General features: G+C 45.7%; 1 protein-coding gene across 1 annotated transcript; it reads left to right on the plus strand.

Annotated features, from left to right (window-relative positions):
* Positions 1–4365: 4365 nt before the first annotated feature.
* On the plus strand, positions 4366–59786 carry PRPF6 (pre-mRNA processing factor 6). Its single transcript, XM_026697352.2, has 21 exons — positions 4366–4629; positions 7397–7565; positions 8770–8888; positions 9088–9166; positions 11089–11265; positions 15024–15179; positions 18318–18412; positions 19708–19864; positions 21353–21515; positions 28769–28887; positions 30579–30797; positions 35833–35955; positions 37649–37770; positions 39399–39537; positions 41482–41601; positions 42672–42848; positions 46352–46485; positions 49238–49329; positions 50743–50857; positions 57423–57549; positions 58039–59786. Exons 1-21 carry the CDS (start codon positions 4400–4402, stop codon positions 58189–58191), a joined length of 2985 nt encoding a protein of 994 aa, XP_026553137.1. The 5' UTR covers positions 4366–4399; the 3' UTR covers positions 58192–59786.
* Positions 59787–71507: the final 11721 nt, after the last annotated feature.

The following is a 71507-nucleotide window of genomic DNA, read 5'->3' on the forward strand; positions in this document are numbered from 1 at the left end:
TTAAATAGGCTCACCAATATGGGTGGGTACTTTCGCCTTGCAGCGGGGAAGAGCCAGATCGCCCATTTTGTTCTATGCACCACACTCGTCACTCGCTGAACAGCTGCACTGGGTGTGCAGCGAAGTCACTGACCCCACAAAAAGAACTGCTAAGGGAGTGCCAATACTGCTGCAAGTGTCGCGAATCCAAACACCCGCCCAAGTACTGCACAGCCAAGGTGCAATGAGACTTATGCCCTAGTGACCAACACCCAACCACACCGCATCCAGACTCCGAGCCACCACTGCAGATATCTCGTAGCCCTCCTTCGGACGAGGAGCCTCAACGTAACACAGAAGCAGGCAGGCTCCTCAGCAGATTGCCAAACCGCAACCAAAACCGAGGAGGAGTGTCAACTGCACAGTACTGTGCGCTGAATCACGATGCCCTCGTTCGTGTCTTCCCATCTGTTTAGCCAAAGTGTACCCCGAAGGACACCCTGAAGAGGCCGTGAAAATGTACGTGCGGATAGACACTCAAAGCACCTGCACCCTGGGATCCTACCAGATGTATACAGTAAAGATTTGAAATATTTGATTGTAAATGTATTAACTGCGGCTAGGATTGTATTTGCAAAAAATTGGAAAAATGAGAAAATTCCATTGCAGGAAGAAATTATTAAGAAAATATCGGAATGTGCTAAGATGAGTAGATTGACATTTGAAATTAGAGAGCAAGAAGATAAACAATTTTATAAAATTTGGGACCTTTTCTATCAATGGTTGGACGATGAAATACAAAAATAGAATATTTAGAATGTTAGATAATAAGGAATATTATTGTTTTTTTTTCTTTTTTTTGCTATTTGACACTACATTTATAAAGTGTGTTTTTTTTAGGATAGAATTGGTATGATTATATGATTTGTTATAGAATAAATTACTTAAATTATAGTTATCTCATAAGGTATGAATGAATAAAAGTATAGTCAAATGATTTTCTTTTAATAATGATATGAGGATATAGAAGTTTGGATTGATAATAAGAGTTATTATGTAACATAATTGTAATTGAGACTACAAAATTGAATGCACAAAACTGATGAACCAACCGACACACTGTTTGTATATAAGGATGGAAGAGATGCTGAGGCTTTTATGTTTTGTCTGTTTTGTTCGTTTGTTAAAAAACCAATAAAATTGTTTTCAAAAAGAAAAAAAAAGCACCTGCACCCTAGCCAGACCCGTATTTTTCGACCTCTTTTGAGGTGCAACAGGACGAATTTCCCTTTACTGTATCAACGTGCCATGGACCAAGAAGCACGGCGGGGCGGAGAGCTACTGGACTCTGCATAGAGTCATTGGATGGAAGTTCCCGGTTCCCACTCCCGCCCGTATTTGAATGCGATGGGGTACTGAACAACTGCAGTCAGATCGCAACACCTGAGGACATACGTAGCATGCCTCACCTATAGCACCTGGCTCATCACTTTCCCGCTCTAGATCCGGAGGCTGAGATCCTACTCTTGCTGGGAAATAATGCCCCACGCGCCTTTCTCTTCTCCGAGTCAGTCGGCGGCCCTGTAGACGGCCCAGTGGCCATCAAATCTCCACTAGGATGGGGGATCGTAAGAATTGTCAGTGTCGATCGGATTCAGCCTCCAACCCAGGCAAATGTCTTAGCGCCATCCATTCCAACAACCTTCAGGCACCCTTTAGCACCATGGAAAACAAGAATGATGTTCCAGCCTAATAGGCCGCCGGCGATCAGTACACTTTTGCTAGGACACCCTAAACGGCCGCCAACAACCACCAGATGTCCACTAAGACGCTCTACATGGGCATATGCCTCCGCAACACCCTTTCCAACAGCTTCCTGATGCCCTTTGACACCGTGGAAGCAAGAATACTATTCCAACCCTAAAAGGCCACCAGAAGCGACCACCAGATTTTCACCTTTGCCACCAAGAGTACCTGTACACCCTAAAAGGCCACCAGAGGTGACCAGCAGACTTTCCCTAAGAGTCCGAACTTGAAGACTGAACCTCAAGCTTTGCATGCTTTGTTTTGTTTGATGCTTTATTAATGTTTACTGTTTTTCTTAGTTAATAGCTAACTATTTATCTTAATTATACAGTTATCTGCTATTCATAGTATTACTATTTACCGCTTATCTTAGTTTATAGTTAATTTTTTTTCTCTTCTCTTAATAGTGGAATTTACAATTCCAGGCGGGGAGTGTGCTGTCCCAGCCAGTCTATGGGAATTGGATAGTTACTTAGGAATTATGAGCTGTCCCCTTAAGGGAATGCATCATGGTAAATGTAGCTAGAGGTAACCTGGGAAATGTAGTTCATGTCACATGGCCACATCTGTAATCCCGATTGGTCACTAATTAGACCCTTGATGGGTTGGGGGAGTTTTCCTCACTTTTTGCCTGAACTCCCTAACTCATGGCAGCTGCTTTCTATCCTACGAGATGGGTTAGGAGATAACCATCTTTTACCTACAAGGCAGATATGCAAAGGATTGGTCATTAAAGAAGAACTTCATCACAAATGTGAGTTATGAGGATACCCGATGAACCAATAAATGTACTTTGTTATGGGCGTCTTGTTGAGTTTATCTATCTGCATCTGCATAGCTTACAAATCCACCACTGTGCAGAATACAGAAAAGGCATCATAATACTGTAATTTTAGAACTTTAATTGATTTGAAGCTAATTGTCTTTAATGATTAATATAACTTATATAACCTGATGATTACTTTGTCCATTGATTGTAATGATTCTATACAAAATTTGAATAACCCTGTGTTAAAACCTTTATTTTTTTTACTGCATCTGAAAGATTATGCACATTTGCAAGAAACAAAGTACAGTTGGAAAATAATGGACAATTCAACTCAAATTAATTTTTTTTAAAAGCCAATGCAATCCTAAGGCTGCATTAACAGAGGGATACAATCAAGATCACATGAAGTGTTAGTATCACTTTATAATGCCTTGGTAAGGGCACACTTGGAATACTGCATCCAATTTTGGTTGCCAGATGTAAAACAAGGTACTGAGATTCTAGAAAGAGTGCAGAGAAGAGCAACAAAGATGATCAGGAGACTGGTGGTTAAAACATACAAAGAATGGTTGCAGGAATTGAGTATGTCTAGTTTAATGAAAAGACGGACTAGGGGTGACATGGTAGCAGTCTTCCAATATCTCAGGGGATGCCCCAAAGAAGAGGGAGTCAAGCTATTCTCTAAAACACCCGAAGGCAGGAGAACCAACTTAAAAGTAAGCAGAAATTTCCTGACAGAATAATTAATCAGAGGAACAACTTGCCCTCAGAAATTGTGGGTGCTGCATTACTGGACATTTTTAAGAAGAGATTGGACAAGCACTTGTTTGAAATGTTAATAGGGTTTTCTGCTTGAGGGGGGGTTGGACTAGAAGACCTCCAAGGTCTCTTCCAACTCTGATTTTCTGTTATGTCTTTATTACTGTCATAGATCAGCATAATCTACTAAATTAATCACTGGGTTCACTCACATTGCAGGGAAAACCAAAAAGTACAAGCTGTTATTATTCCGTTAACAGGCCATTCAGAACCATAATTAATAATTTAATGATGCTAAATTAGGCAGCAGAGGACAGCAATTTGCTTTTCCATTTCATGCCTATGTGGGTCGAATCAATTCTCTTGCTATGTTCAAACTTGGCAGTTTCTCCCATGATGGAGAATGACAACACTCAAGCTATTTTCTGTGGGCACACACCAGAATGTATCACAATCTCTTGAAAAGCCTCTACAGACTGTCCCGAGACACAATGACTTCCATTAAACTTAGTGGAACAGACACGAATAGATTCAGGGCTATTTTTGAGAATCCAGTACATTTTGAGAATACTCCACCAACTCCAAAAAGTTTGAAAAACACATTGAGTGACCTTGAGTTTACAAAGCGCAAATCCATCTGCCTACCTCGCAGGGTTGTGACTGGATTTCAAGTTCCCCCTCAGTTCTCCCCCCTCCTGCTTAAGACCAACCCCCTTCCTTGCCTCCCTCTGCAGCAGCCCAGACTACCTTGCAGGGTTGTGGCTGGATTTAAAGCCCCCACTCAGTCCCCCCGCCCCCCCATCCGCTTAAGAACAGCCCCCCTCCTTCCTCGCCCCACTGCAGCAGCCCAGACTACCTTGCAGGGTTGTGGCTGGATTTCGAACCCCCTCCCACTACCGTCCAGTCCCAACCCCGCCCCCAGGGAGACTTAAGACCCGCCCCTCCTTCTCGCCCCGCCTTCTCCCCCCCGCAGCAGCCCAGCCTACCTCGCGGGGGCGTGTCTTCTGAGTGCGCCCCGCCTTCGCCCCGCCTCCAGAGCCTCGCCCCGCCCCCGCGGCCTGTTTGCCATCATCCTCCGCCGCCATCATGGCCGCCATGGCCGCTTCCTCGGCGGTATCTCCCGCCTCGGGTTCCTCTTCTTCCTCCGGCGGCGGCGGCGGCGGCCCGGCCGGTTCGAGCTCCTCGGGGGCTTCGGGCGGGGGCGGCGGCGGGGCCTCGGGGCTGACGGCGGCGCTGACCGGCACCATGAACCGCAAGAAGAAGCCCTTCCTGGGCATGCCGGCCCCACTGGGCTACGTGCCGGGGCTGGGCCGAGGGTGAGCAGCCGGATCGTGGGTGGAGGGCGTCCCTGAGCATGTATAGAGGGCTCTCTTCCCTTCAGTTTGCACCCCGGAGGACGTTTGCGTTCGCACGACCGGCCTGGTTTTCTTCGTTTTAGGGGCGTTTCTGCACCCCCTGAGCCGCTTTAAGATGGAGGGGGACTTCAACTCCCAGAATTCCCCAGCCTGATTCCCCAATGTGGGGCATTCTGGGAGTTGAAGTCGTTCCCCCCCCCATCTTAAAGTTGCCCAGCTGGGGAAGCACCTATTATAAAATGGTGAGATTTGTCCACAAAGACACGTGTGTGGACTGAAGTGAGCTTTGTTGGGTGTTACCCGTATTTCAGCCCCTGCTGGATTGGGCTGTGTAATAAGATCCAGGGGAGATCTCATGGCTTGCATTTTTTGCACACCTTGTTTGATCTCTGGTTTGTTTTTTGTTGTAGTGTTTTGCATGTGCGCCTGTTTTTAACGTGGTTAAGGCTTTGGGCTATAAAACAGGAGATCTTTAGAATAGAATAGAATAGAATAGAATAGAATAGAATAGAATAGGAAGAGGAGTTGGAAGGGACCTGGGAGGTCTTCTAGTCTGACCCCCCTGATCAGGCAGGAAACCTTATAGTTGCTGTCCAATCTCTTAAAAACTTCCAGTGTTGGAGAATTCAGATGGAGTTCAGGTTACATCTGGGCCATCTAGGTAACCTTGAATCAGTCCACCTCTCTCAGGCCAGGCCACCTCACAGGGTTGTTGTGACGGGGAAAATGCAGATAGTCCTCAACTCATAACAGTGATTGTTCAAAGTTACAAGGCACTGAAAAAAGTGACATAAGACAGTTTTTCACATGACTGTTACAGTATCCCTATAATGTGATCAAAAGTTGGACGCTTGGCAACTGACTCATATTTATGACGGTTGCAGTGTCCTGGGGTCACGTGATCACCTTTTTTGATTTTCTGACAAGCAAAGTCAACGGGGAAGCCGGATTCATTTAATGAAGACGTTACTAAACTGCAGTGATTCACTTAATAATTGTGGCACCAAAGATTGTAAAATGGTGCAAAACTCCCTTAACAAATGTTTCACTTAGCGACAGAAATTTTGGGCTCAATTATGGTCGTAAGTTGATGACTAACTGTACTTTTTAAAAACAATAAAGGTGAAGTACAAATAAACAAACAAATGTTTAGCTCATTCATTGTGTTCTAAACACAACGCTTCTAGGCCATAATTGAAGATGCACCACTGTCTTTAATCCAAGAGTTTTCTGTATTTAGTGGTAGGGCCACTAGTGGCCCCTGGGGTGAAGGACAGAAGGAGCTGACACCTGTTTTGAAAAAATAACCACCCAACAATTTGTGTTGTTATCTTTTGCAGGAAGTTAGCTTTGGATTGCCATAAAAAGGCTTCCCTGTTCGCATGAAATGAAGCAGACAGAATGAATGTGTTTTCTTAACAGCTTAGAAAGCGAGTACAGGTAGAGCTCAACTTACAACCACAACTGAGCCCCAAATTTATGTTGCTAAGTGAGAAATTTGTTAAGTGAGCTTTGCCCCATTTGTTAAGTGAATCACTGCGGTTGTTAAATTAGTAATGTGGTTAAGTGAATTTGGCTTTCCCGTTGACTTTGCTTGACCAGGAGCGGTGTGGTGGCTTAGAGGTGGAGCTCTCCCCTCACAGTCAGGAGGCTGTGAGTTCAATCCTAGGTAGAGGTAGATAGTTCTCTCTCTGGGCACACTGTGAATATATCTGCTGAATATAACTCCGCATTGGTGACAGGGAGGGCATCTGGCCATTAAAACACTCTGCTTGGAAACGGATTATTATTTGACGTGGAATGTACTCTATGATTGGCTAAATAATAGATATAGAGTTGAATAGAGAAGACAAGATAATAAGGGAAAAGTTATAGAGGACAAAGATAGATGAAGCAATATAGACAAGTGTATAGATAGTTAAGATTTATGTAAAAGTATGTATACCATATAGATGGTTAAGTACCCAGGATGAGATGGATCTTTGAGAATGTTTTGAACTTTCTTAAGGCAGCGGGAGCTCTAAAGCTCTTCCAAAGAGGGGAGAGGGCAATGCATGATCCTCTGGGCAATGACGTTCACCCTCTGGAGTGCCGTCCTATCTGCCCCTGTGCAATTGGCAAACCATACAGAGGCGCAGTATGTTAAAATGCTTTCTGTGCTGCAGCGGTAGAAAGTCACCAGCAGTTTTTCATTCAGTTGTTGTTTTCTGAGAAGTCTCAGGTCGTATAATCTCTGCTGGGCCCTTTTGACCAGGGCTGCAATGTGAGCACCCCAGGTCAGGTCCTCTTTTAGGGTAACACCCAGAAACTTAAAACTGGCTACTTGCTCCAGTCCCCATTGATAAGCAAGGGCTGGATGTCTGTTCTTTCTATAGTCCACTATAACCTCCTTGGTCTTATTGGTGTTGAGGACCGATTTCAGATGGGTGACTGTCTAGAGTCTCTTCTTAAAAACATCCAGTGGTGGAGTTCCTTTTTTTCCTGATTTCCCCCCCATAATTTTCCACTTCAACTTCATAGAAAGAAAGTGTGCTCACACACTGTTGTTGTTTTTGCTGATCAATTCTTAATTTTATAAATAGCCCAGAGGAGATGATCATTGTAAATGTGTGTTTAAGAAGAATTTTAGATTAAAAACCACACACACACACACACACACACACACCATCTAACCGTGTCTGAATTTTCTCTGAATCTGTTGTGATTTTTTTTTCTTCCCCCTGTGTAGAGCTACTGGCTTTACCACCCGTTCAGATATTGGTCCTGCCCGGGATGCTAATGACCCCGTGGATGATCGTCACGCTCCGCCAGGGAAGAGGACCGTTGGGGATCAGATGAAGAAAAACCAGACAGCTGATGACGATGATGAAGACCTGAACGACACAAATTACGACGAGGTGATGTCGTTTTTGTCACACTGGTCCATGCTGCCGATCAAGCTGTGTTATAGTTGCGATATTGTTCAGTCGCTAAATCGTGTCTTGGCTCTTCGCGACCCCCCCCAGGGACCACAGCAGGCCAGGCGCCCTTGTCCTCCACTGTCTCCCAGAGTTTTGCCCAAACTCCTCTTCATTGCGCGGATGACGCTATCTAACCATCTCATCCTCTGCCGTCCCCCCTTCTTTGGCCTTCCATCATCCCCAGTCAGGATCTTCTCCAAGGAGTGATGGGCTTCAGCCTCGGTGGCTGCCCGTCCAGAGAACAATCAGGCTTCCTTTCCTTTAGGATTGACCGGTTTATATTTGCAATATCGTCGTGTTTTATTCAGCTTCTACAATTCGCTTCAGGATTGATAGGTGTTTTTTTTTTTCCTTCTTCTTCAAGATTGTAACATTCCTTTTAGGTGGAGTGCTATGGATTTGAACCTGTTCTTTTTCCTCCCTGTACGACTGCTTACGTGACTTTCCTTGCCCCTCTTCCTTAAGTCAGTCTGTCTGCCTATCATCTGTTTGTGTCTGTTTATATCTCTCTAGTCTGTCTATCCATCTATCATCTACCTACCTACCTACTTATATATCTTATGGCTAAACAGGCTATAAAACTGGATTTAATTGGACATTTTGATTTTGGTGGGTTACAATAACGGGATAAAATTAGTCGACACAACCTTTTTGTCCTGTGCAGTTTAAGGGTATGCTCGAAGCTTGTTCTTAAGGTTTATCTATCCTATCCTATCCTATCCTATCCTATCCTATCCTATCCTATCCTACCTATTTCTATCTATCAACTCTCTCTCTCTCTCTCTCTATCTTATCATGTGCCTCTGTCTGTCTGTCTGTCTGTCTGTCTATCTGTCTGTCTGTCTGTCTGTCTTATCATGTGCCTCTGTCTGTCTGTCTGTCTGTCTGCCTATCTATCTATCTATCTATCTATCTATCTATCTATCTATCTATCTCATGTGCCTCTATCTATCTATCTATCTATCTATCTATCTATCTATCTATCTATCTATCTATCTCTTTTATATCTATCTCTACTTCTATCTATCAATCATCTTAAGACTAAACAGGTTATAAAACTGGATTGATTTTGGCGTTTTGATTTTGGAGGGTTATATTAAGAGGATAACATGAACTGACATGACCTTCTTGTCCTGTGCAGTTCAATGGATACGCTGGAAGCTTGTTCTCCAGTGGACCTTATGAAAAAGATGATGAAGAAGCAGATGCAATTTATGCTGCTTTGGATAAAAGGATGGATGAAAGAAGAAAAGAGAGAAGGTAGGCGGGTTTTTTTTTTAAGCATGAGAAACCCTGCCGTTGTGCTTTGATTTGAAACCTGCATGTTCAAACGTCAGCTGCGAATTTTTAACTTTTGGTGCACGATTTAGTTTTGGGTGTCTCAAATACTTAAATACTTAAAATATAGCCTAAAGATAAAATAAAAGATAACGTATTGGCTGTACCTTTTATTTTCTAGAGAACAGCGTGAGAAAGAGGAGATTGAAAAGTACCGAATGGAACGACCAAAAATTCAGCAGCAGTTCTCGGATCTGAAAGTAAGGAGACAGCAATATGCATTTGATTTGAGAAAAAAATTATACATATACATATATAAAAATGGCAATGTTAATGCAGAAAATATGTTACGATATTACTATCTCTTCTCAATGTGTTCTTAAGCTCATAAAATCTGCTTAGAGGGACATAATTAATACTCGTCCTCACGGATTCAGTTGTCATCTATAATATCTATATTTTACCTTATATCTCTATATCCTATCTATCTTATCTTTCTCTCTCTGTATACACACACACACACACACACACACAATCTCATTTATTTAATCATCTCTCATACTTCTCTCTCTCATCTATCTATCTTTTCATCTATTTATCATTTCTAGATAATTTACTATAAATTCTATCTATCTATCTATCTATCTATCTATCTATCTATCTATCTATCTATCTATCTATCTATCTATCTATGGTATGTACAACTGAATCAGTGAGGTGATTCTGAGAGCTGAAGTCCCACAGGATTGATTAAAAGATGGGTGAATATAGAAATGTGTTAAATAAATAAATAAGCTGTTGGGTTAAAGTAAAACTAAAACCACGTCTATGCAGATAGTCTTGGACTTACAATCATGATTCAGCCCGAAATTTCTGAGTGCTAAGTCAGACAGTTAGGTGAGCTTTGCCCTATTTTATGATTTTCCTTGCCACTGTCGTTAAGTGAATCACTGCAGTTAAGTTAGAAACATAGGCGTTAAGTGGATCTGGCTTCCCCATGGACTTTGCTTGTCAGAAGGCTGGAAAAGGTGACCCCCATGACACTGCAACCGTCATAAATGTGAGTCAGCTTCCAAGCATCTGGAATTGGACTGCATGAGAATGCTGCAACGGTCGTGTGAAAAACGGTCATAAGCCGCATTTTCAGTGCCATTGTAACTTTGAACGGTCACTAAACAATTGTTTGCTGGTCATTTGGAAGATTGGGAAAAATTATGGGAAATAAACTACGTATAAACTAACTCTATCAGCAGCATACAAAGAAAATTTATACAAAATGTTTTACAGTTGCCATTTACCCCCAGCAAGATTGGCTAAGATGTTCCCTAATAGATCAACAAATTGTTGGATATGTAATTATAAACAGGGAACCTATTTCTATAAATGGTGGACATGCCCTCAAGCTAAAAAGTATTGGTTTAAAATTGGGAAATGGCTGGAGGAAATTACAAAACAGAAAATTGAATTGAGACCAGAGACATTCCTATTGGGTATATTAAGAGGTAAAATAAGTAAGAAACTCCAATATATTATATTACGTATAACTGCAGCAAGAATAGCCTTTGCCCAGAATTGGAAAAGTGACATCATTCCCTTCGATATTATGATAATAAAAAAGGTTTTAGAGTGTGCAGAAATGGATAGGCTTTCAATGGAAATGAAAGAGAGAGAAGAGATAAGAGTTCTATGAAAATTGGAATTTGTGGTATAATTGGCTGTAAGGTAGACACAAAATAGAAAGATGAAATGTAAGGTTATGGTGTGATGAAATAATTTGGTATGAATAGACATCTGTCTATAAATAAATAGCTACATAAATACATAAAAATAACATAAATGTAAAATAATTGTAATATTTAGTAATATTCTATATACTTAAGAATATGTCAAAATGAGTGAACACTACTACAAATATGCTGCAGTGAATGGAAATATGTTTTTCAATTGTAGAATTTGTTTAATAAAGGTTTTTTTATATTAAAAAAAAAAGAGAGAGAACAAATGGCTGCCAGTCAAGAAATACCTGTATAAAGATCCAGAGAGTCCAAATTTGTTTGTCGGGGGAAGGGGGGGAGAGGCCAGAATTTGCAAGCTAAAAGTAAAGATGGGGAAAAGGAAGAAGGGGACAGTTCAAATGCCACGTAGCGATTTCATTTACAGATTGTGATTGTTGTTTGGATAGAGAAAACTGGCTGAAGTTACCGAAGAAGAATGGCTAAGTATCCCTGAAGTTGGCGATGCCAGGAACAAGCGCCAGAGGAATCCACGTTACGAAAAACTGACGCCTGTTCCGGACAGTTTCTTTGCGAAGCACTTGCAATCGGGAGAGAATCACACATCGGTGGATCCTCGGCAGACGGTGAGAATCTCCGCTGAGATTTCCCAGTTTCAGTGGGTTTTCTGAAAGAATGCTGTTCTGACCTAGGCTTCCCCCAACAGCACGAAGCGGAGTCCTCATCCCGATAAAACCTTTGATTTACAATGAATTTCCTCTCCAACCAAGTCCCGGCTAACAGCCTTTCATGATAGTTCCCAATTAGAGACCTTTATCAGGCTTGGAGAGTTGCCAGACCAATACCTTTCAGACGTCGCAATACTTGGCAAACACGCCAGAGTGAACTAATTGTCTCCTACAAAGCCGCACTGCCTTTTCACTCCTCTTTTATACTCTAGGGGAGGGGCCGTATACCACTCACCTGTGACTTTAATCCCAAATCGGCCCTTGTTCCTCAGCTGTTCCCTTCATCGGTCAACTCTGCACATGCGCTCGCTGGGAACAGGCTCCAGCTGTTCTTCTGCCTCACTGATCTCCGACTCCAAAGGCAGCTGATACATGCCAGACAGCCCTTGGCCCCATCTCTGCCTCCAACGCAGAGCCCTTGTCAGAGCCTTTCCTTGACTCCAGGACTGGCCCATGTTCCCCCCCGCCAAACTCCTCACTGTCCGAATCTGCTGCCAGCTCCTTCGGCCTTTGTTGGGCCACAACAGAATGGCTTGGGAAGGGATTTCCAATCAGTACCTGTTCTGTGGACAAAACAAGAGGGAAGCTGGTCTTGGGTCAGAAGTTCAGGAAATTTTCAGGCAGAAAATTATTCATTTAAATTTTAAAAGATTTGTTAAAATGTTAAGACCCTGTAATCCCCTTTATCATTGTAGAGTCGGGGCGACTGAATGGAGCTGAGCATTTACTGGCCGGCTTCCTTTCCTGATGCCTATGCGGGGTTCGCAGCAGATATTTTCTCTTTGCACCCCTGATGGAGAAACGTCTGTCGCTGCCTGGGATTGAACTCTCAGCCTCCCGAGTGTGAGGCGAGCATCTTCACCTCTAGGCCACTGTGCCCCTGTAATTTTAAAAAGATTAAAACTTTAATCAAAACGTAGATTTATATACACTGCTCAAAAAAAAAATAAAGGAAACACAAAAATAAGACATCCTAGATCTGAATGAATGAAATATTCTTATTAAATACTTTACATGGTTCAATACATAGTTGAATGTGCTGACAACAAGCTCACACAAAAATTATCAATGGAAATCAAATTTAGCAACCCATGGAGGTCTGGATTTGGAGTTACACTCAAAATTAAAGTGGAAAAAACCACTACAGGCTGATCCAACTTTGATGTAATGTCCTTAAAACAAGTCAAAATGAGGCTCAGTAGTGTGTGTGGCCTCCACGTGCCTGTATGACCTCCCTACAACACCTGGGCATGCTCCTGATGAGGTGGTGGATGGTCTCCTGAGGGATCTCCTCCCAAACCTGGACTAAAGCATCCCCCAACTCCTGGACAGTCTGTGGTGCAATGTGGCATTGGTGGATGGAGCGAGACATGATGTCCCAGATGTGCTCAATTGGATTCAGGTCTGGGGAACAGGCGGGCCAGTCCATAGCATCCATGCCTTCGTCTTGCAGGAACTGCTGACACACTCCAGCCACATGAGGTCTAGCATTGTCGTGCATTAGGAGGAACCCAGGGCCAACTGCACCAGCATATGGTCTCACAAGGGGGCTGAGGATCTCATCTCGGTACCTAATGGCAGTCAGGCTACCTCTGGTGAGCACATGGAGGGCTGTGCGGCCCCCTAAAGAAATGCTACCCCACACCATTACTGACCCACTGCCAAACTGGTCATCCTGGAGGATGTTGCAGGCAGCAGAACGTTCTCCACGGCGTCTCCAGACCCTGTCATGTCTGTCACATGTGCTCAGTGTGAACCTGCTTTCATCTGTGAAGAGCACAGGGCGCCAGAGGCGAATTTGCAAATCTTGGTGTTCTCTGGCAAATGCCAAACGTCCTGCACGGTGTTGGGCTGTAAGCACAACCCCCACCTGTGGGACGTCGGGCCCTCATACCACCCTCATGGAGTCTGTTTCTGACCGTTTGAGAAGCCACATGCACATTTGTGGCCCACTAGAGGTCATTTTGCAGGGCTCTGGCAGTGCTCCTCCTGTCCCTCCTTGCACAAAGGCGGAGGTAGCGGTCCTGATGCTGGGTTGTTGCCCTCCTACAGCCTCCTCCACGTCTCCTGATGTACTGGCCTGTCTCCTGGTAGCGCCTCCATGCTCTGGACACTACACAGACAGACACAGCAAACCTTGCCACAGCTCACATTGATGTGCCATCCTGGATGAGCTGCACTACCTGAGCCACTTGTGTGGGTTGTAGACTCCGTCTCATGCTACCACTAGAGTGAAAGCACCACCAGCATTCAAAAGTGACCAAACCATCAGCCAGAAAGCATAGGAACTGAGAAGTGGTCTGTGGTCACCACCTGCAGAACCATTCCTTTATTGGGGATGGCTTGCTAACTGCCTCTGCTTTCCACCTGTTGTCTATTCCACTTGCACAACAGCATGTGAAATGGATTGTCAATCAGTGTTGCTACCTAAGTGGACAGTTTGATTTCACGCAAGTGTGATTGACTTGGAGTTAACATTGTGTTGTTTAAGTGTTCCCTTTATTTTTTTGAGCAGTGTAGTTCTAGCCCAATGCGGGGCCCACATCGATGGCAGGGATAATTCTGACCAGCAAGTCATTATGTCTGCATGTCGGTCCCAGGGGGGCATTGTAGGATGGATAGTTGTTTAAATAGTGCTACATTTGCAGTAAATATTCTTGTGGGGAGAGATTCCCATTTTAACATGCGGCCTTTAATTCTAGCCAGACCATTTAAACATCTCCAAACGGTCCACTCCTACATTGAATCTCTAGACCTGGAGGGAACCAAAAATAATAGAGAGATTGGCTGAATTTTCAACACAGGGTTAAGAGAGGTCAACCCCATTCCTGCAGATCTTCACTGCAGCGAGAAAAACTGGGGCCGCTTCGGTTATACTTTTCCTCTGACACAAATAAATAACTGTTTGTAACCTCCCTGCGCTCCTGCACGGGGATCTTTGCCATATTTAAACCTTTTTCTTGGTTGCATAAACAGAGTCAAAAGAATCAAAACCGTGTGAAGTATTAATACCGCTTTATAAAGCCTTAGGCAGACCACGCTGGGAATCCTGCATCCAGTTCTGGTCACCGCAATACAAGAAAAGACTCTGGCGAAAGTGCAGAGAAGAGCAATTAAAATGATTAAGGGCCTGGAGGCTAAAACACATGAATAACAGTTTTTGGAATTGGGTATTGGGCAGGAATTGAGTATGTCTAGTTTAATGAAAAGGACTGGTGGGGCACGATAGCCATATTCCAGTATTGAAGGGGCTGCTATAGAGAGGAGAGGGGGTCAAGCTATTCTCGAAAGCACCTGAAGGCGGGACAAGAAACAATGGATGGAAACTAATCAAGGAGAGAAGCCACCTGGGATTAAGGAGAAACTTGCAAACAGCGAGGACAATTAACCGGTGGCAATGACTTGACTTCAGGGGTTGTGGGTGCTCCCATCAGTGGAGATATTTAAGATGAGTCTGGACAGTCGCTTGTCTGAGATGTATAGGTTCTTCTGCTTTGGTAGTGGGTTGGTCTAGAAGACCTCTAAGGTCCCTTCCAGCTCTGTGCTGATTGATGGATTGATTCCACGCAGCAACCGCCTTCTTTTTATTGATAAGAATTTGACGTTCCGCAACACTCTCTCTTCCTCTCTCCCACGCCCGCCTCTTCCTCTTGCAGCAATTCGGGGGTCTGAACACCCCTTACCCAGGGGGCTTAAACACGCCTTATCCAGGGGGAATGACCCCGGGACTGATGACCCCTGGCACAGGGGAGCTGGACATGAGGAAGATCGGACAAGCTAGAAACACCTTGATGGATATGCGTCTCAGCCAGGTAAGCGCTGACACCTGGGGGAGGGGGATGGTGTGAGAAGTACGAGTAGTCCTTGACGTACGACCATTCGCTAAGTGATCTTTCAGAGTTGGGATGAGCCCTCAAAAGGGTTGCTTGCAACCTGAATTTGAAATTCCCTCAGCCGCCACCCCGCTTCTCCCCAAGGTCACGTGACATGATTTGGGGCGCTTGTCAACCAGCCCACATTTAGGATAGGATAAGATAGGATAGGATAGGATTAGAATAGGATAGGATAGGATAGGATAGGATAGAATAGAATAGAATAGAATAGCATAGAATAGCATAGAATAGAATAGAGGTATAGGAATAGGAATGGGGTGGAATGGAATGGAATGGAATGGAATAGAATAGAATAGAATAGAATAGAATAGAATAGAATAGAATAGAATAGAATAGAATTCTTCATTAGCCAAGTGTGATTGGACACACAAGGAATTTGTCTTGGTGCAAATGCTCTCAATGTACATAAAAAGAAAAGATACATTTTTCAAGAATCATCAGGTATAACAATAATAGCCATAGGGTACAATAAGAATAGAATAGAAATAGAAATAGAATAGAATAGAATAGGAATAGGAATAGAATTCTTTATTGGCCAAGTGTGACTGGACACACAAGGAATTTGTCTTAGTACAAATGCTCCCAGTGTGCATAAAAGAAAAGATACCAGAGAGCCGCAGCAACTAAGTGCACCACCATCTTGGCTGAATAACTAAAAATCTCCACAGACCGTTCTCATCCTGGACATTCATATTTCGAACTGTTACCATCAGGGAGGCGTTATAGGTGTCTTAAAATGCAGACTAATAGATTGAGAAACAGTTTCTTTTCCAAGGCAGTAATTGCCTTGAATCAAACAGTGCATTTGTGATTTAGTCCTATTATTATAATTATTTTAATTTTTAAATACTCCGTAGTGTGTTGTATGGTGTTTGGGGCACTGTGCTGGAGTAGCTTTCAAATTTCATTGTATTTGTGGAATGCAATGACAATAAAGGTATTCTATTCTGTTCTATTCTATTCTATTCTATTCTATTCTATTCTATTCTATTCTGTTGTATTCTATTCTAAAAGTAAAGGTACATTCGTGAAGAGTCAAGAATCATCAGGTACAACACTTAAATGATAGTCATAGGGTACAGTAAGGAATCAAATCATACTAGGAAACAGTCCATATAAACTGTAAGGATGCAAGAGACAAAGTTACAGCCATACAGTCACAAGTGGGAGGGGATGGGTAAGAAGGAGTGATGAGAAGGTTAATAGTAATAGTAGTGCAGACTTTGTAAATAGTTGGACAGTGTTGAGGGAATTATTTGTTTAGCAGAGTGATGGCGTTTGGGAAAAAAACTGTCCTTGTGTCTAGTTGTTCTGTGCAGTGCTCTATAGTGTCGTTTTTGAGGGAAGGAGCTGAAACAGTTTAGGTCTGGGATGTGAGGGGTCTGGAGATATTTTTACAACCCTCTTTTTGACTCATACAGGTCTTTGATGGAAGGCAGGATGGTAGCAATTTTTTTTTCTGCAGTCCTAATTCCTCTCTGGAGTCTGTCTGTCTTGACGTTCGCGACGTCCTATGGGCACATAACTATAACCAGCATTTTCTTCAGAAACATGATTTTTACGCTTTGTTTTTTTACAAAAAAGTGTCCGTAGAAAACTGGGTCCTTTTTTACGACCAACCTGTTTACTTTATGACCAGCGTGAAAACCAGGTGTGTTCCCAGTAATCATCACCTCAATGACTGTCAGGACTGACAGCCATTATTTGAGAGCTCAGTTACAGTCGTAAGTGAAGGACTTTCTGGAGCAATGTCAGACTTATCAGACCGAGTTCACCAGAGGTGCCAAACTCAATTTCATTGAGGGCCGCATCAAGGTTGTGTTTGGCCTCGGGTTGGGAGTTGTGGGGGGGGCATGGCCAACTTGACATCACTCATGTCAGGGCGCCTGTGCTGGCCTGAGTACTCTGCCAGAGAAAACGGTCTCCCAACCTCTGTTTTCGGCTGGGATGGCCTTCTGCAGCCCTCTGCCAGTGAAAATGGAGCCAGGGAGGGCTGAAGACGGAGATTGTGATCCCGTTTCCACTGGCAGAGACTCCACAGGCCAGTCTGTTTCCAGGGCAGCCTCTCGAGCCAGATCTAAGCACCCTGCAGGCCGGATTTGGCCCACAGGCCTTGAGTTTGACACCCCTGGAATAGACCATCAGGATGCTACATTATAGCTTCTAAATGTGGCAGTAGCCAAAAATTATTTTTTTTTCTACTGGGGTATTTGGGATAAATTTCCCTAATTTTAAGGGTCTTCTGTTTTCCTTATATCAGGAGTTTCAATGAAGCAAGTTTTTCCCCAAATGCCATCGCTCTGCCAAACAACTAATTCCCACAACACTGTCAAATTAACTATTAAGACTATATTACTGTTCTTCTTCTCATCCTTAACTAGTACCTATCTCTTCCCACTTATGGATATATCCATTTTGCTTATATCTTTACAACTTATATTGTTTTCATTGTCTCCTAGTATGATTTGATTGCTTATTAGTATTCTGTGACTATCACTAAGTGTTGTATCTTACAATTCTTGAAGGATATGTTTCATTTTTTTTCTTTATGTACACTGAGAGCATACGCGCCAAAGACAAATTCCTTGTGTGTCCACCACATTGGCCAATACAGTCAGTCACATTGCCCAATTCTATTCTATTCTGTATAAGACTTGTGGACTTCAACTCTCAGAAAGGAATTCCGGGGGTTGAAGTCCACAAGCCTTAAAGTTGCCCAAGTTGGACACGCCTGCTTTATATGAGTGCTTGTGAGTCTCCCTGTCATGCCCCTGTCAGAATCTGACTCCTCGTGGACATTCCAGTATGATGCTGAGTTTGTATTTGAAAGATTCCTGTATTGCAAATTATTTCTTGTCTGTTATCTTTTGGCAAGTCTCGCACAAGTTTGGCAAGGCGTGTGCTTATCGCAGCTCATTATTTTGCCGAAGCATTACAAAGTTTCTGTTCCCTTTGGATTGTGTTTGATTTGTAGGAAACGTGTGCGGGTCAGAACATTAGCCTTTTACGTTGCTTTGCTCGTTTGCTCGTTTTAACAAGGCTTTGCTTAATCCTCAGGTATCCGACTCGGTGAGCGGCCAGACAGTGGTGGATCCCAAAGGATACCTCACGGATTTAAACTCCATGATTCCAACACACGGGGGAGACATCAAGTGAGACCATGGGTGTTGTACTTGTATAATAATTGTGGAAAGGAAAGAAAACTTCTGGGTTGAAAACGGCTGCATGAATGTGTAGAAGTCTCCTCCCTCCTTCCAGAGAAGCTGCAACCTATCCTAAGGCTACCTTTGCCAGTGTTTCTCTGTCCCTGCACGTAGTGGGTCTGATTGTAGTGGAAGTTCGGTGTGATAAGATTGTCCAAAATGGGGGTGGAGTGAGGTTGTACAACACTTTGGGTCTGAAGTCAGAGAGGTGACTTGGAGTGAAAGTGGAGTCTGTGAAAGTGTCCGAGCTGGGTTGTTTTCTTGCCGGTGTTTTATTACCCAACTAGGTAATATCGTTAGCATTGATGATGTTACCTAGTTGGGTAATGAAAGCTCCGCAGGAAAAGCTCAAAGAGCACCAAGGACCCCACTCCACTCCATTCCACTCCACAAACCCCACTCCCTTCTAGCACTGATGTTGTTACCTAGTTGGGCAGTGAAATGTCTACAAGAAAACGACCAAGCTCAGAGAGCATCACTCTTCTAGGACTGTTGCACATTCAAACACAAGCTCCTCCTCCACCTCCTCCTCCTCCTCCTCCTCCTCCTCCTCCTCCTCCTCCTCCTCCTCCTCCTCCTCCTCCTCCTCCTCCTCCTCCCCCCTCCTCCTCTTCATTCTGTAAACCCCACTCCCTTCTAGCACTGATGTTGTTACCTAGTTGGGCAGTGAAATGTCTACAAGAAAACAACCAAGCCCAGAGGGCACCAAGGACCCCACAGTTCTCCTCCTCCTCCTCCTCCTCCTCCTCCTCCTCCTCCTCCTCCTCCTCCTCCTCCTCCTCCTCCTCCTCCTCCCCTCCTCCCCTCCCCTCCTCCTCCCCCTTCTCCCCTTCATTCTGTAAACCCCATTCCCTTCTAGCACTGATGTTACCTAGTTGGGCAGTGAAAGGTCTATAAGAAAACGACCAAGCTCAGAGAGTACCAGGGAACCCACAGTTTTCCTCCTCCCCTCCTCTTCCTCCTCCTCCCCTTCTCCCCTTCATTCTGTAAACCCCACTCCCTTCTAGCACTGATGTTGTTACCTAGTTGGGCAGTGAAACGTCTACAAGAAAACGACCAAGCTCAGAGAGCACCAGGGAGCACCTCACATTTCCAACCTGACCCGTCTCCTTTCGACCTTGTGTGTGAAAATAAGTTCTCTGGGAAGTCTCCTTCTCTGCGTTCCTGCAACCCGTTTGGATTACAAGCAGGGTTGGCCCTGCAGGGAAGGAAGCTTGTGCCTCTTACCGTTCCTCTCTCCCCAGCGACATCAAGAAAGCGCGCTTACTTCTGAAGTCCGTGCGAGAGACGAACCCTCACCACCCACCGGCCTGGATCGCTTCGGCCCGCTTGGAAGAGGTGACCGGGAAGCTGCAGGTCGCTCGAAACCTCATCATGAAAGGAACAGAAATGTGTCCTAAGGTCAGAGCTGCTTTGCAGAAGTTCTAATTTTTTCTGGATCCTTAAGACACAGATAGCTCCCCACTGAAGGACCATTCGTTTAGTGACCGTTTTTCGAACATTGCGGTGTCCCCATAGTCACGTGATCAAAATTCAGGTGCTTGGCAACCGGCTCATATTTATGACGGTTGCAGTGTCCCTGAGAGGGTGTGTGTGACGTGATCCCCTCCTGCGACCTGGCAAGCTAAGTCCACGGGGAAGCCAGATTCACTTAACAACCCGGTTACAAACTTTAACAACTGAATAACTGAAATAATAGAATAAGAGAGTTGGAAGGGACCTTGGAGGTCTTCCAGTCCAACCCCCTGCTCTGCAGCGATTCAGTTCAGAACTGTGGCAAGAAAGGTCGTAAAATGGGCCAGGACTCGCTTAACTCCCTTGCTTTAAGAATGGACACTTTGGGTTTAATTGTGGTCGTAAGTCGAGGACTCCCTGATAATTGGCATTTCTCATGTTCCTCCCATGCCCTCCCTTTAAAACAGGGGTCGCCAACCCTTTTGGACGTCTGGGACCACCAAACCCATCATTTTAAATCCCGCGGACCAGAGACCCTGGGAAAATCCCCCAAAAAGTCTGCAGGAAAATTCCCCACCCCGTTTTCCTACCGATCGATCATTCTGTATTTGGGATCGCAGGATACCGTCTCCAGCTCCGTTCTCAGGGAGAGAGAGAGAGACTTTTGGCTTTATGCAAGGAAAGCAGCAGAAGCAGCAGAAGTCTTTCTTTCTCTCCCCCAAACTCCGCCAGAAACGAGTCTTTGTGAGACTTGTCGCGCCGGCGAAGCCTCTTGGAACAGGAGGCCTTGCGGGGTCCCAAAGTCTCATTTCGGGCAGAGTTTGGGGAGAGAGAAAGAAAGACTACTTCTGCTTTCCTTGCGTGCAGCCAAAATCAGTAGAAGACAGAGGTAGAAAGAAGCAGCCCGGTGGCCGCGCGAGGCGCATGGGAGCGAGTGAGGCTAGTTCCCGCCCCCCTCCACCCTTTCCCCCCTCCCCTCACTACCTCGTGTTGTTCTCAATGCAAGCAGCGCAAGCCTTGTGTTCCCGCGCAGCCTGGATTAATTGCTTTAGGAGGAGTGCTTTGAGGGAGGACATTTCTCCGTGGACCACCAACATTTTCTTGTGGACCACCAGCGGTCCCCAGCCCACCGGTTGGCGACCATTGTTTTAAAGGACTTGGATCAGTGGTGGGCTGGAACTGGTAGTTCCTGTCCTATATTTCCCTGGTTTTTTTTTTCACTCAGCTGATTCGCGTGGCTAGTTCATGCCTCAGCTGTTTCACTCACCAGCGCTGACATCGAAGGTTAAGTTTTTAAGCTTAAAATAGGTGGTTTTTGAACGCGGTGCGCCTGCGTGCTCAACGAGCCGGTTGCTAAACTGGTTGCAGCTCCACTGCTGGCTTGGATCCCTTAACCAATAAGCCATTGTCTTTTTATCGGCTGCCTTTCTCCAGAGCGAAGACGTATGGCTGGAGGCTGCGCGTTTGCAGCCCGGCGATACCGCCAAGGCTGTGGTGGCTCAGGCCGTCCGTCACCTCCCCCAGTCAGTCCGGATTTACATCAGAGCCGCCGAGTTGGAGACTGACGTTCGAGCCAAGAAGAGAGTCCTCCGGAAAGGTGAGATGGAGCCCATAGAGGAAGACCTCAGAAGGTTTGGAAGGTGGTTGCTACCTGGGGGAGGGATTGGGGGAATTCTGGGAGTTGAAGTCTGCTGATCTTCAAGTGGCATAGGTTGAGAAACACTGCTTTACGGATTTTGAGATCTTTAAAGCCAGGGGAAGTTGAAAATCCAGTTCCAAGGAAGCTCTGATGAGCACAGCTGGTAGGAAGGGATGATGGGAGATGTAGTTCAGCAGTGTTCTGACCAAGGCTTCCGAGACTGTAATTAAGCACAATTTAACACTCAGTTTAAGCAATTCCTGTTTTATTTCAATGCTGGGAATTAAGTTCATTCCCAGCCGGTAATGAGTTTCAAACAGTCCCTCAAGATAAGCACCCGTCTTTCTTTCCTGTGAAGTGCTGCCAATAACAGAAGTGCCGAATGAACTATAAAAAAACCAAACGAAGTACAAAGTCCATATAGACTTCAAGGTTTAATCTGGACAGAGCAAATGACTTTGCTTCCTGCAAAGGCTTCTCTACCTTTGCCTGTCCTTTATACCTTCGGGGAGGGGCAGTCACCTCCCAGCCTTACTCCTGAGTCGCCCCTTTTGTCTTAGCTGCTCTTGCCTTTTGGCAGCTCTGTGCATACGCGCACTGGGAACAGGCTCCCCTTGCTCCTCTGCCTCGCTGCTGCCAGACTCTGGAGGCTCCGGAGTCAGCACACAACTCCTAGATGGTCCTGGCCCCATCTCTGCATCGGATGCAGGACCTTCGTCCGAGTCCTCTTCAAACTCCCGGACTGGTCCCCATTCTTCCCCACTGTCCAATTCCACTGCCGGCCGCACAGGCTGCCAGCGAACCACAACAAGTAACCACCTAGAGCAGGAGTCCCCAACCAGCGGGCCCCGGACCGGTCCCGGTCCGTGGAACATTTTCTACCAGGCTGCCGGTTTGCTGGGCGCCGCCATCTTGTTTTGATGAGAAAGTTCTTCCGGGTGAGCTTTTCCGGTTGGAAAGCGGCGTTTGGGTCCTGAAGGAATCCTCGCGCCTTCGTTTCATCGAAAGGGGGAGGGCTTGGAACGAAACTAAGGCGCGAGGATTCTTTCAGCACCCAAGGCAAGGCGAGCCGAGCGGCTGTCCCGAAGCCCATCGACAAAGGTACAAAGGTGGCGGGGAGAAGCGGGGGATGGCTGGCTGGTCACTCGGATCGCCTTGCCATGCGTGCTGATGCCGGTACCGGGCCGCGGATCATTTTGTGATGCCGGTACCGGGCCGTGGCACAAAAAAGGTTGGGAGCCACTGACCTAGACGACCAGGTGTGTACAGGTAGACTTGGATGACCGAGACTCTCCATAGACCTCTCTTGGTGTTGTTTAATAGTTTTTGGCTTCCAGCTCCTGGGGTGGGGCTTCTGCGGGCCTCCCTTCCAATTGTTTTGAGTCCAGATTTTAAGTGAAAGGAGTCGCAGTCTTAAGGGGTGACACAAGATGCCATGAGTTCCTGCGAGGCGTCGGAGATCAGTGGTGCTCCTATAGACCCAGTTTTTGTAGACCTAGTAATTCAGGCGCCAGGCTTTACGCAGAGACTTTGCGTCGGGCTTCGTGAAACAAGTCGCTCGACAGCATTGGAAGATTAAGGCCTTGAAGGAGTTGAGACAAAAAAAACAAACATTCCTACCAGGCGACGTCTGCACGCTGACTCGTTTAGATTGATGACGGGGCAATAAAATCCCTTCATGACATACCCACAACCAGCAATGCAGCCTTAACCAAGAGGAACCTCATACAAATAAATTCATAAAGACAGCTTTTGGCAGGGCGGGTAAATACGTCAAGAGAGAGCAACTGCAGGAACGGCAGGAGTAAGGGGTAGTTGGGAATCGTGGCTTAGTTAGTACGCGATGTAGACCGTAACATTATAGCGTTAATAGGGTAATTGGGACACGAGTGCAGGGCGGAGATAGACAGTGGGTGGAGTGAAGGGATAAATTACACTGAAAGATGACTGATTTCAGTGCTAACCTTGTTCAGTTTAACCGTGCTTGCCGGTTACTGTACTAGGAACAATAAAAAGAAAAAGAAGAAAAGAATACAAGCCTATCTGTTTGCAATTTCTTACCTAGGATTCACAGAACCATGGCTAAGACTTTGCTAACTGGGGGAAGTTGGCTAGGTGAGCTTGGGACAGTTACCAGGATTCACAGAACCATGGCTAAGACTTTGCTAACTGGGGGAAGCTGGCTAGGTGACCTTGGGACAGTTACCAGGATTCACAGAACCATGGCTAAGACTTTGCTAACGGGGAAGTTGGCTAGGTGACCTTGGGACAGTTACCAGGATTCACAGAACCATGGCTAAGACTTTGCTAACTGGGGAAGTTGGCTAGGTGACCTTGGGACAGTTACCAGGATTCACAGAACCATGGCTAAGACTTTGCTAACTGGGGGAAGTTGGCTAGGTGACCTTGGGACAGTTACCAGGATTCATAGAACCATGGCTAAGACTTTGCTAACTGGGGAAGTTGGCTAGGTGACCTTGGGACAGTTACCAGGATTCACAGAACCATGGCTAAGACTTTGCTAACTGGGGAAGCTGGCTAGGTGACCTTGGGACAGTTACCAGGATTCACAGAACCATGGCTAAGACTTTGCTAACTGGGGGAAGCTGGCTAGGTGACCTTGGGACAGTTACCAGGATTCACAGAACCATGGCTAAGACTTTGCTAACTGGGGGAAGCTGGCTAGGTGACCTTGGGACAGTTACCAGGATTCACAGAACCATGGCTAAGACTTTGCTTACTGGGGGAAGTTGGCTAGGTGACCTTGGGACAGTTACCAGGATTCACAGAACCATGGCTAAGACTTTGCTAACTGGGGAAGTTGGCTAGGTGAGCTTGGGACAGTTACCAGGATTCATAGAACCATGGCTAAGACTTTGCTAACTGGGGAAGTTGGCTAGGTGACCTTGGGACAGTTACCAGGATTCACAGAACCATGGCTAAGACTTTGCTAACTGGGGAAGTTGGCTAGGTGAGCTTGGGACAGTTACCAGGATTCACAGAACCATGGCTAAGACTTTGCTAACTGGGGAAGTTGGCTAGGTGACCTTGGGACAGTTACCAGGATTCACAGAACCATGGCTAAGACTTTGCTAACTGGGGGAAGTTGGCTAGGTGAGCTTGGGACAGTTACCAGGATTCATAGAACCATGGCTAAGACTTTGCTAACTGGGGAAGTTGGCTAGGTGACCTTGGGACAGTTACCAGGATTCACAGAACCATGGCTAAGACTTTGCTAACTGGGGAAGTTGGCTAGGTGACCTTGGGACAGTTACCAGGATTCACAGAACCATGGCTAAGACTGCTAACTGGGGGAAGTTGGCTAGGTGACCTTGGGACAGTTACCAGGATTCACAGAACCATGGCTAAGACTTTGCTAACTGGGGGAAGTTGGCTAGGTGACCTTGGGACAGTTACCAGGATTCACAGAACCATGGCTAAGACTTTGCTAACTGGGGGAAGTTGGCTAGGTGACCTTGGGACAGTTACCAGGAGTCTGTGAGTTCTCGTCCCTCCTTAGGCAAGGAAGTTGGCTAGGTTACTGTGGGCCAATGGCCAAAAGACTGTGAGTTCTAGTCCCACCTTAGGTGTGAATGCTGGTTTGGGGGGGGTGGGGGTGCCGGAGAGAGTGAATTCCTGTCTGAGGCATGAATTCCTGTCTGAGGCACCCGGGTGAATTCCTGTCTGAGGCACCCAGGTGGGTGACTTTGGCCCAATCCCCGGTATACTGTGAATTCTAGTCCTGCCTTAGACGTGAAAACTGGATGGGTGACTTTGGGCCAATCACCAGGAGAGAACGAGTTCTAGTCCTGCCTTAGGCATGAAAGCTGGCTGGATGACTTTCAATCCAAACCACCTCATAGTCTCGTTGTCAGAGAAATAGGTGTGAGGAGGGATGTTGCATATCTCCCCTGCCTTGAGTTATTTGTAAACATTATAAAAGATGGGATACAGATTATAAAACAATAAGAACTACCAGCCCCCCAGACGCAAAAAGGAGAGACCAAAGTTCCCCCTTACATTCCCACTTACTCTTGAGTAGCTCTGCAGGCTGACGGACTGCCCGTGGCCCATAATCTCCACCTTATGAGTTACGGTCTCTCTCTTAAAATCCAACCCAATCATAGGCACAGAGCCATAATTGCTGGCCAGACAAGAACATGAATAGATTGAACAATGCATCGAGCTGGCATTTCCTTTGCCTGCTTATTGGTTGGGGAGGAAGACCGAGAAGGGAAGGGAAAAACAAAACGCCCGGCCTATCAGCCTGATTCTTAAATGTGTGAAAACAGAGCACTCTGCTTGCCAGAACACCCTGTCCCAGACTGTTGTTCCGCATTTTATAGGCTCTTGAACGGCCTCCTACTGAAGCTATAAACGTGATGGAAAGTGGTTTCCCTCCTCCAACTAATCAGAACATTATCACAATAAATTTTCCATGGATAACACAGTCATCATTGTTTGTTGGCCATTAGGGGCATAATTGAAGTCACCGCACCAGCTTGGTATTTTAAGAGCGAAGTGGAAAGCTATTACAGTTTTGCATTAAGAGGTCAATGCCTTAGCATCTTCTCCGGGGTTTTAATTTCCAGTTTCCAACAATCAATTAAATAAATTAAAAAGAGAGGATAGGTATATTTTTCAGAGTTAGCAACTGTGACTTGGTTCCACGTTGTGACTCTTAGCGTTGCCCTTTGCTTACTTATTAAAATTATTTGCCATCTATCTTGCTGTGATGACCCAGGGTGGGATACAGAAATAAACACAGTCATGAAAACGGGTGAAGCCTCTTTTATTCCTTCACTTTGCTTCAAAGCTCCAAATATCCTTGACTGGAGACAAAAAAACTCCCCCACAAGCAGTTACGAAAAAGGGGAAATGCTGTTTAAACTGAAAATGCCTATAAATTATAAGAGTAAAACAACACAAACCACACTGAAGCAATTAAGGGAACCAGGCAAGATAAGGGCTGGAAGATCTCCACAGATATCGGAACACACACTGGGAAGGACGCCAAACTCAGAGAGGAATGACAGACTAGAGATATTTCCACGCTTTGTTTCCAGCACTGGCCCATATGCATGCCCGTCCTTTTAACCAGTTCTCACAGCTGCAGCCCATGAAGGGGATCAAGGCCCTTTCCTCCCCCATAGACCATGCCATTCATGTCTCTCCCTTATCCTCTGCTCCCTGCGTGCCCTAGGATGGGGAGGGGATGGGCCTGGGTCTTCCTCTGACTGCCCAGCCTCCTCCCCAACCTCCGGAGCCACACTTCCACTCCCTGTCAGCTGTTCCTCCTCCAATAGGGGTATGACACTTGCTGTCAAACAGTAGTATAATAAATACATGAACATTAAAAAGAAATACAGGTAATCCTCGACTTAACAACCATTCGTTTAATGACCATTCAAAGTTACAAAGAAACAGAGAAACAGTGACTTATGACCATGTTTTACACTTAACGGTCATTGTGGCATCCTCACGGTCACGTGATCGAAATCCGGACGCTTGGCAACGGATTCATATTCATGATGATTGCAGTGTCCTGTGTTTGTATGTGATCAAAATTCAAACAACTGGCTCATATTTATGACGGTCGCAGTGTCCCAGAGGTCATATGATCACTTTTGGGTGACCTTCTGACAGGCAAAGTCAATGGGGAAGCCAAATTCACCTCATAACTGGGTTACTAACTTAACAACTGCAATGATTCACTTAACAACTGTGGCAAGGAAGGTCGTAAAATGGGGCAAAACTCACTTAACAAACGACTCACTTAGCAATGGAAAATTTGGGCTCAATTGTCATGGTAAGTCAAGGACTACCCTGTAACTAAGATAGCGGGGAGTCTGCATTCAAATGGAGATCTTCTATTTAATCCGTTCACCACCTCCGATATAGGAGGCGTATATAACTCTGCCCGTTGTAGTTCGATCCTGACCGGCTCAAGATTGACTCAGCCTTCCTTCCTTCTGAGGTCGGTAAAATGAGGAGCCAGATTGTTGGGGGGCCCCATGCTGACACTGTAAACCACTTAGATCAGGTGTGTCAAACTCGCATCATCACGTGACAGCACGGGACTTATCTGGTTTTTGCAGGCCTGGCTTAAGAGAGAGCTGTAAAGCATTGTGAAGCGATATATAAGCCTTAAGTGCTATTGCTGTAAAGCAGGGGTGTCCAACCGTGGCAACTTTAAGACTTGTGGACTTCAACTCCCAGAATTCCTCAGCCAGCAAAGCTGGCTGAGGAATTCTGGGAGTTGAAGTCCACAAGTCTTAAAGTTGCCAAGGTTGACACCCCTGCTGTAAAGGATTTTAAGGGCCAAGATGGTGGGGGGGGGAGCAGACTTCCCCTCAAGTGGTCCGATGTTTCAAAGGGTGGGAACCACCCCAGAAAAGGTCCTGCCAACCGAATTTCCTTGGCCCACAGGCTCGGCAACAGGCTTCTATCCCTGGTGCCATGTGGGGCCGGCTGGTCCCATTTGGGGCAAGGCGGTTTCTCAGGTAACTTAGACCCGCTCTTTGTTTGCCCATCCATTTCCATTTTGAGCTATCAGAGCAGAAAATTGGGGATGGTCGCTGAAAGAGGGCAAGCGTGAATGCCTTTTCAAGTCTGCTGGGCAGCTCAGGATAATGGCAGCAGTGGGAACTTGGGGGATTCTGAGGTGACGCTGCAGGCTCGCCGAAATGAGTTTGCAGGCTTCGTTCTGGAATTCGTTCCAGCTTCGTGCTGGGTTTCCCTCGAGCTGCTTCTTGACAGCCTGCCTGTCAATTAAACCCGGGATGTGTAGTCCACTAGGAGCAGCGGTTGGAGCCTGCAGCTATTCTTAAATCTTGACATTTTGGTATATTTCTGTCAGAGCTTCTGACTAAAACCGGCTTGCTAGTCCGAGCAATTGGGAAATGCCTGTTTTTAATGACCTTTTTTTTGGATAAGCAAAGGATTTGCATTCGTTAAGTGAATCGCACAGTTCCCTTGTGGCTACGTAGGGATTCTAGGCTGGTTCCTCTCTTGACTCCACCCCTTCCACCTCCCAGGTTCTGCCACTCCTCTTTCTACAGCGAGTCCCTTACATGCAGGCTTCCGAGGTTTCTCTTTGTGTTAAATTTGCAAATTGCGTTACACTCGGTGGCTTTGGATATTGTTTGGTCCCGGATAAAGAAAGGATTTCTATTCTCTTTCCCCCCTCTCTCCCCATTTCTTTTTCTTAGCACTGGAGCACGTGCCAAATTCAGTCCGCTTATGGAAAGCAGCTGTTGAATTAGAAGAACCCGAGGATGCCAGGATAATGCTGAGCCGGGCCGTGGAATGCTGCCCCACCAGTGTGGAAGTAAGTGGGCAGATTGGTTTTGTACACAGAGGGGGACAACCTATTTTTCAAAGCACCCGAAGGCAGAACAAGAAACAATGGTGGGAAATTAATCAAGGAGAGAAGCAACCTGGAATTCAGGAGAAACTTCATAATAGTGAGGACGATTAACCAGTGGAACTGCTTGCCTCTAGAAGTTGTGGGTGGAGGTTTCACTGGAGGTTTTCAAGAAGAGACAGGACATCCATTTGTCTGGGTTGGTATAGGGGTTTGGATTAGAAAACCTCCACGGTCCCTGCCAATTCTGTTAATCTGTTGTCCTGTTTAATGACTTAAAAGTTACAGTGGCACTGCAAAAAGATGACTTACGAGCCGTGGTGGCACGGTGGTGAGAGTGCAGTGCTGCAGGCTATACCTCTGACTGCTGGCTGCCTGCAGTTTGGCAGTTTGAGTCTTACCTGGCTCAAGGTTGACTCAGCCTCCCGTCCTTCCGAGGTGGGTAAAAGGAGGACCCCAAATCACTGGGGGCAAGAAGCTGACTCTGTAAAGCGCTTAGAGAGGGCTGTAAAAGCACTGTGAAGTGGCATGTAAGGGCTATTGCTATTTCACACTTACAAACAGTGTAGCATCCCCCCATAGTCACTTGATCAAACTCAGGATGCTTGGCAAGCAACTTCCCCCATTAACTTCGCTTGTCAGAAGGTTACAAATAATTTTTTGGGGGGTGGGTGGGTGGGAATTGTTTTATTTTATTTTATACAAACAATTCATCTTCCATTTAAACAGTGTGTTGTCCGGATACAAATGTCTTATGCAATAGCAATGACAGTTTATACATATTCATTATATTGATACTGATATACATAATACTGTATATCGAATTCTTATTAACAGTCCCCATCTTAATATTTTTAATTCTTTTCACATGTTTACTATTTTTCGCTAATCGTCTTTTATTTCTGACTTTCAAATTTATTCTCCAGTTGTTGATAAAATAACTCCCACATCCTATAGCAATAGCACTTAGTCTTATAGACCACTTTATAGTGCTTTACGGCCCTCTCTAAGCGGTTGACAGAGTCAGCCTCTTGCCCCCAACAATCTGGCTCCTCATTTTACCCACCTCGGAAGGAAGGCTGAGTCAACCTTGAGCCTGGTGGGATTCGATCTGCCAAATTGCAGGTAGCTGGCTTTCAGCAGAAGTAGTTTGCAGTACTGCACTCTAACCACTGCACCACCGAGGCTCTTCATATGGGAATATGAAGGTTACAAATCATGATCCCATAAACCTGGGACACTGCAACCGTCATAAATACAAGACAGTTGCCAAGCATCCAAAGTTTGATCCCAATTTGTTTGGCACAGATGCATCACAATTACAGTAAGATATACTATACAACATACACTTTAAAATACAAGATTAAAATGCGTACAAGTGAAAGAAATTGTGTCCAGAAACTAGCAGCACGAATTGCCTTCTGTCATGCTGCTGTGAGGTCTTCAAGACACAAAGAGTCTTGATGCAAGTTTGTTGAAACAGTCATGTAAGTGTGAGAAACGGTCCTAAGTCATATTTTTTTTATTCCTCTGTCCTTGTAACTTGGAAAGGCCACTCAGTGAACGGTTGTAAGTCTCGATCAATTGGCAAAAGTCATATTGAGAGGCAGCTGGGTAGCCTTTCTGGTCAACTCTTCTTGTTTCCTTTGTTCCAGCTGTGGCTCGCTTTGGCTAGGCTCGAAACCTACGAAAATGCTCGCAAAGTCTTAAACAAAGCCCGTGAAAACATCCCAACCGACCGGCACATCTGGATTACGGCTGCCAAGCTTGAGGAGGCCAACGGGAACACTCAGATGGTGGAGAAGATCATTGACCGAGCCATCACCTCCTTGAGGGCGAACGGGGTGGAAATCAACCGGGAACAGTGGATTCAGGTAGCTGCCTTGGAGGGATCCCTCTCTTCCAAAGCCTGACTTTTCTAACCTGGTGTCTTCCGGGCCTTTTGAAATGTGGGCTTGGAAATTACTCAGGAAAAGCTGTTTTAGATCGTTATTTTTAATTATTGTTTTCTTTTTACCTCACTTTCATTATTGTTGCACATAATTCAAGGTAGTGAATATGCCTAATAGTCCTTCCGCCTCTGGCCCCCTCCCCCTCTCCCCCCTTCCAACAACCCTGTCAGGTGGGTTGGGCTGAGAGAGAGAGAGTGACTGGTTCAAAGTCACCTAGCCGGCTTTCATGCTTCAGCGGGGACTATAACTCACTATCTCCTAGTGATTGGCCCAAAGTCACTCAGTCGGCTTTCATGCTTAAGGCAGGACTAGAACTCACCGTCTCCTGGTGATTGGCTCAAAGTCACTCAGCTGATTTCATGCTTAAGGCGGGACTAGAACTCACCGTCTCCTGGTGATTGGCCCAAAGTCACTCAGTCAGCTTTCATGCTTAAGGCAGGACTAGAACTCACCATCTCCTGGTGATTGGCTCAAAGTCACTCAGCTGATTTCATGGCTAAGGCGGGACTAGAACTCACCATCTCCTGGTGATTGGCCCAAAGTCACTCAGTCAGCTTTCATGCTTAAGGCAGGACTAGAACTCACCATCTCCTGGTGATTGGCTCAAAGTCACTCGGCTGATTTCATGCCTAAGGCAGGACTAGAACTCACCGTCTCCTGGTGACTGCCCCAAAATCACCCAACCAGCTTTCATGCCTAAGGTGGCACTAGAAGTCACCATCTCCTGGTGATTGGCCCAAAGTCACTCAGCCGATTTTCATGCCTAAAGTGAGATATTATTTGAAGGACTCTTCAAATAGATGAATATTTTAAATGTTACGGATTGAAACAACTGGTGCTCTGGAATCTACGAGAAATAGATGAGAAGAGATGCTTTGGATGTTCAAGAAGGGTGGATGAAAAACACGCAGTAGAGAATTTCCCCCCCTCTGTTTCTTTCAGTTATAGTTAAATATTTAATCACTGCTACCCCGTGAACTAATGAAGCTCATGTATCTGTCAGTCTTAATCATTACTCTAATGTGAATTTTTAGAGAGGAAAGAATTATTACTATTGGTTTTTCCCTCAATTGGAAATGAAAGATGCTTAGCAAGAATTATTACATTCCAACGACTCTCTGAATCAAAGCCAAAGCAAAATTTTCATTTTGACTGAATAAGTTACTTGGATGAGCAGTGAAATGTGTCAGTTTAATAAACTTTGGTCCAGTTGTCATAATTTAACCTTTTTAGGTACTTAGCCAAGCATGTAGTCTTCTAAGACGGGGTCTCCAACCTTGGAGACTTTAAGATTTATGGACTTCAACTCCCAGAATTCCTCAGGCAGCCATGTTTGTGAACTTCAGCTCCCAGAATTCCTCAGGCAGCCATGCTTGTGAACCATGCTTGTGAACTTCAGCTCCCAGAATTCCTCAGGCAGCCATGCTTGTGAACTTCAGCTCCCAGAATTCCTCAGGCAGCCATGCTTGTGAACTTCAACTCCCAGAATTCCTCAGGCAGCCATGCTTGTGAACTTCAGCTCCCAGAATTCCTCAGGCAGCCATGCTTGTGAACTTCAGCTCCCAGAATTCCTCAGGCAGCCATGCTTGTGAACTTCAGCTCCCAGAATTCCTCAGGCAGCCATGCCTGTGAACTTCAGCTCCCAGAATTCCTTAGGCAGCCATGCTTGTGAACTTCAGCTCCCAGAATTCTCAGGCAGCCATGCTTGTGAACTTCAGCTCCCAGAATTCCTCAGGCAGCCATGCTTGTGAACTTCAGCTCCCAGAATTCCTCAGGCAGCCATGCTTGTGAACTTCAGCTCCCAGAATTCCTCAGGCAGCCATGCTTGTGAACTTCAGCTCCCAGAATTCCTCAGGCAGCCATGCTTGTGAACTTCAGCTCCCAGAATTCCTCAGGCAGCCATGCTTGTGAACTTCAGCTCCCAGAATTCCTCAGGCAGCCATGCTTGTGAACTTCAGCTCCCAGAATTCCCAGGCAGCCATGCTTGTGAACTTCACTCCCAGAATTCCTCAGGCAGCCATGCTTGTGAACTTCAGCTCCCAGAATTCCTCAGGCAGCCATGCTTGTGAACTTCAGCTCCCAGAATTCCTCAGGCAGCCATGCTTGTGAACTTCAGCTCCCAGAATTCCTCAGGCAGCCATGCTTGTGAACTTCAGCTCCCAGAATTCCTCAGGCAGCCATGCTTGTGAACTTCAGCTCCCAGAATTCCTCAGGCAGCCATGCTTGTGAACTTCAGCTCCCAGAATTCCTCAGGCAGCCATGCTTGTGAACTTCAGCTCCCAGAATTCCTCAGGCAGCCATGCTTGTGAACTTCAGCTCCCAGAATTCCTCAGGCAGCCATGCTTGTGAACTTCAGCTCCCAGAATTCCTCAGGCAGCCATGCTTGTGAGCTCGAACTTCAGCTCCCAGAATTCCTCAGGCAGCCATGCTTGTGAACTTCAGCTCCCAGAATTCCTCAGGCAGCCATGCTTGTGAACTTCAGCTCCCAGAATTCCTCAGGCAGCCATGCTTGTGAACTTCAGCTCCCAGAATTCCTCAGGCAGCCATGCTTGTGAACTTCAGCTCCCAGAATTCCTCAGGCAGCCATGCTTGTGAACTTCAGCTCCCAGAATTCCTCAGGCAGCCATGCTTGTGAACTTCAGCTCCCAGAATTCCTCAGGCAGCCATGCTTGTGGAACTTCAGCTCCCAGAATTCCTCAGGCAGCCATGCTTGTGAACTTCAGCTCCCAGAATTCCTCAGGCAGCCATGCTTGTGAACTTCAGCTCCCAGAATTCCTCAGGCAGCCATGCTTGTGAACTTCAGCTCCCAGAATTCCTCAGGCAGCCATGCTTGTGAACTTCAGCTCCCAGAATTCCTCAGGCAGCCATGCTTGTGAACTTCAGCTCCCAGAATTCCTCAGGCAGCCATGCTTGTGAACTTCAGCTCCCAGAATTCCTCAGGCAGCCATGCTTGTGAACTTCAGCTCCCAGAATTCCTCAGGCAGCCATGCTTGTGAACTTCAGCTCCCAGAATTCCTCAGGCAGCCATGCTTGTGAACTTCAGCTCCCAGAATTCCTCAGGCAGCCATGCTTGTGAACTTCAGCTCCCAGAATTCCTCAGGCAGCCATGCTTGTGAACTTCAGCTCCCAGAATTCCTCAGGCAGCCATGCTTGTGAACTTCAGCTCCCAGAATTCCTCAGGCAGCCATGTTTGTGAACTTCAGCTCCCAGAATTCCTCAGGCAGCCATGCTTGTGAACTTCAGCTCCCAGAATTCCTCAGGCAGCCATGCTTGTGAACTTCAGCTCCCAGAATTCCTCAGGCAGCCATGCTTGTGAACTTCAGCTCCCAGAATTCCTCAGGCAGCCATGCTTGTGAACTTCAGCTCCCAGAATTCCTCAGGCAGCCATGCTTGTGAACTTCAGCTCCCAGAATTCCTCAGGCAGCCATGCTTGTGAACTTCAGCTCCCAGAATTCCTCAGGCAGCCATGCTTGTGAACTTCAGCTCCCAGAATTCCTCAGGCAGCCATGCTTGTGAACTTCAGCTCCCAGAATTCCTCAGGCAGCCATGCTTGTGGAACTTCAGCTCCCAGAATTCCTCAGGCAGCCATGCTTGTGAACTTCAGCTCCCAGAATTCCTCAGGCAGCCATGCTTGTGAACTTCAGCTCCCAGAATTCCTCAGGCAGCCATGCTTCAGTGGACTTCAGCTCCCAGAATTCCTCAGGCAGCCATGCTTGTGAACTTCAGCTCCCAGAATTCCTCAGGCAGCCATGCTTGTGGACTTCAGCTCCCAGAATTCCTCAGGCAGCCATGCTTGTGAACTTCAGCTCCCAGAATTCCTCAGGCAGCCATGCTTGTGAACTTCAGCTCCCAGAATTCCTCAGGCAGCCATGCTTGTGAACTTCAGCTCCCAGAATTCCTCAGGCAGCCATGCTTGTGAACTTCAGCTCCCAGAATTCCTCAGGCAGCCATGCTTGTGAACTTCAGCTCCCAGAATTCCTCAGGCAGCCATGCTTGTGAACTTCAGCTCCCAGAATTCCTCAGGCAGCCATGCTTGTGAACTTCAGCTCCCAGAATTCCTCAGGCAGCCATGCTTGTGAACTTCAGCTCCCAGAATTCCTCAGGCAGCCATGCTTGTGAACTTCAGCTCCCAGAATTCCTCAGGCAGCCATGCTTGTGACTCACTTGACTTCACTCCCAGAATTCCTCAGGCAGCCATGCTTGTGAACTTCACTCCCAGAATTCCTCAGGCAGCCATGCTTGTGAACTTCAGCTCCCAGAATTCCTCAGGCAGCCATGCTTGTGAACTTCAGCTCCCAGAATTCCTCAGGCAGCCATGCTTGTGAACTTCAGCTCCCAGAATTCCTCAGGCAGCCATGCTTGTGACTCACTCCCAGAATTCCTCACTGAACTTCAGCTCCCAGAATTCTCAGGCAGGCATGCTGTGGACTTCAGCCCATTCCTCAGGCAGCCATGCTTGTGAACTTCAACTCCCAGAATTCCCCAGGCAGCCATGCTTGTGGACTTCAACTCCCAGAATTCCCCAGGCAGCCATGCTTGTGAACTTCAGCTCCCAGAATTCCTCAGACAGCCATGCTTGTGAACTTCAACTCCCAGAATTCCCCAGGCAGCCATGCTTGTGAACTTCAGCTCCCAGAATTCCTCAGACAGCCATGCTTGTGAACTTCAGCTCCCAGAATTCCTCAGACAGCCATGCTTATGGACTTCAACTCCCAGAATTCTTGTCAGTTGAAGTCCACAAATCTTAAAGTTGCCAAGGATGGGGACCCCTGTTCTAAGATTTTTGGCTTCTCACCTCTTCTTGGGTGAAAGCGCAGTGGCAAGGGGGCAGAACAACCAGTTACGGGCCTTGTCAGGTTAGGGAACAGAGTTGAGCTCTCCAGCAAGGGTATGTTTGGGTGGAATTGCCCCTTTGTTGCCCTGAACTGAGGCCATGTCAAAATGATTTTTTTTCCAGGATGCCGAAGAATGCGATAAAGCCGGAAGCGTGGCCACATGCCAAGCTATCATGAGAGCAGTGATCGGGATTGGGATTGAAGAGGAAGATCGCAAGCACACCTGGATGGAAGATGCTGATAGCGTAAGTGCAAGGCCTCAGGTGTGAAACTGAGGACAGGACCAAGAGGTAGAATAAGAGGTGGGACGCTGTAGCCTGCTTTGCGTTACCTATTCCTTCCAGGAGCCATGGTGGCACAGTGGTTAGAACAGCACTATAGCAATAGTAATTAGACTTATATACCGCTTTACTGTGCTTTACAGGCCACCCTAAGCAGTTTACAGACTCAGCCTCTTGCCCTCAACAATTTGAATCTTCAATTTACCCATCTCGGAAGGATGGAAGGCTGAGTCAACCTCGAGCCTGGTGAGATTCGAATCACCAAATTGCAGGCAGCCGGCAGTCAGCAGAAGTGTAGCCTGCAGTATTGCATTCTCACCGCTGCGCCACTGTGGCTCTTGAATGCAGCATTGCAGGCTGCTCTGCTCACTGCCAGGAGTTCGATCCTGACAGGCTCAAGGTTGACACAGCCTTCTGTCCTTCTGAGGTTGGTAAAAATGAGGACCCAGATGGTTGGGGGCAATGGGCTGACTCTGTAAACCGCTTAGAGAGGGCTGTAAAGCACTGTAAAGCGGTATATGTCTTTAGTGCTGTTCCTACTTTTTGTTATCACTTTTATCAGTTGACACCTCTTAGTCTGCCTTTTTAGGACCGGGGCTACCTCTGAATTTTTTTTTCATCATTTTGTTCCAATGAGAGCAAAGACATTCTGAATTGCAATTTAGATCCGGTGTCTCTGGTGGATGTGTATAGGTAGTCCTCTACTTACAACCCAAATGGAGGCCAAAATTTTGGACTCGGGATGAATTGTCTGCAAGTGGACTGATGATGTTACCTAGTTGGGTAACAAAATGTCTGCAAGAAAATAAGCTGTCAGCCCTGGAGCCATTTCCGCCCCCGGCACCTTCCCGTTCCTCCAGCCCAACTAATCTCCGCTGTGGCAGCCCTGAAGGTGCCAGGGGGAAAATGCTATCTGAAATAGTATAGGTCAGTGGTGGCTAACCTTTTGAGGCTTCTGTGCCAAAAATTGCGTGCCCATTAGTGTGTGCGCACTCACGTGCCAGCACTCAGAATGCAATGCACCCCCCCACGCCCCCGATGCATGCGCGCACAATCCCCCCTCTGCCACCTGCACTGTGCCTCACAGCTGATTTTTCTGCTGGTTTCAGGCCTTTTTTGGCCTCCCAGAGGCTTAGAAAAAGACTCTTCAAGGCTTTTCAGGTGGGAATAATAGGCCCATTTGGTCACTTCCGATATTACAGGAAGTGACAAAACAGGCCTATTCATCCTGTGAAGCTTGCAGAGGTATTTGCCTGGCGGCCAAACTTGCAGGAAAAATGAGCTTGTGTGCCGCGGTAATGCCTGCGGCTCACTTGCCGGCACAAATGGCTCTGTGTGCCACTTGTGGCACGCATGCCATAGGTTCACCATCACGCATAGAGGTTCTCCTGCTTAAGCAGGGGGATGGACTAGAAGACCTCCAAGGTTCCTTCTAGCTCATTCATTCTACTCTAAAGCACATGAGCACGGGGACGCTGCAGCGGTGCTAAGTGTGGAAAAACAGCCACAGATCCCATTTTTCAGTGCCGTTGTAAGTTCGAACGGTCCCTAAAATGAACCGTTGTAAGTCGAGGACTGCCTGCATAGATAAGATTTATGAGGTAGGTCACTAAAAAACGGCTTCTTCAACCTGTAGTCTTTTTTTTTTCCCCCACAGTGTGTGGCACACAATGCCTTGGAGTGTGCCAGGGCAATTTATGCTTACGCCCTGCAAGTTTTCCCCAGCAAGAAAAGTGTCTGGTTACGAGCGGCTTATTTTGAGAAGAACCACGGAACAAGGTACGTCCCTGGGTGCCGTTTCACAAACATTTTTCCCCCCAGAAAGCTGGTTGTGCCAATTGTTACGGCGATGGTTTTCACTTCACTTGTTTCCACGGGAGGGGAACGGATTCAGGGTGGTTTTTTTTCCTACGGCTCTGTTTTTAAAGACAAAAAAAAATATGCACCTGGAGAATTACAGCCTCTCCGTCCCGGGGCCTTTTGAGGCTTCCTCCACTGTCACTTTCTTGGCCCTTCTGGATGTCCAAAACAATCTCTTCTTTTCGGTCACCGCCCGTGAGATTCTTAAACGTGACACGGCCTCTGACGAATGCCTGTAGCACATCCAGGCTGGTTTGGACTGGTTCAAGCCAACTGGATGTTAAATTTACACCTGGTTCAATGAACCAGTAATTGAACCGACTGGCTGGCCCCGCCCTCCCCTCCCAGGAGTCTCCACAGGGCCCATTTGGGATGCAGGTAAGTGCAGGATCCACGCAGAGGCTCTGAGAGGGGGAAAAAATAGGCCTTCCGAAAGTCCGGAAACGGGCCTGTTTCTGGGTGGCCTCCTGACTCTGGGGGAGGCCATTTTCGCCCTCCCAGAGGCCCGAGGGAAGCCTCCAGACTCTGGGGAAGGTGAAAAATGGCCCTCCCGGAAAGTTCCGGAAGTTTGGAAACGGGCCTGTTTCCAGCTTCTTGGGGAGGCTGTTTTCGCCCTCCTAGAGGCTTGAGGGAAGCCTCTGGAGACTGTGGAAGGCGAAAAACTCCCACACCCACCATGGCCATGCTCCCAGCGCACCGGTTGCTGGGATTTTTAAATCCCACCCCTGGGCACACCTTGTAAAAATTGCATACAGGTAGCCTTTGACGCACGAACAGAATTGAGTCCCAAATTTGCGTTGCTAAGAGAAAAGTTGATAAATTGAGGCCCCCTGCTTTGCAGGGGGCAGAAACTAATATTGCTTCGATATTATTTATGAATATTCAACCAGGGAGGATAATATATTTGTATGCATTTTGGTCTTTGGTCTTTTATTAATGCGCATTTAAAAAAATGTTTTGTCTACTTTTGGGGGGAACTTTTTCCGCTTTTTCTAGTTTTCCAATTAGTACTGTATTTTAACTTTCTTAATAAAATAAATAAAATGAATAAAATGCTTAGGGTGGCCTCGACTTACCACTTACAATTGAGTCCTAAATTTCTGTTGCTAAGTGGGACATTTGTTTAGTGAGCTTTGTCCCGCTTTTTATGACCTTTCTTGCCACAGGTGTTAAGTGAATCGCCGCAGATGTCATGTTAGCAACACAGTTGTTAAGTGAATCTGGCTTCCCCATTGTTTTGGTTTTTCAGAAGGTCACAAAAGGGGGGATCACCTGACCCTGGAACACTGTGGCCGTCATAAATATGAACCAGTTGACAAGTGTCTGAATTTTTGATCATGTGACCTTGGGAATGCTGCAATAATCATAGGTGTGAAAAATGGTCATAAGTCACTTTTTTTCAGTGGCGTTGTAATTTTCAGAACGGTCACTAAATGAACTTGGTGTAAGTCGAGGACCACCGGTATTGCTTCTTTAAATTTAAAATCACATGTTAGAAGCCCGGATGTTTGCATTCTAATTTCCTCGGGTTTCTGTCTTATTTTCAGGGAATCTTTGGAAGCTCTTTTGCAAAGGGCGGTGGCTCACTGTCCCAAGGCTGAGGTCTTGTGGCTCATGGGGGCAAAATCCAAATGGTTGGCCGGAGACGTCCCTGCGGCCAGGAGCATTCTGGCCTTGGCTTTCCAGGTGAGTGTCAGGGTTCCGACGATTGCCCTAATGAAATCACGAGCCTCGAGCCAAACTTCAAAAGAATCCAAAAGATTTATTAGGAGCAACATGTCCGGCACTAACCCATATGAAGCCAACTCCGAGACACATAATTTACTATCAGCTATGATCCTGTTTCTCCCCCACCCACCCCGGGTGTGTCGTTAAATCAGATTCTCCCATGAAACACCTTCACGGGCCGGGTGTCCTCAATCACACTCTCCAAGGAAGGATTTTCGAGGGTAGAAGATCCAGTATCCTAGGCTACAATCTCCACAAGATAAGTGTGGGATGCGCTTCCGGCCTTCACCTGTTGCGCTGCTCCCTCAGGCCTCCCCCCGCCCCTTTCTTATGGCAATTCGGAACCAGGCATAGGAAAGATTCACGAGTTGACACGACCGCTTTGGAACATAGGGCTAAATGTTTCTAGCAGTCTTTCTCAGTCTTGACAACTTGAAGAGGTGTGGACTTCAACCCTCAGAATTCCACAGCTTTCCGGCATAGGGCAGATGGTTGGACGCCTTTACTGTTTCTCAGCCGTACCAACTTGAAGTGTGGACGTTGTTAGGAATAACAAGGTTACCTAATGTAGTTTGGGTAAAATAATATATATAAACTATGATAGTAAGTTTTAAGTGTGTGTCACTTTAAACTGCAAAGCATGTAATTTTGGGTGCGGTGGTGAACCGCCATAAGAGGGAGCAAGAGAACCTGACAATTGCTGATGATTCCTGACGATTGCTGGTTTGATGGATTGATGGTTTGTTAACTGCGTGTTTCCCTACTGCTGAGTTGCTGAATGTTGGAGGAAGAAAGGAGGTTTTGATTTCTTCATATCTCTACTGAGAGAAGATATATTACTGGACTGATATTTGTAAGTTTACTGACCTCTCTTTTTCGACACTGGAATTTGCAACTGAATAATCCCCGGACGGACTGAATTAGTGAATGATATATGGACTGTTTGACTATGCTATAACTCTTACTGGAATAAACTATTGAACTAGCACAGTGTATCTGTTTTACTGAGTGTAAGCTACAAAAACGTTTATCTCACATATTTTGCCTGCCTGCCTGACTGCCGTGCAGATTCTGTTAGGATGTATCCCTAACAGACGTCAATTCCCAGCATTCCCTAGCCTGCATGCCCCATTCTCCGCCCTTCGTGAACCCCCGCCACCCGGGAATGAGCTGAAAACGGGGCATGCAGAGGCCGAAAACAGGGCATGCGTCGGCCGAAAACGGAGCGCGGAGGCCAAAAATGGGGCGCGCAGAGGCAGCAATAGGCTATGGCGATTCCTGCAGCCTGAAATAGCTGATCATCGGGAGGCCGATCCAACCGACAATCAGCTGCTTGTGCTGAAGCTGAAACCGGCTGTTTGCTGTTTGCTGCCAGGAGGCAAATGGCTGGGAGGCAGAGGCCGAAGGGTGGGGCGGGGTGGGCGGAGCTTCGGCAATATTTGCTGTATAAGACGCATAGACATTTCCGCCCACTTTTGGGAGTGGAAAATAGTGTGTCTTATGCACCGAAAAATACGGTACTTAGATGTTACCTTAACAATTCTTAGGTCCTTGGTCAGGACCTGAACTGTTAAGTTTTAGTCCCAGACTATGAATCAAATTGAAGATGAAATAATAATAGCAATAACAACGATAAATAAAGGAAGTTATTATTTATATACATTTATATATTAAGCCCCAAGGACCCCACAGTTCAGCCTTCCTGCTTTCTAATCTGGTGCCTTAACCTCCAGACCATGATATGTGATATTTAGGCTCTCAGGGTATTCAGATAGCACAAAGCTAGCACTAAGAACAGAGTCAAAGTAGTGGAGGATTCAGCTGATACATACAATCCATGAGAGGGAATTTTTCTGATGCGTCTTTCCTGACTCTCTCTCTCTCTTTGACTTATATTTTCAGGCCAATCCAAACAGTGAAGAGATTTGGCTGGCTGCCGTGAAGTTGGAATCCGAAAACAACGAATACGAACGAGCAAGGCGTTTGTTGGCCAAGGCCCGTAGCAGCGCCCCAACGGCTAGAGTAAGTCCACTCTTCTGGGAGAAGGCAAATCTGTTGAAAGGAATTCAGTCGTTAAGGCATAGAGCGATGTTTTCAGCAAATCTGCTCGTTTCAGTATATCCCAGCTTTGGCCTTTTCTAGCAGTATGGACTTCAACTCCCAGAATTCTTATCAGTGGCCATGCTGTCATGCCTAAAGTATGGGAGTAGAACTCAAAGTCTCCCGGTGATTGGCCCAAAGTCACCCAACTCGCTTTCATCTTAAGGCGGGTACTAGAACTCTCAGTCTCCTGGTGATTGGCCCAAAGTCACCCAGCCAGTTTTCATGCCTAAGGCGGGACTAGAATTCATAGTCACCTGGTGATTGGCCCAAAGCCTCCCAGCTGGTTTTCATGCCTAAGGCGGGACTAGAACTCTCAGTCTCCTGGTGATTGGCCCAAAGTCACCCAACTGGCTTTCATGCCTAAGGCGGGACTAGGCCTCTCAGTCTCCTGGTGATTGGCCCAAAGACACCCAGCCAGTTTTCATGCCTAAGGCGGGACTAGAATTCATAGTCATCTGGTGATTGGCCCAAAGTGGCTTTCATGCCCAGCTGGCTTTCATGCCTAAGGCGGGACTAGAACTCTCAGTCTCCTGGTGATTGGCCCAAAGTCACCTAGTTGGGTGCCATGTGTAAGGCGAGACTAGATCTCAGAGTTTCTAATCTGGTGCTTTAACCACTCGAGCAAATTAACTCCCAGGCTATAACTACTACCATTAATTTTGTTATTAGTCCAATTTTTCTCATCCCCCCCCTCCCCCCCCGCATAACATTGCTAAGCAGACAAAAATCCATATCTATAGTTTACAATCTTCCCATTTTTCCTTTCTAAGATCTGGGGGTAGCTAAGGAGCCACCTGAAACCAGCTGCTGGGCTGTTCCAGTCAGCGGTGGAGCAGGCGCTGTGCAGCAGAGTGGTCGTCCTCAGGACCACTGGCGAGCGTGCGCCAGGATCTAAAAAGTCTCGGAAGGTGGCGGTGGGGTGGGGGTTTTTTTCCCCCTGGATTAGGGTCAAAGGTCAAGGGTCCTTGCTTCTCCTCCTCCTCCTCCAGGTCTTCATGAAATCTGTCAAACTCGAGTGGGTGCTTGGGAACATCGCTGCGGCCCAGGAACTCTGTGAGGAAGCCCTGAAGCATTATGAAGACTTCCCCAAGCTCTGGATGATGAAGGGGCAGATCGAAGAGCAGGAGGAGCTGATCGAGAAAGCCCGGGATGCTTATAATCAAGGAGTAAGCCTCTCTCGTGCTCCGAGAAGATCGCGGGCTGCCTCAAAATCTATTTATCTCCGTGTGTGGCTAATAGAATAGAATAGAACAGAATAGAACAGAATAGAATATAGAAATTAGGATAGAGTACAGTAGAATATTGGAATGAAGAATGGAATGGAATGGAATATAGAAATAAGAATAGAATAGAGTAGAATAGAATAGAATAGAATAGAATAGAATAGAATAGAATAGAATAGAATAGAATAGAACAGAATATAGAAATTAGGATAGAGTACAGTAGAATATTGGAATGAAGAATGGAATGGAATGGAATATAGAAATAAGAATAGAATAGAGTAGAATAGAATAGAATAGAATGGAATAGAATAGAATAGAATAGAATAGAATAGAATAGAATAGAATAGAATAGAATAGAATAGAATAGAATATAGAAATTAGGATAGAGTACAGTAGAATATTGGAATGAAGAATGGAATGGAATGGAATATAGAAATAAGAATAGAATAGAGTAGAATAGAATAGAATAGAATAGAATAGAATAGAATATTGACAGGTAGGACATTGCAATGTATGATTTTATATACCATACTTAGATCGGACCGAAGGCGGCGTAATTCAAGTTTTTCTAGGTCTGGTGGCATAAGGTATTCTGCAACGAGTAGAGGAGTGGAGAACTCTTCTTGTGAAATATTTCTGGACTTTCTCCACTGTGTTGATATCAGATACGTAATGTGGGTTCCAGACTGATGAGCTGTATTCGAGTATTGGTCTAGCAAATGTTTTGTATGCTCTAGTTAGTAGTGTGATATTATCAGAAAAAGCTACATAGGATTAGTTAACAACTCTTAATGCCTTTTTGGCTATGTAGTTACAGTGGGCTCTAGCGCTTAGATATGTGGGATAAGTTTTTGAAGCATGAATTGGGTGTTGTTTAACTCCAGAGGAAGAATAAGAGAATAGCAGAGTTGGAAGGGACCCTTGAGGTCTTCTAGTCCAACCCCCTGCTCAAGCAGGAAACCCTATACCCTTTCAGACCAATGGCTGTCCAATCCCTTCTTAAAATCTTCCGGTGTTGGAGCATTCGCAACTTCTGGAGGCAAGTCGTTCCACTGATTAATTATTCTCGCTCTCAGGAAATTCCTCCTTAGTTCTAGGTTGCTTCTCTCCTTGATTAGTTTCCACCCATGGCTTCTGGTCCTGCTGCCAGGATTCCAGCACGTAACCCCAATTCAATCATGAGTCTTGAGCCAAACTTCCAAAAATTCCCAAAAGGATTTATTGGGAGTTCAAAGGTCCAGCACTGCCTGGGTGTAGCCGATTCTGAGACGCATCATTCCTTGTCACCCTTGACCCTGGTTTCCCCCCTACCCTCTGGGTGTATCGTAATTCCTATTCTCCAATGGGACACCTCCATAGCCCAGAGTCATCAGTCAGGCTCTCCAGGTAGAATTTTGCGCGGCAGAAACTTCAGTCACCTTGTTACTATCTTTGAAAACTTATTTATGGAATGCACTTTCGGTTGCCAAGCTGCCGCACTGCTCCCCCTCCCTTTCTGTTGGCAGCTCTGAACAGACCGTAGAAATATTTTATGAGTTGACACCCAAATTGTATAGTGAAAAGTCTGTAGAGATCCTCCGCCCTCCGGGTCATGGTTGTCCCAAAGGTGAAAATGATAACTGTCATACGTAAGTAATTGATGATATAAGCATGAATGTTCATGAATTAGCAATATTCAAGTTACTTTTCTCTGCCCTTCTGCGTTTAGCTGCCGTCAGATGCTTTGGAGAATAGCTTGACTCCCTCTTCTTTGGGGCAGCCCCTCAAATACTGGAACGCTGCTATTGAATCACCGCTAATCCTTCTTCTCATTAAACTAGACGTGCCCAGTTCCTGCAATCGTTCTTCGTTTTACCTTCCAGCCCCTTAATCCTCTTAGTTGCTCTTCTCTGCACTCATTCTAGAGTCTCAACATCTTTTCTGTAATGGGAGGACCAAAACTGGATGCAATATTCCAGGTGTGGCCTTACTAAGGTGATACTAATACTTCACGTGATCATGTCACTCCTAGTCCTTCTTTTCATCAAACTTAGACCTACCCAAGTCCTTAAGCGAATGTAGCAATCATAAACGAATATGGTGGTCGTTGAGAGGACACCATAGTCATTAAGTGAACTCAACGTTCCCAATGAATGTTTTTTTTTTTGCCAGAAAGTTTAAATACAGGTAGCCCTCAACTTACAACAGTTTGTTTAGTGACTGTTCAAAGTTACAACACCACTGAAAAAAGCTGCCGTATTATGACAATTTTTCACAGTTATGACCTTTGCAGCATCCCCACGATCACATGATCAAAATTTGGATGCTTGGCAGCTGGTTCATCTTTATGACGGTTGCAGCATCCAGGGATCACATGATCCCCTTTTACGACCTGACAAGCCGAGTCAATAGAGGAAGCCAGATTTAGTTAAAAACGGAGATACTAATCAACTGCAGTGATTGACTTAACAACTGTGGCAAGAAAGTTCGTAAAATGGGACAGAGTTGACTTAACAAACATCTCATGTAACAACAGAAATTTGGGGCTCCATTGTGGTCGTAAGTTGAGGATTACCCGTAAAAGACTAGCTCCTATGTTGAGGAATCATTGCAGTTATGAAGTCAGTAACAGAATTATTAAGAGAATCTGGTTTCTCCAGTGACTTTGCTCTCCAGAAGGTCGCAAAAGGGACTGCAACCGTCATAGAATAGAATAGAATGAAAAAGAATAAAATATATGGGAATGGAATAGAATAGAAAAAGGAATGGAATGGAATGGAATGGAATGGAATGGAATAGAATAGAATAGAATAGAATAGAATAGAATAGAATAGAATAGAATAGAATAGAATAGAATAGAATAGAATAGAATAGAATAGAATAGAATAGAATAGGAATTCTTTATTGGCCAAGTGTGATTAGACACCTAAGGTGTATATGCTCTCAGTGTACATAAAGAAAAAAATAAAATACTATTCTACCCTATTCTATAAATTCAAACCAGTGTTTAAATTTTAATTATGTGACCATGGAGATGCTGGAACGGCCACAAGCCAGTCATAAGTCCCTTTTTTCCCCAGCGCCAAATGGTCACTAAACGAGCGGTGCAGAGGTGGTATTCATCAGGTTCTGATCAGTACTGGAGAAATGGTAGCGGAAATTTTGAGTAGTTTGGAGAACTGGCCAATCCCGCCTCTGACTGGCTCCGCCCCCATCTATTCTCCGCCTTCCAAATCCCAGCTGATTGGCTGGGTCTTCTTTGGTGGTCCTGCACAGGAGAACGGAGGTGGAAAGCAGGTTAGTGGGGTGGGGAGGGAAGGGGGATTTTACAGCATCCTTCCCCTGCCACGCCCACCAAGCCACGCCCACAGAACCGGTAGTAAAAATGTTTGAATCCCACCACTGCAACGGCGGTAAGTTGAGAACTACCTGTAGAACCTTTTCTCTCTGTCTTTACTTCCCAACAGCTGAAAAAATGCCCCGGTTCAATCCCTCTTTGGCTGCTGCTGTCCAGACTGGAGGAGAAGGTCGGTCAGCTCACCCGAGCCAGAGCCATCCTGGAGAAATCTCGCCTGAAGAATCCCAAGAACCAAGATTTGTGGTAAGGGGACATTTTTCTGTCGATCAGAAGCCGCGGCAGACTTTCATAGAGTTAAATACAATAGTAGATTATCAACAGAAGACTTTGAAGTTTAACTTCGCCGGGGGATTTTTACTCCACTGGCCGTTGCTGACTCTAGCGCAGGGGTCTCCAACCTTGGCAAATTTAAGCCTGGAGGACTTCAACTCCCAGAATTCCCCACCAGGCTTAAAGTTGCCAAGGTTGGAGACACCCCCGCTCTAGGGAACGATGCTCCCCTCTCTTTTAAGGCCATTGAGCCAGCACTGTCCAAAGACAAGTCATGTGGCCAGCATGATGTTACAGAACGCTGTTACTTTCCCATGGAAGTGATGCCTATTTATCTACTCGCATTTGCATGCTTTCGAACTGCTAGGTTGGCAGGAGCTGAGGTAACGATAGGAGCACACCAGAGGTGATAGTCAGCAGGTTCTGACCAGTTCTGGAGAACTGGTAGCGGAAATTTTGAGTAGTTTGGAATGCCACCTCTGACTGGCCCCGCCCCCATCTATTCTCTGCCTCCTGAGTCCCAGCTGTTTGGCTGGGTCTTCTTTTGTTGCCCTGCAGAGGAGAACAGAGCTGGAAAGCAGGTTAGTGGGGTGGGGAGGGAATGGGAATTTTGCTGTATCCTTCCTCTGCCATGCCCACCAAGCCAAGCCACACCCACCAAGCCACGCCCACAGAACCGGTAGTAAAAAATATTTGAATCCCACCACTGGAGCTCACCCCATCTCAAGGAGCTCGGATCTCAAACCCGGGTGATCAGTTTTACAGCTGACAAACTCAGTATCTTTAATCTCGGAGCCACTGCGCAGCATGCCACTGTTCAGTTATCTTTTACATACAGTAGATAGAGGACAGGCCAAGTTGGTTGTTCACCAGATAGAGACGTTGATAAATTGCAAGCTTGCTTTACAAGGGGGAGAAAGTAATATTGCTGCAATATATTTATCAGTATTCAACCACACAGGACAATATATATATATATATATATATATATATATATATATATATATATATATATATATATATATATATATATATATATATATATATATATATATATATATATATATATATATATGTGTGTGTGTGTGTTTTGGTCTTTTGTTCTTTCTAATGCACATATTTTTTTAATGTTTTGTCTACTTCGTTTGGAAATTTTTTTTTTCCTTTTTCTATTTTTTCCAATTTGTATTTTAATTTCCTGAATAAAATGCTTAGGTAGCCCTCCACTAAACGACTGTAATTGAGCCCAAAATTTCCATTGATAAGCGAGACCTTTGTGGACTGAGTTTTGTCCCATGTCACATTTTGCCACAGTTGCTAAGCGAATCACTGCAGTTGTTAAGTTAGTCCCATGGTTGTTAAGTGAATCCATGGACTTTGCTTGTAAGGTCATAAAAGGGGAACACATGACCTGGAAGATCACTGCAGCCGTCATAAATATGAGTCAGTTGCCAAGCGTCTGAAGTTTGATCATGGGACCGTGGGGATTCTGCAGTGGTCATAAAGTGTGGAGAATGCTCCCATTTTTCAATGCCGTAGTAACTTTGAACGGTCACAAAACAGACTGTTGTAAGTTGAGGACTACCTGTAAAATAAAATGCTAAAACGAAAAAGGAAGGAAGCCCCTATGAAGGTTTGCGGAAAGCCTTCCTGGAGCTCTCTTCCACCTTTCCTAGCTAAAACCTGGTGCTGTCAGCCTTGGGAGCCATTTTTTATTTGGAAGCTTTGAGGCTGCCATTGTCATGCCCCTGTTGGAATCTGATTCAGAGGGGGAGGTCGAACACTGACAGGGAATGGGAGTGTGGCTCCAGTAGCTGTGGAAGAAACTGGGGAAGGGCACAGTCCGGCTGGGCAGAGCAGGGGAGAAGTAGAACAAGGGAGAGGGCATTCAGAGGAAGACCAGGCCCACCCCTTCTTCATCCTAGGGCACGCAGGGAGGAACAGAGAAGGGAGCAACGTACGTTGCATGGCTTACAGGGGAGGAAAAGGCCCTGATTCCCTTCATTAGCTGCAGCTGAGAAAACAGGTTTTAAAAAGGGAAACTGCACACAGCACCTTGCTGGAAGCAAAGCATGAATTACCTGTTTGCCGAGGCTTATCTGGGTTCTGGCATCCTCCCAACTGTGTGTGTTTCGTTGCCTTTGAAGTCTGCAATTCTTTATCCTGCCCTCCTGTTAATTGCTGCAGCGTGGTTTGTGTTGATTTTTATTTATAATTATATATACTTTGGGTTCGGACTGAATTTCCTTCCCTTAAGGACTCTTCCTGGGAGAGTTTTCATCTCCAGCCGAAGTTAACTGGACATTGGGGGCCAAGTTGGAAGGTATTAAAGGGACTTTACCTACTTTTGTGACTTGGTTGCTTTTGTGCCACGCCCCAGGTCATCACAGCCACATTCAGTGCCTGGGAATTTGGGAGGGTGGGATTTCGTGGTGAGGTAGAAGATGAGACTCAACAACATTCATTCTCCGAGAGTCAAGGATATGTTACCTTGCACGTGGAGAGGAGTGTGTGGAGGAATGACTCCAGTTGGTTTGATTGAACGATGGTTTAATTGAATTTCTCTTGGGGAAGGGAAAATCCAGAACTCTCAGATTCGAGTTTTCCCAGGTGTGCCAATATGACAACTCTCATAAAACGGAACTTTGAGGAAATGCCTGTCTCGGAGTTTATTGGGTTGGAGTTGGTTAGTTGGAACGCTGACCGGTGTTTTGTCTTTCTGTAGGCTGGAATCGGTGCGTTTGGAGTACAGAGCTGGACTGAAGAACATTGCAAACACTTTGATGGCCAAAGCACTGCAGGAGTGTCCCAATTCGGGTACGAAAGGCGTCATTCCGGTTCGGCAACTTTGCTCAACCCGACAATACCGTACAATACAGTTAACAATAAAGTGTTAAATACTGTTTTATCAGGCCTTGGTAAGGCCACACCTGGAATACTGTGTTGAGTTTTGGTCGCCACGATGTAAAAAAGATGTTGAGACTGTAGAAAGAGTGCAGAGAAGAGCAACAAAGAGGATTTGGGGACTGGAGATTAAAACTTTCAATGAACAGTCGCTGGAATCGGGCAGGTCTAGTCTGATGAAAAAAAGGACTAGGGGAGACATGATAGCAGTCTTCTAATATCTCAGGGGTTGCCACAAAGAAAAGAGGGTTGACTTATTCTCTTAAGGCAAGGGGTCTTCAAACTTCACCGTTTTAAGACTTGCGACTTCAACTCCCAGAATTCCTGAGCTAATATGACTGGAGGAGGAATTCTGGGAGTTGAAGTCCACAAGTCTTAAAACGGTGAAGGTTGAAGACCCCTGACTTAAGGCATCAGAAAGGCTGGACAAGAAGCAGTGGATGAACCCTGATCAAGGAGAGAAGTAATCCAGAACTGAGGCAGATTTCCTGAAAGTGAGAACAATTAACCAGTGGAACAACTTGCCTCCAGAACTTGTGGGTGCTGCAACAGTGGAAGTTTTTAAGAAGAGATTAGATAACTATTTGTCTGAAATGGTACAGGGTTTCTGCCTGAGCAGGGGTTGGACTATAAGGCCTCCGAGTTCCCTTCCAACTTCTATCCCATTCCACTCCATTCCAGTTCTCTATTCTATTCCAGTTTTCTTTTCTTTTTCCTTTTCCTTTTCCTTTCCTTTCCTTTCCTTTCCTTTCCTTTCCTTTCCTTTCCTTTCCTTTCCTTTCCTTACCTTTCCTTTCCTTTCCTTTCCTTTTCCTTTCTTTCCGTTTCCCTTTCCGTTTCCCTTTCCTATTCCATTCCATTCCATTCCATTCCATTCCAGTTCTCTTATTCTATTCTATTCTATTCTATTCTATTCTATTCTATTCTATTCTATTCTATTCTATTCTATTCTATTCTATTCTATTCTATTCTATTCTATTCTCTATCCTGTTCTATTCTATTCTATTCTATTCTATTCTATTCTATTCTATTCTATTCTATTCTATTCTATTCTATTCTATTCTATATCCTGTTCTATTCTATTCCATTCCATTCCATTCCATTCCACTCCACTCATCTACCCCCCCCTTTTTTTTTTAAAGTACGGGTAGTTCTCAACATAGGACCACAATGGAGCCTGCCTATTACAGTTATAGGTCGTATCGATTGTAAAACCTGCCGCGGCTGAGGAGTTATCCTTCCCTTGACCATGGCGAATCGGCTGCGGCAAATTGTCCTAGACCCGCTCCTGGATCAGTTCTGACTTCTGCCTCTTCTGCCTTTTAGGAATCCTGTGGTCGGAAGCCATCTTTTTAGAGGCCAGGCCTCAGCGGAAGACCAAGAGCGTGGACGCTCTGAAGAAGTGTGAACACGATCCTCACGTCCTCCTGGCAGTGGCCAAGTAAGTCATAATGCCTGTTTTATTTTGAGGAGGTTGAATACTACCCCCTCATGCAGATACTAATCCAGATACACAGTCCAGGATCCCTCTTTACATTAAAAAAAAAAGATCAGAAAGGAATATTTGCTAAAGGCTGAGGACCTAGGCCAGTGTTATGCAATCTTGGCGGTTTAAAGGTGGGTGGACTTCAACTCCCAGAATTCCACAACTTCCAGTTTTCCTGCACAGGACAGCTGGCTGGATCACTTTAGTGCAGGGGTCTTAAAACTTGGCAACTTTAAGACTTGTGGACTTCAAACTCCCAGAATTCCTCCTCCAGTCATGTTAGCTCAGGAATGCTGGGAGTTGAAATCCACAAGTCTTAGACGTGGAGGAAAGTAAACAGTAGGGTGTCACCAAGGTTCTGTCTTAGGCCAAGTACTCTTCAATGTCTTCATGAACGACTTAGGTGAGGAAATAGAAGGAGAACTTACCAAATTTGCAGATGATACTAAGCTGGCAGGAATAGCTAATACCCAAGAAGATAGGCTCAAGATTCAGATGGATCTTGACAGACTAGAACACTGGGCCGTATCTAACAAAATGAAATTCACTGTAGAGAAAAGGAAAATCCTTAGGCAAGAAAAACCAAAAGGACACATATAGACTGGGGGAAACCAGGCTCAATAGTAGTAAACTGTGAGAGGAATCTTGGAGTCTTAGTGGACAACCAGCTAAATAGGAGCCAGCCGTGTGCAGCAGCAGCCAAAAAAGCCAATGCAACCCTAAGCTGCATTAACAGAGGGATACAGTCAAGATCAAGGGAAGTACTAATACCACTCTATAAAGCCTTAGTAAGACCACACCTAGAGTACTGCATCCAGTTTTGTTCACCACATTATAAAAAAGATGTTGAGACCCTAGAAAAAGTACAGAGAAGAGCAACCAGGATGATCAGGGGACTGGAAACTAAAATATATGAAGAATGGTTACAGGAACTGGGCCTGGCTAGTCTAGTGAAGAGAAAGACCAGGGGAGACAGGATAGCAGTGCTCCAATATTTGAGGGGGCTGCCACAGAGAGGAGGAAGGGGTCAAGCTATTTTCTAAAGCTCTTATACGCCAGACAAGGAATAATGGATGGAAACTGAATAAGGAGAGATTCAACCTGGAAATAAGGAGAAACTTTCTGACGGTGAGAACAATTAACCAATGGAACAAGTTGTGGGAGCGCCATCACTTGAGACTTTCAAGAAGAGATTGGACTGCCATTTGTCAGAAATGGTGTAGGGTCTGCTTGGATGGGGGGTTGGACTAGATGACCTACAAGGTCCCTTCCAAGTCTGATGATCTGTTATCTGATTTGCCAAGTCTGAAGACCCTTGCTTTAGTGTTTCTCAACCTTGGTAACTTAAAGATGTGTAGACTTCAATTCCCAGAATTCCCCAGCTTTCCTGCACCGTGCAACTGGTTGGACCATTTTACTATCTCTCAACGTTGATAGCTTGAAGAGGTGTGGACTTCAACTCCCAGAATTCCCCAGCCCATTGCTGGGGAATTCTGGGAGTTGAAGTCCACATCTCTTCCAATTGTCAAGGTGGAGAGACCCCTGTAACAGATGCAGGTAAGCAAGGGGTAATTTCACGCCTCTCTTTTGCCGTTTCTGCTATTCCTCAACAGCCATTTTGATTTCACTTTTCTCTGTACTAACATGGCTAGGAGGGAACGGAGTTTGCGGGGCGAGGAAGAGATAGAAAGGTTGTTTTGCTATTTGGAAGTCCAAAGAGAAAAATCACACACCACAGGCCCTTGGTCCCTCGTACCCACCCTTGCTTCTTCCTTTTCTGTAGATGAAAAAGAAATAAAATAATAACGCACGCGAGGTAACCCTTCGAACGGAAATGCTGTAGGGAAGGAAGGAAGAGGTGGGGTGGATTATTTCGAGAGAGAGAATCAAGCCATCTTTGGGGTAACACCTTTTATTAAAAGGCAGCTCAGGAAAGCTTCAATAGGAGGGAAGGGGTTGGACTAGAAGACCTCCAAGGTCCCTTTAAACCCTGTTTATTCTATGTTCTTTGCTGAGGGAATAAAACCAACAAAAGGCACTGTGTCCTGTCTTTCTGTTGGCTCAAAGCAGATTTTTTTTTTCTTCTTCTTGCAATTAAGCCTGAGTGGATCTTTTAGTCCTTTTCGTTCGACTGTGAAACATTAGGGAACATGCTGTGGGGTCCTTGGCACTGCCAGGGAGTCCTTTCCGCTACCATCCCTGAGATCTGAACAGCACGCATGGTCCTTTTCCCATTACTTTAATGAGCAAAGGAGCACTCAGTGTGCTCTCCAATTCTCCTCCCGGCCCAGATTGACTGGAGGAAAATTCCAGGTTGGCTGGGCGTTGTTTCTCCATCTCTATCCTGAAAGCCATTAATAAAGGAGAATATTTGTCTCTCAGGGTTGACATCCTTGGGTGTCAGGGTGTCCCAGGGACGCCCTAATTAATTCATGAGCCTCGAGCCAAGTTTCAAAAAGAAACCCAATTATTTATTAAGAGCAAGATGTCGGCCCGTTCCCAAATGCAGCCAGCCCTGCCTCACGTAATTTACTGCCCACCTATGACCCTGTTTCCCGCCTCGCAGGGTGTGTCGTAAATCACATTCTCCAACTGGAGCACTTTTGCACACACACCTCTCCGGCTTGCTCTAGTAAACCTGGGATACAATCTGGAGAAAGGTATGTGTGGGAATATGCTTCTGGCCATAGCAACCAAGCTTCTCCACCAGTTCTCCCCCCCTCCCCCCCCCCCGCCTATGGCAACTCAAGAGCAAGCCAGGGATGCTTTACGAGTTGACACTTGGGTCCTTGGCGCTCTCCAAGCTCAGTTGTTTTCTTGTGGACCTTTCATGACCCAACTAGGGAACCTCATCAGTGCTAGTAAAGAAGTTAATATCTGCTCTCTGTTTACGTTTTGATGTCTTGCCAGTCTGTGTTGGGTGAGGGCAGTCTTAAGAGATTCTTTGGTTGGGCTGTTTGCTGTTGGCTTATTTGGCAGTTTCTTGATTGGGATGTGGCTGGTTTGGTTGTTGATCTGAAGTTGACCTTGAAGTTGATCTATGCTGATCTGGGGGCTGATCGCTGGTGGAGAAGGTGCTGGAGTCTTTATAATAGACATTAACCACATCTATAGACTATGCAAAGAGACTATTCATGCAGCCCCAAAGGGGAGTTATTATTGTTGTCGTCCTCACACACACACCCCGCTCCTTCCGGCTCCAAACCTCCCTCCCTTCTAGCACCGATGATGTGACATAATTTGGGTGATGAAACGTCTGCAAGAATAGAAGCAAGCTCAGAAAGCACGAAGGACCCCTCCCGAAAGCCATTGACAAGAGGTAGCAACCCTTTCCAAACACAATAAAACAGGCATCCATATCTTTCTTCCAAACGTCCTTCTTGCTGCCAAGTCGTCCTCAGCCAATTGTCCCGCCGTTTGGCCTGTTCCTGGGTGATGTGGTTCCACCCAGAATCTCGCTTCATGGGGTCCTAGATGCTCCCTGACGTTTGGACGTTTTCTTGCTTTCACTAACCGGCTAGGTAACATCATCAGTGATAGAAGGGAAAGGTCTTTGTGGAGTAGAAGAGGAGACGCTGCTGCCGCCGCTGCCTTGAGCATGAACGTCGGCTGGGGGACTTTGGGCCGATCACCAGGAGTGAGTTCCAGTGCCACTTGAAACATGAAAGCCAGCTGGGTGACTTTGGCTACTCACCAGGAGATGGAGAGTTCTAGTCCTGCCTTAAATATGAAAGCTGACTGGGTGACTTTGGACCAATTACCAGGAGAGAATGAGTTCTAGTCCCACCTTAGGCATGAAAGCCAGCTAGGCGAGACTCATTTTCTCTCAGCCCAACCCACCTCACAAGGTTGTTATTGTGAAGAAAAAGAGGAGGAGGAGGAGGAAGAGGAAGAAGTATTAGATATGCTTGCTGCCTAATATTTATAAATAATATTTATAAAGTAGCACAAGTGAGATCAAAACAAAGTAAAATAAAATAAAGTAAGATTCTCTTCTTCTTGCACCGACAAAGAAACTTTGCTTGGTTCTGTCTTAAGCACAAGCCTTGTAAATATCTTTCAGCAACCTCTCGCTTCTAAGGCCTACCCACTTCGCAAATAACCTCCTCCTCCACCCCGCTTTAGGCAGTTGAAGGAACAAGTCCTCTGCCCCCAATCGTGTTTACTAGACCATAAACATGCCCAGTGGAACAGCCTGATCTGCCAGGTAGCCTTTTTAGTAAATGTCAAGAACTGGAACTCCCTGGGTGTGGATGGAACCCCTGTGCCGCGATGCAGAACCGGTGCCTGGGACATAGCACAGAGGCAGCTGTTCTGACGCGTGGGATTTCTTTTAGAAGGAATATTTCAGAATGCGTATAACCAGCAGGGAAAGCTGGACGTTGAGAATTCAGCCCACGTTCTGGTGGCTTTTCTCCATTGCGGTGAGAGTCTTCGGCTGTGCTTCGGTTAAATTCCCTCATTTAGAGGCAACGTGTCATGCCCTTGTTGGAGTCTGATTCTGAGGGGGAGATTGAGCAGCTGACAGGGAGTGGGAGTGTGGCTCCGGTGGTTGTGGAAGAACCAGGGGGAAGAGCACAGTCCGGCTGGGCATTCAGACCCAGGGTCATCCCCTCTTCATCCTAGGGTACGCAGGGAGGAATGGAGAAGGGAGCAATGTGGCTTATGGGAGAGGAAAAGGCCCTGATTCCCTTCATTGGTTGCAGCTGGGAGAACAGGATATAAGTTGGGCGTTTGCACACAGCTCCTTGCTGGAAGCAAAGCGTGCATTATTTTGGTCGAGGCTTATCCGGGTTTTGGTGTCCTCTGCGTTATCCTTTGAAAGTCTGCAATTTATCATCCCGGCCTGTCGTGTTAATTACTTCAGCGTAGTTTTGTGTTAGTTTTTTAAATTTCTAATTATCTTTACTTTGAGTTCAGACTGCATTTCTTCCCTTTGTAGACTGTTTTTGGAAGAGTTTGATCTCCAGACGAGGATAACTGGACAGTGGGGGCCACGTTTGGAGGCACTAAAGGGAATTTATTCTACTTTGGTGACTTGGTTATTTTTGTGTCACGCCCCGGGTCATCACACAATGCTGTACCAGAGAATGAATTCATTTTTATATTTATCAGATTTGCGTCGATTAACTTAACAAACAAAACAGGGACCAGAATTTCTGCGGCCTAGCACGGTGGCTGTTAATTGTGCCCAATTTTACAAATTCTTTTTTAGCCACGGTCGTTAAGCGAAATCACTGCGGTGGTTCAGTGAATCGTACAGTTCAGCAAATCCGGCTTCTTGCGTTGGCTATGCTTGCCAGAAGCCGGCCTGTGGCAACATTCACAGGATCCTGGGATGCTGCAATTGTCTTATAAATATATCCTGGTTGCCAAACACCAGAATTTTGATTGCATGACGGGGGGGAATTCATTTTTTTAACCACCGGTTCTGTGGGCGTGGCTTAATTGGTGGCTGTGGCTTGGTGGTCGTGTGGTTGGGTGGACGTGGCCAACTCGACGTCACTCATGTCGAGGGGTGCTTGTTGCCTGGCCTCTCATGACAGTGGGGATGCTGCAATGGTCATGAGTGTGAAAAATGGCCATAAGTCACTTCTCTGCACTGCTTAGAAAGTTAAGGGGTTCTATAGAACCGGTCAGAACCAGTAGCATCCCACCCCTGGGCGGGATGCTATGACGATCCTAAGTGTGAGGATCTGAACACAAGGTCACTTTTTTCAGGGCTCTGAACAGTTGTTAAGTGAATGGATTTAAGCCTATGTGGCTATCACTAGTTCTCTTATATAGGAAAGTTCCACTATCCATAGAATACGAGGGCTGGAAGGGTCCTTGGAGGTCTTCTAGTCCAACCCCTTGTCCCAAAGGTGCTTTTTTCAAGAGGCAACTGGACTTCCTTTGTTTTTTCTTTCTTTTGAAGATGTTTCGCTTCTCATCCAAGAAGCTTCTTCAGCTCTGACTGAGTGGTGGGGAAATGGAAGGATTTACACTCCTTGCAGACAGCTGGTCATTTGCCTCCTTTTAGAGGGTTGTTGAGGCCACCTGGAGGTTTACCTGTGTCCTCAGGATGCTTTTTTTTCAAGAGGCAACTGGACTTGTTTTTTTTTTGAAGATGTTTTGCTTTTCATCCCAGAAGCTTCCTCAGCTCTAACAGGAGGATGGGGAAAGAGAAGGATTTATATTCCTTGTAGACAGCTGGTCATTCGCATCCTTTTAGAGGGTCGTTGAGGCCACTTGGAGGTTTTCCTGCCTCCTCAGGGTCAACTGAATGGTTCTCCTTGTTCCTGTGGTTTTGCCATTTTCCCTGAATGGAAATCCATTCCTCCTCCCACACCATTCCAAGGCTGTTCATCCCAAACTGTGTAGCTAAAAGTGAGAATCTCTGCCGGTTTTTGAGTCAAGGCAGTAGACCTTGTAGCATCCCAGTCAAACAGTCCTCCTCCTCCTCCAGACTCTTTGTTTCGACCAGAAAGATGTTCCTGGTTTCTCCTTCGATTGTCTTCTCCTTCCTCCTCCTCTGCAGGTTGTTCTGGAGCGAACGCAAAATAACCAAGGCTCGAGAATGGTTCCATCGGACCGTGAAGATCGATTCTGACCTGGGGGACGCGTGGGCATTCTTTTATAAATTTGAGCTCCAGCACGGCACCGAGGTAAAAGAAAAGATGGCACAACTCAAACAGGGACTTTATGGAGAGACTTTGCTAACTGGAGAGAGTAGGCTAGGTGGCTTTGGGCCAATCACCAGGAGGTGGTGAGTTCTAGTCCTGCCTTAGGCATGGAAGTTACTCCGTACCTTGCGTCGTTGGCCGGGACACTGGGAGTTCTAGTCCCACTTTAGTCATGAACGCTAGTTGGGTGACTTTGGGCCAATCCCCAGGTGACCGTGAGCTCTAATCCCACCTTAGGCATGGGAGCCAGCTGGGTGTCTCGCCAGTCCCTCTCCCATAGCCCAACCTACCTCACAGGGTTGTTGTGGAATAACTAGGAGGAAGGTCTATTTACCCCCTTGATATCCCCTGACGTTATCCATCCAGTAATAAAAGGCAGGATTAAAAATACGACAAGGCAAATTTAAAACCCTACACGGTTAAAGCAAGCTTTGCCACCACTCCACCCTTTTTTCTTCCATCCCGATGCAGGAACAGCAGGAAGAGGTGAGGAAGCGCTGCGAAAATGCCGAGCCACGGCACGGGGAGCTGTGGTGCGAGGTCTCCAAGGACATCAGCAACTGGCAGAGCAAGATCGGCGAGATCCTGATGCTGGTGGCCGCCAAGATCAAGAACACGTTCTAGAAGGAGAGGAGAGCCGTGGGCCTCAGAGGGGGGCCTTGGGCCAAAGGGACTCTCCTGGGGGGGATCCCTCCTGCTCCGAGCACGGAGAGGGAGCGCGAGAGAGCGCCGGGTGGCGTTTCTTTTGCCACGCCCGGGGCCGTGCCATCCTGACAGCTGACCGGTCACGAGGACAATGAACTGTGTAGGGGAGGTTTTGTATAGCAGCTTAGCCATCCTGAAGAGCGGACGTCACAGTCCCAGCTGACGGGCAGGTGTTTCCTCTGCTGTCTGAAGTCTCCGGGTGTTTGCTTTCTCCAAATTCCTTTGAAAAGCTTCTGGCCGGTGTGCCCTCCTACGGACGCATCGGTTTCTAATATCCAGCTTGCCTACCTGAATCCTCCTCCTCCTCCCCCTCCCACTCCCCCTGCTCCTCCTCTCCTCTTCCTTCTCCTTCCATGTCTTCTTCCTCCTCCTCTCCTCCTCCTCTCCGCCTTCTCCTTTTCTTCTCTTTCTCCTCCTTCTCCTTCCATGTCTTCCTCCTTCTCCTCTCCTCCTCCTTCTCCTCCTCTCCTCTTCCTCTTCCTCCTCTTCTCCTCCTCCTCTTCTCCTCTTCCTCCTCCTCCTTTTATGTCTTCCTCCTCCTCCTGCTCCTCCTCTTCCTTCTCCTTCCATGTCTTCCTCCTCCTCCTTCTCCTCCTCTCTGCCTTCTCCTCCTTTTCTTCTCTTCCTCCTCCTCCTCCTTCCATGTCTTCCTCCTTCTCTCCTTCTTCTCCTCCTCTCTCCTCTCTTCTTCCTCTCCTCCTCCTCCTCCTCCTCCTCCTCCTCCTCCTCCTCCTCCTCCTCCTCCTCCTCCGCTATTTAAAGAGTGCCATCTATTTTTCTACTTCCACTTTTCCACCGCATTCTGTAGGAATCCTCAACTAGAAATTTATCTTTGGCAAGGACCAATTCAGAAAACCACCAGACCGGTGGGAAAGTGACATGTGTCATCGAAAAAGTCTGTTGGCACACAGAAAGTGGAGGGAGAAACAGACAGGATTGCCATGGGAAAACTGGTTGAGACATACCATCTCGTCAAAATGCTTTTTTTTTAAAAAAAAAATTGAAATAAGGTACCGTTCTCACAGGTTTTCCCCCTCCTCCTCCCTTTTTCTCTCTCTAGAAGTTTTTGTTGGTTTGCTGCTTCTTTGGGATTTTAAATAACCGCGCTTTCAAATCTGTAGAAGAATTACCCCGAAATACAGGAAGGAATAAGTGAGTGCGTGGGGGGAAAAAACATGTGTTTAAGCGACAGACTATTTTCTAAAAGGGCAGACAGACCTAAAGAGAGAATCCTGTATGAAAGGAGAAGCGTTTTGGTGGAAGGAAAGGGGTATGTATACTGGCAGACTCCTCGCTGTAGTAGTAGAAAAATATCCCCTAAACAAACTCTATTTAAATTGTTGTTCTTCTCATAGCAATAGTTTCTGATCTAGTATGTTTGAAACATTTCATTTTTGTAAAAAAGGAAGCACATTCCTGGTTTAACTCTTCCCTCCTGGAGTCTCCTTCCCTGATCAAATTCTTTGTCCATTCAGGAAAATTGTTTTTTGTGTATTAAAACATATTGGAATGTTTTCGCATAGCATCCTTGGTGGGTTTTTTTTGTGGGGGGGGGACAGGGTGGGATTGTGTACACCCACAACAGCTATACATAAACAGTAGCATGCTACTATCAAATACAAGTTCGGTTAGGGTTTGCGCCCGTCTGACACTAAAACAATTTAGACCCAATCATTTTCTGGTTTTGGGTTAGTTTAGTTTACTTTATTGTCATTGCCCCTCGTACAATGAAATTAAATTCCATCTTCAGTGTATATGATAACTATAAAAATGAAACACACATCCTTCTCATTCTATACATTGAATTGAAAACCCCTGATATTGCATTAATGTTGCACTATACAGTAGAATTCAATAGAGCTGCTGTCCTGGGATAGAAGCTGTTTTTTAGCCTATTTGTCCTTGTTTTTATTATCCTGTACTGTCTGCCAGATGGTAATAGTTCAAAAAAAGGGGGTACCCAGGATGTGATGGATCTTTGAGAATGTTTTGAACTCTTTTAAGGCAGTGGGAGCTATGAAGCTCTTCCAAAGAGGGAAGAGGGCAACCCATGATCTTCTGGGCAATGACATTCACCCTCTGGAGCGCTGTCCTATCTGCCCCTAGGCAATTGGCAAACCATACAGAGGCACAATATGTTAAAATGCTCTCTGTGGTGCAGCGGTAGAAGGTCACCAGCAGTTTTTCATTCAGTTGTTGTTTTCTGAGAAGTCTCAGATAGTATAATCTCTGCTGGGTCCTTTTGACCAGGGCTGCAATATGAGCCCCCCAGGTCAGGTCCTTTTTTAGGGTAACACCCAGAAACTTAAAACTGGCCACTTGCTCCACTTGGTCTCCATTGATAAGCAAGGGCTGGAGGTCTGATCTGTTTCTTCTATAGTCTACTCTAAGCTCCTTGGTCTTTTAATTCTTCCCCAAAGAGCCACTGCGGATGCTTTTGATGGAGTCCAAAATTAATCAGACATATAAACCGAGGGAGAAGGATTGAGCGACTGGAACCTGCTGTCAGCGTTCCAAATAATGCACCCATAGAAAGTAGAAGTCCAAGGCAGGAAACTTCCTCAAAAGAACAAATTTATTGGATACATCATATTGGCACAGCTGGTGAAAACCAACTCTTGAAGGTTCCCGTGGCTTTCACCTAACTAAAAAGTGAAAGTTTCCCCTTCCCCCCCTCTCCCCCCCCCCCCCCCAGTCATCAGTCACATTGTCCAATAGAGGTGCGGGCCGGTTGCTCGGTTACTCTACTTCGCTTCTTCCCAGCCACCTGTTGAAATGTCCTTGGTTCCCACAAGAAAACATTTTGTTTTGACTACAAAACCCCAGCTAACTATCCCCCTCCCCTTTTTCTCTCTTGTGGCAACCCTGAAGCCGTAAAGATGGCCTCAGCCAGGTTCGCTTCTGGGTTGTAAAAATAACGGTTCTCCTCGCACATACGTGCTAGTCGTTTCCAGCTCTAGGGGGTGGTGCTCATCTCTGTTACAAAGCCGAAGAGCCAGCGCTGTCCGAAGACGTCTCCGTGGTCATGTGGCCGACATGACTAAACATCGAAGGCGCATGGAACGTTGTTCCCTTCCCAGTAGTTTTCTACTTGCATTTTTACGTGCTTTCAAACAGCTAGGTTGGCAGAAGCTGGGACAAGGAATGGGAGCGCACTCCGTGACACGGCATTAGGGATTCAAACCGCCGAACTGCCGATCTTTCTGATAGACAAACTCAGTGTCTTAGCCACTGAACCACTGCGTCCTCTGAAAGTTCCCACGGTTCTGGATTCCTGCGTTCTGGGTTGACACATGCATTAAAAACCCTGTGCGCGCATCCCCTTTGTAAATAAAACTAACTTTCCATCCATTGTTTCTTCACCTGCCTTTTGTTTCTTCGGGAAATAAGTTGGACTCCCTCTTCTTTGGGGCACCCCCTGAGATATTGGAAGACTGCTATCACGTCACTCCTAGTCCTTTTCACCAAACTAGACATATTCAATTCCAGCAACCATTTTTTAAATATGTTTTAGCCTTCAGTCCCTTAATCAACTTAGTTGTTCTTCTCTGCACTTTTTTTCCAAAGTCTCAACATCTTTTTTGTAACATGTGGACCAAAACTGTATGCAGCACTCTAGGCCTGGCCTTACCAAGGCAGTACTAATACATCATGTGATTTTGATTCTATGTCTCCGTTTAAACAAGTAAGGATTCTATTAGCTTTTTGGCCAGGCAGCTGATAGAAATAAAAAAACCCAATATAAACCCCAATAAATCAATTGTCCCCTGGCAAGAACAATCAATCAGCTCTGGATCACCCTGGGATCTCCAGAATCAAGTCTTCAGAAAGTTTCAAAGTAGAGGCCAGTCATAGGGAATTTGAGATGTCCGGACTTCAACTCCCAGAATTCCCCAGCCAGCCAGGTAAATGCAGTCTGGTTGCAGATGCTGAAAATGTGGCCACAAGGAGCTTTTATGAGGAAGCAACTGGGCTTTCTTGGTTTTGTTTTTTCTTTGAAGACGTTTCGCTTCTCATCCAAGAAGCTTCTTCAGCTCTGACAGGATAGCGGGGAGTGGAAGGAGCTATACAATTTGGGATGAACACCCTTTGAATGGTGTGGGAATAGGAATGGATTTCCAGAGGGGAAAAAATTGCAGACTACAGGAATCATTTGCACCACTCAGGTGATTCTGAGGACACAGATAAACCCTCCAAGTGGCCTCAACGACCCTCTAAAAGGAAGCAAATGACCAGCTGCCTGCAAGGAATGTGAATCTTTCCCTTCCCACCATGCAGTCAGAGCTGAAGAAGCTTCTTGGAGGAGAAAGCAAAACGTCTTCAGAGAAAAACAAGGAAGTCCAGTTTCTTCTTGAAAAACAAGCATCTTTGGGAGAAGTTTTTAAAAACGGAATTAGATCATCCCTAATTTTTAAAAAACAGCCACTCTTGGACACAAGGAGGCACTAGCGAGCTATCTCTCATTCGTTGCTGACTCGGAAAATTGGAAATTTCTGAACATATAAATTTATTTCATGCTCCTGGGGTTAGAGGTCTCCTCCAGTTGGGAATGACTCAGAATGGTGTGCCTCCCGACCTCTATAAATAGAGTTAAAAGCAATAGAATGAAAAATCATACATAAGTGTTTATTCCAGCCACTCCCCACCTCCCATTCCTTATGTGATAGAATAACGAAGCTGTAAGAGGTTTCCTTTTTTTAATGTTTTATGTTTTTTTTATATATAACATGTGAAAATTCAATTTCAGTCAAATACTGTGCTGTCTGGGTACAATGATTTTTAGGCAATTATAATTTACAATAGTCAATCATCAATAATATTAATACTATAATAACAATAATATTTAATTTATACACTTGAACAAATCTCCTTATGACAGTTGTCCTTTTTATATTTCCATATTTCTAACTTCTGATTTTATTAACTAACCACTGGTAAAATAAGTCCCATATCAAGAAATATTCAGTTTCTTCTTTTTCCTTAACTGATTAAATTAGCAGACCAGCGAAATACTGCGGACATAATATATTTAGATTTCAGCAAGGCATTCGACAAAGTAGACCACAACCTACTTTTTGGTAAGCTAGAAAAAAGTGGGTTAGATAGCATCAGCACCAGATGGATTTGCAACTGGCTGACAAACCGCACTCAACGAGTAGTCCTTAATGGGTCTAAGTCTACATGGAGGGAAGTAAGCAGTGGGGTGCCACAAGGTTCCGTCTTAGGCCCAGTACTCTTCAATATCTTCATGAACGACTTAGATGAGGGAATAGAAGGGGAACTTACCAAATTTGCAGATGATACTAAGCTGGCAGGAATAGCTAACACGCAAGAAGATCGGCTCAAGATCCAGATGGATCTTGACAGACTAGAACACTGGGCCGTATCTAACAAAATGAAATTCAATGTAGAGAAATGTAAAGTCCTACACTTAGGCAAGAAAAACCCAAAGGACATATACAGACTGGGTGAAACCAGGCTCAATAGCAGGAACTGTGAGAGGGATCTGGGAGTTTTTTTGGCTGCAGGAGCAGCCAAAAAAACTAATGCAATCCTAAATTGTATTAACAGAGGGATACAGTCAAGATCAAGGGAAGTACTAATACCACTCTATAAAGCCTTAGTAAGACCACACCTAGAGTACTGCATCCAGTTTTGGTCACCACATTATAAAAAAGATGTTGAGACTCTGGAAAAAGTACAGAGAAGAGCAATTAGGATGATTAGGGGACTAGAGACTAAAACATATAAAGAACAGTTGCAGGAACTGAGAAGGACCAGGGGAGACATGAGAGCAGTCTTCCAATACTTAAGGGGCTGCCACAGAAAGGAGGAAGGGGTCAAACTATTTTCCAAAGCACCCGAAGGCCAGAAAAGGAACAATAGATGGAAACTGATCAAGGAGAGATTCAACCTGGAAATAAGGAGAAACTTTCTGAGAGTGAGAACCATCAACCGATGGAACAGAAGTTGCCTTTGGAAGTTTGAGAGCGCCATCACTTGAGACTTTCAAGAAGAGACTAGACTGCCATTTGTCAGAAATGGTGGTGGGTCAACTGCTTGGGTGTGGGGTTGGACTAGATAACCTACAAAGTCCCTTCCAACTCTGTCCTATTCTATTCTATTCTATTCTATTCTATTCTATTCTATTCTATTCTATTCTATTCTATTCTATTCTATTCTATTCTATATATTCTGTTCTGTCCTGTCCTGTCCTGTCCTGTCCTATTCTATTCTATTCTATTCTATTCTATTCTATTCTATTCTATTCTATTCTATTCTATATATTCTGTTCTGTTCTGTTCTGTCCTCTCCTCTCCTCTCGTATCCTCTCGTATCCTATCCTATCCAATTCTATTCTATTCTATTCTATTCTATTCTATTCTATATATTCTGTTCTGTTCTGTTCTGTCCTGTCCTGTCCTATCCTGTTCTATTCTGTTCTGTCCTGTCCTGTCCTGTCCTATCCTATCCTATCCTATCCTATCCTATCCTATCCCATCCCATCCCATCCCATCCCATCCCATCCCATCCTATCCTATCCTATCCTATCTGTTGTAAATTGAGGATTACCTGTGACATTAATATGCAGCCTTCGGGCCCAGACAGAGTCCCTCCCTGGATTAAATGCAGAAGAGTAGAACCCAAGAAGGATCTTGGCAACCTCAAGAAAGAACCAGGCGGTTACGCAATATTTTCTCTCTCTCTCTCCTGTGTCTTTAACTGGGATTCAACATGGAATTATTTTAGAAGTGGAAGTTTTTCCTGGCAGAAGTGTTGGCAGAAGGTTTGCCTGCTGAATTTTTTTGTCAGTTCAGCTACAGATTTAAAAAAAAAAAAAAAAAACCACAGGAACCCAGCCAGCTTTGTTATTTTTTAATAAAGCGATAACGGATTGCTAAAGCAGAAACGGACAATTTTTCAATGAAGGTGGTGGTGGGGCAGCAGTGGTAGGTTTCTGCCTTTGCCGAGGCCCCCAGTGCTTGGGGTAGGGATATGAAAAGGGCTGTGTTACACACGAGTGTGAGTTCAGGATTTCCAGGGTTATGGGAAAGTGGATTAGAAAGCTTCCTTTTGATTTTTGCAATAGTGCTAAGCCACTTTGAGAGCGGGGCTGACCCCTCCTTGGAGCCCTGTGGATTGCAACACCCAGAATTCTGCCGCTGCCGCTGATGATGGTCCCTAGTTGGGTAATGAAACCTTTGCAAGAAAAACAAGGACCTCAGGAAGCACCAAGGACCTCTCGTTTCAAAGCCCGAGCTGCAAATATTCTTCTTTATTGATGTGGCTTTCTGCTCAATTGTTTGTCTGGAGTCTTATCTGGGTGTTGATTGCTAACTACAACTCCCAGCATCCCTTGCTAGCCAGCAGGGCTGGGGCTGGTAAGAGCTACAGTGGAAAGTCAAGAAAATTAACCCCTCACCTTGACCCTTTACCTTCACGCTAGCAATTTGGCGGCAGGGGTGGGGTGGGGTGGTGGTGTTTCTCCTCCTGATGGGGAAAAGTTATATAAATCCTCTTGGCTTGTTTTTCAAAAGGATGAGCAGGTTCCTTTCCTTCCCTTCCCTCTCCTCCCCTCCCCATCCCTCCTCTTTTGCCCTCTTCCCTTCCCTTCCCTTTTTCTTTCCCTCCCCTCCCCTCCTATTTTGCTCCCTTTCCTTTCCTTTCCTTTCCTTTCCTTTCCTTTCCTTTCCTTTCCTTTCCTTTCCTCTCCTCTCCTTTCCTATTTTTTCTTCCTTTCCTTTCCTTTCCTTTCCTTTCCTTTCCTTTCCTTTCCTTTCCTTTCCTCTCCTCTCCTCTCCTCTCCTCTCCTTTCCTCTCCTCTCCTCTCCTTTCCTCTCCTTTCCTATTTTTCTTCCTTTCCTTTCCTTTCCTTTCCTCTCCTTTCCTCTCCTTTCCTATTTTTCTTCCTTTCCTTTCCTTTCCTTTCCTTTCCTTCTTTCCTTTCCTTTCCTTTCCTTTCCTCTCCTTTCCTCTCCTCTCCTCTCCTCTCCTCTCCTCTCCTCTCCCTCTCCTTTCCTCTCCTTTCCTATTTTTCTTCCTTTCCTTTCCTTTCCTTTCCTCTCCTTTCCTCTCCTCTCCTCTCTCCTTTCCTCTCCTTTCCTATTTTTCTTCCTTTCCTTTCCTTTCCTTTCCTTTCCTTTCCTTTCCTTTCCTCTCCTCTCTCCTCTCCTCTCCTCTCCTTTCCTCTCCTTTCCTATTTTTCTTCCTTTCCTTTCCTTTCCTTTCCTTTCCTTTCCTCTCCTCTCTCTCTCCTCTCTCCTCTCCCTTTCCTCTCCTTTCCTATTTTTCTTCCTTTCCTTTCCTTTCCTTTCCTCTCCTTTCCTCTCCTCTCCTCTCCTCTCCTCTCCCTTTCCTATTTTTCTTCCTTTCCTTTCCTTTCCTTTCCTTTCCTTTCCTTTCCTTTCCTTTCCTCTCCTCTCCTCTCCTCTCCTCTCCTTTCCTATTTTTCTTCCTTTCCTTTCCTTTCCTTTCCTTTCCTTTCCTTTCCTCTCCTCTCCTCTCCTCTCCTTTCCTATTTTTCTTCCTTTCCTTTCCTTTCCTCTCCTCTCCTCTCCTCTCTCCTCTCCTCTCCTCTCCTCTCCTCTCCTCTCCTTTCCTATTTTCTTCCTTTCCTTTCCTTTCCTTTCCTTTCCTTTCCTCTCTCCTCTCCTCTCCTCTCCTTCTTCTCTCCTCTCCTTTCCTATTTTTCTTCCTTCTTTCCTTTCCTTTCCTTTCCTTTCCTTTCCTTTCCTTTCCTTTCCTTTCCTTTCCTCTCCTCTCCTCTCCTCTCCTCTCCTATTTTTCTTCCTTTCCTTTCCTTTCCTTTCCCTTTTCCTGCCCTCCCCTCCCCTCCTATTTTCCCTCTTCCCTTCCCTTTTTCCTTCCCTTCCCCCCTCCCCTCCTATTTTCCTTTCCTTTCCTTTCCTTTCCTTTCCTTTCCTCTCTCCTCTCATTTTTCTTTCTTTCTTTTCCTTTCCTTCCTTCCTTTCCCTTCCCTTCCCCTCTCTTTCCTTTCCTTCTTCTCTATTTCCTCCCCTTTGTCTCTTCTCTTCTCTTCTCTTCTCTTCTCTTCTCTTCTCTTCTCTTCTCTTCTCTTCTCTTCTTCCTCTCTCTCCTCTCCCTCTCCCTCTCCCTCTCCCTCTCCCTCTCCCTCTCCCTCTCCTCTTTCCAGATCAAAACCACCCTCAGCCATATCTGGAGAATTTTTCCTTGGATTTTCTGCCCCCCTGCCCTCCTCTTGGTTGAACCCTGAACCCACCTCCACCCCCTCCTCCCTGATCCGGCCATGGAGGAAAGCTGACGGCATGGAAAGAAGGGACAGGAGGAAGGAAAGAGGAGAGGAAAAAGCGCGTGGAGGGAGAAGGGAAAGGAACAAAACAACCGGTTGGGGTGGGAGGGGGGGAAAGAAAGACACCAAAATAGCGGCCAGCCGAGAGAGAGAGAGAGAGAGAGAGAGAGAGGACCAAACACAAGACAGGGGTCGGGAGAGAAACTTCCTCAGGAAAGTCCAGGAAACCTCCAAGGCTACTCTGGACACCTGGACGCTCATTGTCGCCACATTGTTCAACACACATCTGGAATCCTGCAGAACGTTGCCGTATCTCCGTTTCAGAGTTGAGATTTGGAGCAGATTTGGAGGGAGGCAAGTAGTTTTCTCCTAAAGAGCCCCCATCTTTTGGAGGACCTGGAACCCAGACTAGAACAGAATAGAATAGGGAGTAGAGTAGAGTAGATTAGAACAGAACAGAATAGAATAAGGAATTGGAATTGGAATTGGAATTGGAATTGGAATAGAAATAGAAATAGAGTAGAGTAGAGTAAAGTAGAGTAGAATACAATAGGGAGTAGAGTAGAGTAGAGTAGAGTAGAACAGAACAGAACAGAACAGAACAAGGAATTGGAATAGAAATAGAGTAGAATAGAATAGAATAGAATAGAATAGAATAGAAGTAGAGTAGAGTAGAGTAGAGTGAGAGTAGAGTAGAGTAGAGTAGAATAGAACAGAACAGAATAAGGAATTGGAATAGAAATAGAAATAGAATAGAAATAGAATAGAATAGAATAGAATAGAATAGAACAGAATAAGGAATTGGAATAGAAATAGAAATAGAGTAGAGTAGATTAGAGTAGAGTAGAACAGAACAGAACAGAACAGAACAGAACAGAACAGAATAGAATAGAATAGAATAGAATAGAATAGAATAGAATAGAATAGAACAGAACAAGGAATTGGAATAGAAATAGAGTAGAGTAGGGTAGAGTAGAGTAGAGTAGAGTAGAGTAGAATAATAAGAGAGTTGGAAGGGACTTTGGAGGTCCTAGTCCAACCACCTGTTCAAGCATTTCAGACAAAGAGCTGTCTAATCTCTTCTTAAAACCCTCCAGTGTTGGAGCACCCAAGTTTTGATCACACAACCACGAGGATGCTGCAATGGCCATCAGTGTAAAAAATGATCGCAAGTCACTTTTTTCAGTGCCTTAGAACTTAAAATGATCGCTAAACGAGTGGTTGTCCATCAAGGGCTAACTGTACCTACACAGCGACATTTCACCAAATTAAATAGATATTGAAGGAAGCGACTCGTCACTCTAGGAAGCTCTGGGTGAGGTGTTGTTGTTTGTTTAAATTAAACCTCAACACTTTCCTTTTAAAGGCGTAACAATAAGTCTACCTTGGAAACAAGGTAGAATATTACGCCACGGTTGGCACCTGGGTCAGTGGTGGGATTCAATTTTTTTTTACTATCGGTTCTGTGGGCGTGGCTTGTCGGGCATGGCATGGCTTGGTGGGCGTGGCTTGGTGGCGTGGCAGGGAAGGATACTGCAAAATCCCCCTTCCCTTCCCTTCCCACCCCACTAACCTGCTTTCCAGCTCTGTTCTCCTGGGCAGGGCAACCACAGGAGACCCAGCCAATCAGCGGAGAATAGATGGAGCCAGTCAAGGTGGTATTTGCCGGTTCTCCAAACTACTCACAATGTCCGCTATCGGTTCTCCAGAACTGATCAGAACCTGCTGAATACCGCCTCTGACCCGGGTCTTGTAATTCTGCTCCGATGGACTTTTCAAGTCTGTAAAAAAAAAAAAAATGTGGATCGGGAAAAATATATATCCACTTTTCTTCCTGGTCCTTGGGCAGAACATCCAATTTCGAAGGCCAGCCAGTCCTACCGGCGTCTCTTCCGTGGCTCCAGACAGACCAGGGGAATTCCATGCAGGATGGAGAGGAAGAGGATAGATTGGCAGGTATGTGAAAAACAGAACAAGGAAGAGAAACGAAACAAGCGTCCTTTGACCCTTTTTGGGGAGGGAACGGAAATGGGGTGGAGTGGGTGAGAGACCTGGATAGGATTCAGTCATCCACAGCTTGGCATTAACTCCCTTCTATTGCATTCTTGTTGGGGGTTATGTGGCTGGCTTAACCGTTATTACCAAACGCAAGCTTTTCAACAGATGCGGTTGTCATCAATGGGGTGAAGAGAGTTTGGTGTTACCCATAGTTAAAGGATATTTGTAGCTCAGGGTTGAACTATAGGGCCCTTGGTGCTCTCTGAGCTTGGTGGTTTTCTTACAGACTTCTCATTATCCAACTAGGTAACGTCATCTGTCCCAGAAGGGAGTGTGGTTTGTGGAGAGAAGGGGAAGAGGAAGAGGAGGACCGTGGGGTCTTTGTATTCTCTAAGCTTGGTTGTTTTTTTAGGCCTTTCATTACCCAACTAGGTAACGTCGTCAGTGCTAGAAGGGAGTGGGTTTGTGGAGCAGAGGAGGAAGAGGAGGAGGAAGACTCTGGAGTCCTTGATGCTCTCTGAACTTGGTGGTTTTCCTACAGACATTTCATTACCCAACCAGGCAACATCATCAGTGTTTGAAGGGAGTGGGTTTGTAGTGATAAGGAGAAGGAGAAGGAACAGGAGAGGAGGAGGAGGAGGAGGAGGAAGAGGAGGAGGAGGAGGAGGAGGAGGAGGACTCCTCTGGGGTCCTTGGTGATCTCTGAGCTTGCTGTTTTTCTGCAGACATTTTATTACCCAACTAGATAATATCATCAGTGGTACCTGTGCTTAAACATTGGATGGAAAGCAGAATTTCTGGAAATGCTGGTAGCAAATTAGTTAGCCCAAACCAAAGGTCAACGTATGTTAAACCAGCTTGCATTTATGGCTGTTGCCACATCTTATGGTCATGTGACAGCATGTGATGATGTTTCAGTCTGGCCCACCATGAACCATTAGTTCACTTAAGGACCACAATTTTTATTTATTTATTTATTTATTTGATTTGTCAATCACTTACAAGATAATAGGTATAAGAATAAACATGAGAAAGAATACAGGACATAGGTATGCATAAATGGGGACAATAGGACAGGGACGGGAGACACGGTGGTGCGCTTATGCACGCCCCTTACAGACCTCTTAGGAACGGGGTGAGGTCAATAGTGGATAGTTTGAGGTTAAAGGAATGGAGGTTAGAGGATGTAAACAACAGAGTCAGGTAGTGCATTCCAGGCATTGACCACTCTGTTGCTGAAGTTGTACTTTCTGCAATCAAGTTTGGAGCGGTTTACATTGAGTTTGTATCTGTTGCGTGCTCTTGTATTGTTGTCGTTGAAGCTGAAGTAGTCATTGACTGGTAGGACATCATAGCAGATAATTTTGTGTACTACGCTTACGTCCAACTATAGGCGGCGTAGTAATTCTAGGTTGACCAAGACCAAAGTTTCAAGCCTGGGGATTTAGGGTATTCTGTTGCAAGCAGAGGAGCGTAGGACTCTTCTCGTGAAATACTTTCTGGACTCGCTCAATTGTTTAATGTCCGATATATATTGTGGATTCCAGACAGATGAGCTGTATTCGAGTATTGGCCCAGCAAAGGTTTTGTATGCCCTAGTTAGCAATTGGAGGAGAAGCTTTGTAATATTAGATTTACAATTCTTAATGCCTTTTTGGCAATGCTGTTATAGCGAGCTCTGGCGCTTAGGTCGTTAGATATGAGTCCTCTGAAGTCCTTGACAGAAGGAGGATCATCTACGACAGGAGTCTCCAACCTTGGCAACTTTAAGACTGGTGGACTTCAACTCCCAGAATTCCTCCTCCAGTCATGTTAGCTCAGGGAATTCTGGGAGTTGAAGTTCACAAGTTTTTGGACAAGGTTGGAGACCCCTGGCCTATGAGGTCATATCCGCCTAGTTTGTATTTGGTGTACTGTTTTTTTTTTTTTAACCAATCTGTAGCACAGGGCATTTGTTGGTCGAGAT

The sequence above is a fragment of the Pseudonaja textilis genome, chromosome 3 (genome assembly GCF_049901715.1).
Source record: "Pseudonaja textilis isolate UNSWEBS1 chromosome 3, rPseTex1.2, whole genome shotgun sequence".
Classification (NCBI taxonomy): Eukaryota; Metazoa; Chordata; class Lepidosauria; order Squamata; family Elapidae; genus Pseudonaja; species Pseudonaja textilis.

Coding starts and splice junctions, on each gene's coding strand:
- PRPF6 (XM_026697352.2), top strand. CDS start 4,400: ATGGCCGCCATGGCCGCTTCCTCGGCGGTATCTCCCGCCTCGGGTTCC. Junction 19,865..21,352: donor GAACAGAAATGTGTCCTAAG/GTCAGAGCTGCT, acceptor GCCTTTCTCCAG/AGCGAAGACGTATGGCTGGA. Junction 21,516..28,768: donor GAAGAGAGTCCTCCGGAAAG/GTGAGATGGAGC, acceptor TCTTTTTCTTAG/CACTGGAGCACGTGCCAAAT.